This window comes from Mytilus edulis, chromosome 12 (genome assembly GCF_963676685.1).
Source record: "Mytilus edulis chromosome 12, xbMytEdul2.2, whole genome shotgun sequence".
In the NCBI taxonomy this organism is placed as follows: Eukaryota; Metazoa; Mollusca; class Bivalvia; order Mytilida; family Mytilidae; genus Mytilus; species Mytilus edulis.
The window spans coordinates 5,333,646-5,405,734 of NC_092355.1; the positions used below are offsets into that span (position 1 = coordinate 5,333,646).

The 72,089-nt window shown below is 32.2% G+C and overlaps 2 protein-coding genes across 3 annotated transcripts; one reads left to right on the forward strand and one right to left on the reverse strand.

Annotated features, from left to right (window-relative positions):
* Positions 1-533: 533 nt before the first annotated feature.
* On the reverse strand, positions 534-7,397 carry LOC139499409 (uncharacterized). Its single transcript, XM_071288087.1, has 4 exons — positions 7,371-7,397; positions 6,650-6,714; positions 5,153-5,347; positions 534-835 (listed from the first exon to the last, which is right to left on the reverse strand). Exons 2-4 carry the CDS (start codon positions 6,702-6,704, stop codon positions 561-563), a joined length of 525 nt encoding a protein of 174 aa, XP_071144188.1. The 5' UTR covers positions 6,705-6,714; positions 7,371-7,397; the 3' UTR covers positions 534-560.
* Positions 7,398-36,553: 29,156 nt separating this feature from the next.
* On the forward strand, positions 36,554-41,297 carry LOC139499537 (uncharacterized). Of its 2 annotated transcripts, none has more exons than XM_071288258.1 (2): positions 36,554-40,643; positions 41,174-41,297. In XM_071288258.1, the coding sequence occupies exons 1-2, from the start codon at positions 39,773-39,775 to the stop codon at positions 41,191-41,193; spliced, it is 891 nt and encodes a 296-aa protein (XP_071144359.1). In that variant the 5' UTR covers positions 36,554-39,772; the 3' UTR covers positions 41,194-41,297. Both variants share the same exon structure in this region; 1 of them encodes a protein (XP_071144359.1).
* The last annotated feature ends 30,792 nt before the right edge of the window (positions 41,298-72,089 follow it).

Genomic DNA, 72,089 nt, shown 5'->3' on the forward strand with positions numbered 1-72,089 from the left:
TTAAGGAACCCGAAGTGTTATGTATGAGACCTAAATGAAATAGGTGATGAGTACTGTATAACATTCTAGTTTGTAACTTCTTTTTTTTATCAATGTGCACATGTATGCTGCTGTTAATGGCCAATCTGATACATTACCTTTCAATTACTTAATAAAATAAAGGCGAAAGATACAAAAGGCATATTCAAACTTTTAAGTCGAAAGTAATCTGACAATGACATGGCTAAACATTGAAAATAATAAACAATAGTAAACAAAAGACAACACATAAAACTAAAGACTGAGCAACACGAACACTGGGGTGATCTCTGGTGTTCCAGAAGGGTTAGAGGCAGATCCTGCTCCACACGAGGCACCGTTGTGTTGCTAATGTTAGTTACAAACCCGGTAATCAGCTTAATTCGATAGGACATAAAAAAAAAAATGATCCTGATCGAATGGACATGCATAACATTTTTATTTGGTTCGATGAGCAATGCAATATGCTAGACGGTCTTTTTAAAAGAATAAGATAAGAACTATAAGCATAAAGATTACTTTTGATAACCTTTATTTCATATTTAACATTTCTTTATTTCGCAGATCGTTCCTAATTTACTTCTGTCCCTAGGTGAAACGTAACCCCAGTTGTACGTTTCATAACCATTCGCTGTGACGTCATAAAATATGGCAGCGAAATTTGTAATACGTGCTGTGTCAGATGGAGAGTCTGACATCATAAAGGCTTCTTGGACGTATTTAGGGAAATTAGTGTACCACATTGGAGATCCATCTGCCATTCGCCATTCTCCGTTTACATATTTGGCTCCAATGTACCATCCATCGCCATTTCCCTCTGAAAATAGATAATGAATGTACATCCAAGTTTTGCTATTAAAGATGTTCGCTAGCCTACTCTGTTTCAAAATAAGAAGGTTTTTAAAGAAATTTTATAAATTGATAGTAGAAAAAAGGTACTAAAAAAGCAGAAAAAACTGAAGATTTGTGTGCTTATTTTCGAGATATATAAATCACTGAAAATTTGGCGGGAAATAATTCTCTCTAGACTTTTCATACATTTAACACTGGCACACTTTTCTTTGAAAATAATATGAAAAAACAAGGATATTATAGCAATTTAAAATATAACTTTTTTAAGCAATGTTATAAAATTATAAAAAGAAGTTGTTAATTGGGATTTCTTTTAATGGCAATCCATCGATAAAACACTAAGATTTCGCAAATCTGGAAAAAAATCAAAACGGAGTGGCTATTTGTCCGGCTAGCCGGACGAATAGTGCCAGGGCTATTTGTCCGGCCATTGTAATGCGCATGTCATATAATGTGCGTTCGGAAGTGCGTGTAACATTATCTTCAATAGCACCAAGGGGGCGCGTGTAATCTGATCACTGATTTTCAATTTTAAGATCATGGCTGAAATATTTGTGATAAATTTTGCAGTTTTCGGAATTTGACAATGGAACACGATATTATGAGCTTCCAAGAATGATATAATCTTATGAAAGGGACTCTAAAAAATTGAAATCACAAGGAAAATGGGAAATAAAAGATAATTATATATAATTGATCGGAGAATTAGTTTTACAAAATTATTTGATTCGCTACAGCTGTGTATAGGTGGAAAAGATGCTCAAAGCAAGTGTAGTTGAAAAAGGCCTTTACAATTGCAGGTCTAACTGAATGAAATTTAGCTTAGTTATAATCCAAAAATTAGTCTTGCAAGACAAGAAAAGAAAAGGAGTACACTGTGACACCCGATCCCCTCACTCAAAATATGGATAACTTTATGTCAAGGGGTCTATAATTCTCTTTGACAGCTACAGACATACTAATTTTGTACCCTTTTCAGCTAGACAAAATCCTTTACGTTAACTTAAAATGCACGAGTCAAACACTACCCGAGTTTGTTTTACAAGTAAATTCTTCTCTCTTCTTATATAAAAAAATATGGGATATATATGATTTTATTCTAATTATTCGTTATCCACATTGGACTATATACTAGTATGAAGAAAACAATTTCAATTACCAGTAACAAGATTAGGCCCTAACACTAAAGATTTCAAACATGTGCTACCCCCTGGTGATGCTAAAGATAATATTACACGCACACACAAATATTATAGTGACATGCGCATTGTATTGGCCGGACAAATAGTCCTGGTACTATTCGTCCGGCTAGCCGGACAAATAGCAACTGCCAAATCAAAATTAAGAGGAGTGAACATTCTTCACTGTTCAATCGAATCGTGTTCACAATTTTCTTTCATGAATCATCTTCTGTATTATGTTGAAGACATATGACGTGTAATGTATTCAGATCACCAAATAAAGGTTATTAATGGTATTTTTTTTTGCAGAAGAAAATATGTACGGATCTTTACCAATAGACTGGACACGAAGCACAGGCACTTGTTTCTATCCATAGCAAGGTCGACTATCCATATTCACAAGTACCTGTGACACGAAGTAGTAAATAAAATGAAATAAGTCCCAAGTAGAGGTATTTATAACCATGTCATATTACTGTGATAGAAATCTTAAATTAAATGATTCGATTAAATAGCAGAACCTGGATGTCATTTCAACAGCTTCAAGCTCAAATCGTTTAAGATAGTACCAGAACAATGTATGAGGTTGTGGATGGGGTTCCGTCGTTTCTGTATTTCACTTAATTTGTTTAGCAATTTATTCTCTATATTCCAAGTCCATTGTTATAATAAACACGGGTGTCATTCGGTTTATCGAGAGAAATGATCGTGAAAGAATATCTAACGGCGGTCAAGTATTGAGAGACGATCGTGAAAGTTCGGGTAACGGATCGTGAAAGACATTTAATGTACATTCTAGTTCAGAATTTTTGAAAAAATCGCTTAATTTTCAAAACGCGGAACAAATCCGAACAAAAAAATATGTCTGTCAAAATGGTTTAACTTCCTCAACATAACTGTGAAAGAAGATGAAGAAAATATGAAGTACTTTTTGAAAAAACACAAAAGGCGCAATGCGTGTCTATGAAATTAATTACAAATAACACACTTTTTGTACCTATAATGGTCATATTTCAGAATATCATGATATATTTGAAATTTAATCTTTGGTGTATCTGATAGTACAGTAAAATTAAAGTATATTCTTCCATTAAAAGCGTTAATTTGTTTATGAAAACCTTGAATTTGTTGAATTTCCATCAAACTTGATCGTGAAAGATCAGGCAACGTATTATTTCGATCGTGAAAGAAAATGCGTGACCAGATTTAATATAGTAATCAGAAATCAGTATTTCTTTTACCATTTGATAAATCTGCAAGTGGTTGAAGCCTGTAACTATTTTGATAAGGATGAACATTAAAGCTATTATCTTTTTTTCTATTAAACACTTTACCTCGAAAGTTAACAAACAACAACTAATAACGTGTCTTAATAAGTGAGAAAGGTTAAGCTCTGTGAATCGGTCTAGTGCCCTTCAGGCAGGCCGACTCTAGTTAGCCAATCATATGGATATGCAACGTTTAAACCAAAATGTTATCCATCAAACAAAAAATCAAAGCAAAAACAGCACATTTCATGTAATTTGGGATTGAACGATAACCAACATTTTGTGCAACAGAACTTTTTAAGTTCTTTATAAACAACGCAGATAAGGATTGATTTAATTATATAAAAGAGGGACGAAAGATACCAAAGGGACAGTCAAACTCGTAAATCTAAAACAAACTGACAACGCCATGGCTAAAAATGAAAAAGACAAACAGAAAAACAATAGTACACATGACACAAAATAGAAAACTAAAGAATAAACAACACGAACCCCACCAAAAACTAGGTGTGATCTCAGGTGCTCCGGAAGGGTAAGCAGATCCTGCTCCACATGTGGCACCCGTATATACATGTAGTACATACTATAGAATACCAAAGCGCAAATGCTGTAATGACTTGTTTGCTTTACTTATGATAGTATATTTGTTGAACTTGCTTTATTTCGATCGTGAAAGAAAATGCGTGACCAGATTTAATACTAGTAATCAGAAATCAGTGTTTTATATCCAGTCATAAACCTTTGAAAAGGTCCATGAAATAGAATTTTACCAATGAACCGGAACTGCTTGGTTTCTTTAAACGGATACCGCATTAATATTGTTGTGGGTGTACTCCAAAATCTTAAAATGTAACAAAACAATTAAAAGCAAATATTTGAAAAGTCGAATTTCTTATTTGCTATTAGATTGAACAACATTAAAAGATACTGTAGGAATCCAAACCTTGCTATTTCTTTGATAACAATTGGTAATAACTTAACTATCTCATTAATTTCCACTTCATCTTCACAATATTCGTGTGTTGCTTCTGTAACATTATCTGCATCTTCAACCTCTTCCATTGGCTCAACTTCACTGGATTGTTTTTTTCGGCGTTTTGTCACCCATTGTCTTTTCTTATTGCAGTAGTTGTTATTTCTTTTTCTTTCATTTTCTGAAAATATTAATACTTTGAAATGCTTAAACCTATTGAGAATGTTGACCTATCTAGCCTTTCACAATACCAATATCAAATATCAATGGTCATATAATTGAAGAATAATTTGAACGTCTTCGTAGCATCAGATCTTTCACGATCTTCAAAAATGCGGTACGTGATCTTTCACGATCCAAAAAATCAAGTTTGTATAAATAGTTCTTTATTTACCAAGTTTCAGATTATATTTATACAAAATAACTATGAGAACCGTTTAATTAATTCAAATACAATGCCCTTATTCTGATAAAAGTAGTGTATCTAGTCGAATTTGTGAAAAAATCGTGTTTGTTTACATTTTTTATGTCATTGAAATGTCGAGAAGCAATCTGCCTTTTGTCGTTTTGTAATAACTATGTACTTTTCAAAACTGGATATTCTGACATACTGATCATAATATTGAACCATTTTGACAGACAGTTATATTTTGTCGTAAATGTGTCTGTGTAATTAATTAAATTGGAATATTTACTGACCTTTCATATGTCTTCTCGATTAAATGTCTTTCACGATCCGTTACCAGAACTTTCACGATCGTCTCTCAATACTTGACCGCCGTTAGATATTCTTTCACGATCATTTCTCTCGATAAACCGAATGACACCCGTGATAAATAGCAAGGTAAATAATACGTTACTGTTTATGACGTCTTCCAGCATTTTGTTGACACGGTAATCTTCATTAGGGCTACTAATCTGTACCAAATCTCCCCCTTTTCTTTGACAATGTTTCCTGGCTTTCTCCCATGTGTTACGTGACGGAGCATACTCGTCTACATCGTAGTAATGACAAAACCTTTGTCCGTGTTTTTTACCTGATCGACCAGCTTCAACTTAAATAATATATATATATCATGAATTACGAAGACAATATACAGCTTCAACTTAAATAATATATAAATCATGTATTACAAAGAGCACCTCTGTTCGTCATTTTTAGCTGACCGAACATACTCAACTTAAATAATATATACATTATGAATTACGAAGATCGAACAGCTTCAACTTAAATAATATATACATTATGAATTACGAAGATCGAACATCTTCAACTTAAATAATATATACATTATGAATTACGAAGATCAAACAGCTTCAACTTAAATAATATATAAATCATGATTACGAAGTGCACGATACCTCTGTTTGTCATCTTTAGCTGACTGACTAGCTCCAACTGAAATAATATAACGAAGAGCACCTGTCATATCGGGATTTTTCATATCTTACCATGAGGTATTGGTTTGTCGAAGGCCGCATGGTGACATATAAATATTAATTACTACAGTAAATAACTCCATTTGACTCTGCTGGAGAGTTTACGGTAATATACCATTTATTTATATTTTTAATTTTTTTTAATTTGCATTCATCAATGTACCTTTTGTGTATTGGTATTTACAACTTGCATTTCCAATAATTAAATTATTTTGACCAGCTCACAATTTTACAATAGTACGAAGATACTCCAGCTACTCCTTTCCATTTTATATCTCCATTTAGTTTAAACATATTTATTTATAGTGGATTGGGAAAGAAGTTTTGCAAATTATATTTATCCCTTTTTACTTTGCGGGTGCGAGTGCTGCCTTGTAGCGGCATTAGCCTAGTACTCTTTCCGAAATCTAGAAGTGAGTCTTTAACGTGCAAGAGATATGGCTCTCTTTTAACACGAGTCTGCCATTTATCGTCCCCTTCCGGCGGACTATCATCGTTTTCTCAAGACCATACTCGCATTTTATGAATTGATTGATTGATTGAGTGTTGTTTAATGCCACTATTAACACTTTTGGTTGTATCGTGGCAGCACATTTGTTTTGACAGAAGGAGCTGGAGTGTTAACACTTTTGGTTGTATCATGGCAGCACATTTTTATTGACAGAAGAAGCTGGAGTGCCAAGAAAGAACTACAGACTTTCGGCAGGAAAGGTACACTCCTGGTCAATTAAGATTACAGTCGATCGCTGCACCTGCATATGCAGTGTTCAAACTCTCAACCTTAAAAATCATTTGTCATATTCTTAACAAATCACGTACGTTTATGATACTTAATTTCGTTCAGCAACGAATCGTCAATATCAATTAGAACTGTATGGTACAAAAATTATTTGTAAAGTATATAAAATTTATCTTACCATGTGCTGCATATACCACGAACACTAACACACACACTGTTAACTTAAGACCCATGGTGGTTTGCCTATAACATAACGCAACGAACAAGAATAAACGTATTCAAATAACAAAAAAACATAAATAAATCAGAGAGTTTTCTCAATGCCACTCAAATCACATCTCCTTATATCTATAAACCAAACATAGAAAGTAAATAATGGCGAAACATATACCATATATAGTAGTTATTTTCATTTTACAAACACATGAACAAAAACACCTTACCAAAAACGCATAGTGTAAGTCGATCACTAATTAAAATGTCTTCGATACACGGTACTACATACGTTACTGAATGAACAAAACATTGTGTGAAGATATCATGATGGTTCTTGAAATCATGCTAAAGTTATTCTGAAACATACGTTTGACGAGTTTTAGATGAATAATCTGAAATGGTCAAAATTTTGAACAGCTTATCTTGATCAATCAGTAAATCGCCACAACCTTATTTCAGACATCAATTGAAAACTTTGTCAAAAATACATTAGATATACGTCTCTCCTATAAATTAGATAGCATCCAGCGAAAAGATTCGAAAATTGGTTTTCCATTTTACCGTTATTGACTGAGAAATAAATGTTTTGCAGTCAATATCTTCAAGACAGCAAAGATAGCATTTTAAATATTTTCTCTCCTTTTGTACGGAAATAAAGTATTTATAAATTAAATCTTACATACCTTGTATATGAAGAAGCAACCCTAAACAATTGATAGGAACAAGAACAATTTATGCATTATATATTTATTTTTAAAACCAGATGTTACAGATGACCAGTAGCAACTAAAACGAGGGTCTGGATGAGGTTTACAGAATACGTAGAAATGACGAAAACATGCAGCAAAAAATGTTAAAAATAAATAATAGACATAAAAAGACAAAAAAACTTTAAATGAAAGAAAACAATGTGTTGCTGACATATAAAGTAAAGAGCATAATGTACAAAATATATAAAGAAAAGAGTATAATGTACAAAATATATAAAGTAAAGAGCATAATGTACAAAATATATAAAGAAAAGAGCATAATGCACAAAATATATAAAGAAAAGAGCATAATGTACAAAATATATAAAGAAAAAATTTATAAAGAAAAGAGTATAATGTACAAAATATTTAAAGAAAAGAGCATAATGTACAAAATATATAAAGAAAAAATTTATAAAGAAAAGAGTATAATGCACAAAATATATAAAGAAAAGAGCATAATGTACAAAATATATAAAGAAAAAATTTATAAAGAAAAGAGTATAATGTACAAAATATTTAAAGAAAAGAGCATAATGTACAAAATATATAAAGAAAAGAGCATTATGTACAAAATATATAAAGAAAAGAGCATAATGTACAAAATAAATAAAGAAAAGAGCATAATGTACAAAATATATAAAGAAAAGAGCATAATGTACAAAATATATAAAAAAAAGAGCATAATGTACAAAATATATAAAGAAAAAATTTATAAAGAAAAGAGTATAATGTACAAAATATTTAAAGAAAAGAGCATAATGTACAAAATATATAAAGAAAAAATTTATAAAGAAGAGAGTATAATGCACAAAATATATAAAGAAAAGAGCATAATGTACAAAATATATAAAGAAAAAATTTATAAAGAAAAGAGTATAATGTACAAAATATTTAAAGAAAAGAGAATAATGTACAAAATATATAAAGAAAAAATTTATAAAGAAAAGAGTATAATGTACAAAATATTTAAAGAAAAGAGCATAATGTACAAAATATATAAAGAAAAGAGCATTATGTACAAAATATATAAAGAAAAGAGCATAATGTACAAAATAAATAAAGAAAAGAGCATAATGCACAAAATATATAAAGAAAAGAGCATAATTTACAAAATATATAAAGAAAAAATATATAAAGAAAAGTGCATAATGTACAAAATATATAAAGAAAAGAACATAATGTACAAAATATATAAAGTAAAGAGCATAATGTACAAAATATATAAAGTAAAGAGCATAATGTACAAAAGATATAAAGAAAATAGCATAATGTCCAAATATATAAAGAAAAGAGCATAATGTACAAAATATATATGAAGTAAAGAGCATAATGTACAAAATATATAAAGAAAAGAGCATAATGTACAAAATATATAAAGTAAAGAGCATAATGTACAAAATATATATATAAAGAAAAGAGCATAATGTACAAAATATATAAAGTAAAGAGCATAATGTACAAAATATATAAAGTAAAGAGCATAATGTACAAAATATATATATAAAGAAAAGAGCATAATGTACAATATATATATATATATATATATAGAAACGAGCATAATGTACAAAATATATATAAAGAAAAGAGCATAATTTACAAAATATATAAAGTAAAGAGCATAATGTACAAAATATATAAAGAAAGATCGAGAATGATTTACAAAATAATGAGAAAAAAGGTATAAAAATGAAAGAAAAAAATTAAGGACCCCGTACCAGACCATCTCCTATATTATTAATTGTTTGTTAAAGTTTATTATGTATATGTATGGCATATCACAGCTGCAGCCCATTGTAATTAATTGTATAAATTGATAATATTCTATATTTACGTGTTCACTGAAGGCATGATGCGACTGATTGATGATACTAACAATTTTTGTTTGAAATGAAAGAGACAGAAGCAAAATATACCAAAGGATAATCAATCTCTTATAGATCAAATACGAACTGAAAGTATAGCAAGAGACGAACTGACCAAACGACACACCACAATATAGAGGGGTAAATTCAGTAAAAAATCTCCTATTGACTTTAATGCAAATCCATGTCTTGAAATACCTTTTTTAGCTTTAGAAATAGGAAGCTTTCACATATCATTCATTAAAGTACAAACGAAACCCCATTTTTAGGATCAACAAAAACATAGGGTAATGCGGCATTTGGGAGAATCCACATTGCTTTGTTTACAAACTCTATAGATTAGCACTTTTAAATTCCTATACTGAACCTATTACGTTTCAACCATGTAGTTAGAAAAAGAGCTTTCAGCATTCATTTTTTATTTTTGTAAACTTTAGCTTTGATTTATCTATCAAACAATATTTATAACAAACATGACCTTCCAATCAGAGAAGCACAGGACTTCAGTGTTATAGAAAGTCTCCCCCCTAAAAAAATGGGCGTTCCCTGATGACGTGTATTTATCTTAATTAAATTATCCCTTAAATACGTCATAGAAAAACTGAACACTCAGCAACACGAACCGTACAAAAAAACTGGGATAAGGCCGTGTGTTTGAGAAGGGTAAGAAGGTCCTGCTCCCCACTTGGCACCCATCGTGTTGTTAATTTAATGTCGAGACCAACCTAATTTTAACATTCAAATCATATTTAAAGGAGACATATTATGAGAGTTCAAGCATAAGGGTCTCATTCTTTTATTATTATTCACCCGGTATAAACTTTCACTGACAATGACTCATTTCTTTTGCGTTATTTATTCACATAACATTGAATAAAAAAATAGCCCAATTGCTATTTTTAATCGTATTGTAATATTGTGTATTATAATATTGTATCCTGTCTTTTGCACATGCAGGTATTCATTTTTAAATTTCTCCTACACTACTCCAACTTTCGACAATTAAATGGTGGCCTCCTAACACAAAATGATTAATTTGAAATATGCCATACATTCTTGCCGTATGTCACTCGGATAAATAGTATCGGTAAACTGGTAGCAATAGCATATGCTATATCAAACATGGACAAAATCATGTATACATGAAATCATCTTGTCTATGAAATTTTCTCAGAAAAAAAAAATCACAAGGTAAGTGTGTGACTAAATGGTTGTAAAGCCAACATAACACGTCATAACACGACAAGCAAATATATACGAATGAAGGCAGAGAAAATTTATAACAGGTAGCTATATACAAATGATATACATGTATGAAACTTGAGGTACGTTTTTCATAGTTTGCATTCCACTAATGATGATTTCCCTGATAGAGGTTTGCTTCACACATATGACATCCGTTATTTGCTCACTAAAGTACAATCCCGGTATAAGTTTAATTCAAAGAAAAGACAATCGGATTGTTGTTGTGATAATTGAAATATATCTGTCGCCATCTGTGAAACAGATATCATAACGTGACATTTTCAAAGAGGTGACTTCAATTTCACAATGTCTAACTTTTGTTTTGAAAGCTTCATTGTAAGCAGCAAACCTATATCGGAAAAATCATATGAGTGAAAGTGCAAACTTTTAAATACAATTAAAATTAAATACTCCATATGCTGTTGGAATTTTGCTCCATACAAATGGAAAGATCAAAATTGAGAAGCTGAAATCATATCTTTTGTCGTAATGTTTCGTTCTCAAGCGACACTCATTGTCAATTTCCATGATGTGATAAAATTGAGAATGGAAATGTAAGCCACGATAATAATAGTCTTCGCTGTATCTTTGGTATCCTTTATTTCAAGATAAATCGGTAACTAATTGGGTGAATGGAAAATCTTAATGCAACATTGAATAAAAACTTTAGTTGGAACATCATTATTTTTTTTTATAAATGATATCTTGTTTTAACTATGAGCCAACTACTTGTGAATCAAAATTATAGCTGCATAAGCTGTAAAATTCATGTGTAACAATTTGACCCAGTTTCCCATATTTGATTTATTACATACTAAAAAGTGTATCTTAAGTATTAAAAAACTAAAATTAAGAAATAATTCCTTCATGTCATGCTCTATGCTCATTTTAACATGGGTAGGCATTATATTTGTCGATATTTTACACTGAGCGTTAGCGAGGTGTAAAATGTGGTCAAATATAATGCCTACCCATGTTAAAATGAGCATAGAGCATGACATGAAGGAATTATTTCGATTCTAATAGGACAAATACAGTATTTTTATGTCGAAGCGTACGAAATTACCGTAAAAATGTTTGGCTGTTCCCGTTTCCTCCTCGAGGACTCTGTGCATTGCATTTCATATTTGATAAGTTTAAAAACTACGAGCAGGATAAATATATGTTGTTTAATAAAAATATATTATAAAAGTTTATGTTAGCTGCCTAAATGTATATATTTTAAAGGATAACGATGGAAATAACGTTAATTTAAACAGTAAGTTTGTGCGCATGTGTCAAACATATGTTGTGCTCATTAGAACACGGCTTTGTTTACAAAGCGTAATAAGGACGTCATTATAGGATTAAACACATTTTTTCTAGAGGTTATTGATGTGTAAACCGGGGCGGTTAACTCACAAACTGAATAAAAGTCCGAAGGACGTTTATGTCAAGTTTGTGAGTTAGAGACCCGGTTTACACATCAATAACCTCTAGAAAAAATGTGTTTAATCCTTATAATTCTTCGGCCAAACATACGCAATTATTAATTTACATTATTACTTTGATGGCTACTACATGTACCATCAGAAGCACAATGGCGTGTCGTAACTAATGAGTACGCCGCCATCTTGACTTTCTATAAAAACTTAAATGTTTGATAAATGCAACAGAATCTAAAATGAACTAGCACCTACCTCAAAAACTTCATTTTAATTAGAAACTATCCGAATTTGAAGCGTACAAGTAACGAAATAATCTTCCGTCTGAAAGTTTTCAATCGTATGACGTCGTGTTTTGCCATGACGTGAGTTCGTCAAATCATTCGTGAAATTTCCCGGAATTTTATTTAAATTTTATTTTTATTCATTTTCGAAGCTTTAGTGCATTTATTTTATTTCTTTTCTTTTGGTTATATATGCATTAGAATATAAACAACTGTTATGCAATTGTTTTATAATCTCAACTTGCAGAGAATCCAAGTATCCCTGCAAGAATGTGTATCGCGCATGAATAGATTACAAAAGTAGTTTCGGAAACATGGTTTATCGAAGTGTAAACCAAGAGAAAAACTCTACTAGACCAATCCAATTCAAGTATTTATAGATATGCAAATGATATAAGAATTATATTAGAATAAACATTTTACAATGCATTGGCTTGATAACATGTATCAGCATTTCGTGTGTTTTTCAGTCTACACGCTATCTAATTAGATATCGAGGTGACCCCGGAAGACTGCCGTCGTTCATTCAACAAGATAAAAATATAAATAAAGATTAGGATAAAGAATGATTTTCATGATATAGATACTGCAATACAAATTATCTTTTATTGAAAACATAATTTATATAATATATGAATCAAACTTTATAAGTGCATTACATAGGGAATAAATAAAGCACTCTGATAAGATAAGTAATATGGAGCACCATGGGCACTGTATGTATAATAAAGGGAAATAGTATATTTTATATGCATTTCAAAAGTCACAAAACATTATATTTAAAAAGTCACTTATTACAATACTTCACGATGGGATGCTATGTCAGAATAGTGTAATATGTCCTTGTCGGTATCTGTTTTTCAGTAGTTGGAATCTAGTGTCTATTACTCTGTATCTTCTTTTTGGTGGGCGGGCTCCTCCTGCTATATACTCTGGATAACATTTCTTTCTATTAGTGTCTGGTACTTCTTCATTTAACCATTGATCTCGTAGGATGGGCATGTTGGAGTCTCATCATAATTTTGATGTTCCATAGAAAGCGATATACTTCAACCCATAATCAGTAAATAATGTTGTAGCAAGTATGTTGTCAGTTTTACCAATGTCTTCTAAACTTTTATGCAAAACGTCCTCAACTATTTGGGGTGGAACACGAGGTAATACTGCTGCTCGTCTTTTAAATCAAGTGATGTCTTAATTTTCTTTATAATACGACTGTAGTCAACATTTCTGTGCCTTTCGACAAATACACTAAATAAAGTTAGGAACACTATAATCTGTGCTGCGTTGTTGGTTACTGTCTCATAATTTTTTTCTGAATATAATTGTTACTGAAGTTGTTGAACGATGTGTCCTTACTTAGCTGCTGATTTTTTTATAAATAAGAAAATGCTACAATTAAGTTTAGATACAGATTTACTGTTCAAATTGTGCATTTGTTAAGCTGCAGTTGCATTTTTATTCTATTTGTTACGATTAATTGGATATTTTTTATATTAATTATAGAAAAGTGTATTTATTCAAATGAAAAAAATATATATATTAATCTTTAATCCATTATTTTTCAGAAGGCAACAATAATTAAGACTTTTTGTTGATAAGTTGTAAAAGGATTTCACATTTTTGTCTATTTATATTTGTCAATTTCAATACATTTTCCTACGAAAACTATATCGAATTAAAAATATCTTTGCACATTTTTCTTGAGTTAATAACCCCCAAGGGGGATTTGGGTATAGACATATAGTCACTTGGTCTTCTCCCGACCGGCAGTAAAACGCTTGCCGAAGTGGGGCGTCCGTTTGGCTGTGCGGGATGTATCAAGTTCGCAGTCACGTCCGGTCAGAAGGGGACGTTAAATCAGATGCCTCGTGTAAAGAGAGAGCCACGCTCTTTGCACGTTAAGAACCCTTGCAACAACTCTTTGAGGGGTCCTTAGGTGGCCTGTTGCAAGGCAAAATTTCTGTCCCTATCCAATATATCCTCATTTTCTAGTGGCAGTCCAAATTTCCCCGACCATCATCCCAGATGGCCTTTATTGTATCAACCTACCTATTGTATTTATTGTGAACTTGTTCTCGTCCTGAATATGCATGAAATATTTGCCACTGGACGTTAAGCAACCAACAATCAATCAATCAATCTTAAGTTAATAGCAGAATATAGTATCTTTAATTAAAAAAAATACAGGTAAAATAAGAGGTATTTTTTCAAATTCTACACATTTTCCGGTTCAAAATATTAAAATAAAAAATATTTTTATACATTTTCATTGATTTTATAGCAGAATATCGTATCATTTATAAAAAAATACAGGTAAAATAAAAGTTAAAAATTATGACTTTTATTCAGAAATAAACTATAATTGTTAAAACAACCATTACCCCTATGTTTAAATATGCATATAATCAAAAGTGGGCAAACCAGGATTACACCGGAGACAATTCAATATTGTTATTTAAAAATACACTAGAGACAAAACACATATAATATTTGATATATAATTACTTTGTGTAGTATTTAATATATTTGGTATGTAGGTATGTGACACAAATTAATTTTCGAATTATGTGCTGTTGCTTTTTTATGTTGCATATGCTGAGAGATGAACTTAAATCATTAAAAAAGAAACGTTCCGAAGAAAATGGTGGATTAAGGCTGGTTTTATAACTCGATTAACCTCTAATTTTTATGACAGTTGTTTAAAATTCCGTTTTACATGCAAAAGTGGTAAAGCAACTAAATGCAGACATAATAAGCTAGTGTGACAATAGCATAATCCAGCAATCAACACTGTGTAAACATATATCCCAAGTAACTAAAAAAAATCAGACATACAATGTCATATACTAGTAATATATATATACTAGTAAATTTTTTTAACAAAGACCCCGATAAAAATGTGTGAAGTTGATAGTACATACCCTAAATAAGTATGCATTTACTCAAGTAAGAATTATGTAAAATATAAATTCAATGGTAAACACAATGGTAACAATACTGACAAAAAGCATATGCCGTTCGAATCGCATGACAGAACCAACTGCACCTTGAACGCCCAAAGTCAAAAACCTGATATCGGATTGCATAAAAAATGAAAAATGTAATGTTATTAAAGAGTTAAACGATTTCAGCACTTAGAATCTTAAAACCATCTTGTATTTTTTTTGTGTAGTAGACAATGAATATTCATAGATAAAAGAAGGACGAAAGATACCAGAGGGACAGTCAAACTCATAAATCGGCAATAAACTGACAACGCCATGGCTAAATATGAAAAGGACACACAGACAAACAATAGTACACATACCACAACATAGAAAACTAAAGAATAAACAGCACGAAACCCCACCAAAAACAAGGGGTGATCTCAGGTGCCCCGGAAGGATAAGCAGATCTTGCTCCACATGTGGTACCCGTCGTTTGCTTATGTTATAACAAATCCGGTAAATAGTCCAATTCGGTAGGTCACATTAATGAAAGGGAAGGGTACTGCAGTTACGACGTAAGGAACATATCCGATATCATTTGTGAAACGGTTATTCCATAACGGTCAACCAACTTGTGATGGCGTCCGTAAAATTTACGAAGAGATTATTTCAACTTCACCATTTGGAACTCTTGATTTAATAGCTTCCTTGTGAGCAACAACCCTTTATCGAGAAAATCATGATAGGAAATGCAAGCACGAGAATATCGTATCAATTGGGAGATAGATACACCGTATGCAGGTGCTGCTGGAATGTTGCCACTTAGAAATGGAAAGTTCACAATTGGAAAGCTGAAATCATCTCTTTTGTCGTAAAGTTTTGTTTTTTTAATCGACCCTAATTGTCAATTTCTAGATGTAAGTCAAGATATGAGGCCAACTTAACTGTACCTATTGTATCCTTTATTTCTAGTTCATTGGGATAGATGCATTCGACATAGTCACCAAATTTTGAATTATTTACTGAAAGAACATCATCTATATAGCGGAAAGTAGAGTTAAAGGATATTGCTAACTCCTTATCTTTCTTCCTGTATGAAGTCAGCCTCATAATAATAAAGAACCAAATCGGCAAGAATAGGGGCACAATTCGTTCCCATTGGAATGACGATAGTCTTGTGAAAAACACGTCCTCCTCCGAACGTAACAAATATGTTGTCAATCAAGAAATCAAGCATCTTGATAACGTCAGTTTCAGAGAATTTTTTGTTTGCCTTACTCCATTCAGAAAGAGTGTCTACGTCTTCCCTCTCACGCTTAGCACATTGCCTGGAATAATCCCCGACTAAATCCATCAAAATTTTAAAATTGTATTTCCAATTGATGGATTTCGGCTCACGATATTTTGGACCTTTCGATTACACATTTCGTAGGGAAGTGTTATTAACTATGTTGAAGTCACCGGTAATAGCGTGGCCAGTAGGATTATATGTCAATTGGGAACTAGCAATCACAGTGCAATCAGGAGGCTAAGATTTGAAGTCGTCAAAACTGAGATCCTGCAAAACGTGTTTGCAATTGAAAATTGTAGTTGCCATAGGTTTGGTATAGGTATAAGAAATGATTGGTACAGACTGGTCTTTGAAATAAATTAATATATTATTAACTTTTATGTTTAGAGTGTGTACATGACACTGTTGAAAAGGTCATTTCTATGTTATATTTAACATTGCCATTAAAGTGGGAGGTTTGGCATGCCACAAAACCAGGTTCAAACCACCTATGTTATATTTAACATTGCCATTAAAGTGCGAGGTGTGGCATGCCACAAAACCAGGTTCAACCCACCATTTTTTCCTTTAAAAATGTCCTGTACCAAGTCAGGAATATGGCCATTGTTATATTATTGTTCGTTTTCTCTTATTTTTGAGTGTAAATTGACATTGCGATAAGACGTGTCACGGTACTTGTCTATCCCAAATTCATGTTTTTGGTTTTGATGTTATATTTGTTATTCTCGTTTGATTTTGTCTGATGCTTGGTCCGTTTCTGTGTGTGTTAGTTACATTGTAGTGTTGTGTCGTTGTTCTCCTCTTATATTTATGCGTTTCCGTCAGTTTTAGTTTGTTACCCCGATTTTGTTTTTTGTCCATGGATTTATGAGTTTGAACAGCCATATACTACTGTTGCCTTTATTGAGCTGTTTGTTCTAAAATAAAAATAAAAATATATGCGTATGAAGAATTTTTCCGCATTAACCTTCATCAGAAATGCTCAGAACCAAATATTTGAAAGCCAAGGATAAATAAGTATCGAAAAAGTTGGCGAGCGATATTACAAAAAAGGGACCTGAAAATAAAAGCCAAATCTAACTTACGTCACTGTGCCGTAGGGAGTTGAATATTTAGTTTCCTAATAAATTGTCGAAAGACAATTTTAGAATGGTTTATAATAAATCATTTCAATACCGAAATTCAGACTACTCAGCTGATAAGACCCACGGCAACACTTGCTAAATTTCTTTTCTCAAAAGCGCTTCCTTAGATTGAGTTCGTTAAAAACGCGTATAGGTAAACATTTGAAAGCCAATGACCGAAACAATCAAACAGCTTGCTATATAAACAAAAATTGCGAAAAAATAATAGGTAAGTCCATATAAGGTCAACACTGATAAGTTATGATAATAAGTCATTAGCCGTTTAGTGTTTTTTTTTCTTGAGATCGTTTTTATTGATTGAATTTGATGGCGAAATATACTGTTTTAGTTTAGAAGATGTGTGTCTCATCAATCGTTTGCTCACGTACAAATAACGAGAATACATGGTTTGATATTTGAATTTAAAAATTTATAGTTCAAATAGTATTCTTTCAAATTCCATAAATTAAATGGATTTTCAGTGAAGTAAAGCACGAGTTGGAATGCTTAGTCCGGAACTTGTATTTACTGACCATTATAAAAATGCATCTATAATCACACCCAATAATTGTTGCACGTGATTTGTTATCTATTTACTACATAACAGATTAGTTATTGAGTCTTGTTCTTTTGAAGACACTTTCAGAAAGACCCAACAAATGTTATAAGTATCAAAGTAGGATGATTAAACTGTTGAACATCGGTAAACTACATAAGGATGTTTGCTCCTCCATTTTTTTATTTTTTGCCAGATTTTCGGAATCCTCTGGTTTTATCCATGTATTGTCATTAAAAAAATTTGCCCACTAACCCCTACTTTTCTTTTCATAATTTTATTACATAAAGTTTAAGAAGCCATTTTTCAAAATTTTATAAAATTCTTGTTATTTTTTCAGAGTTTTTGAAACAAATAAGGTGCCAATGTTAAATATATGAAAAATCTAGAGAGAATTATTTCCCGCCAAATTTTCAATGGCTTATATCTCGAAAATGAGCACACGGACCCTCCATTTTTTTCTACTTTTTGAGTTTCTTTATTAATATACTATCAATTCATAATAGTCTTTTAAAAAGCTTGTTATTTTTTAACAGAGTAGCGAACATCCTTATATTATACAAAATAAAGCAAAATTATAAGATTGCTTACATAAAACGATGTTCCTATATTATATAAAGAATGAACTAGTTATTTTCAAAAAGAAGGGATGGTTTAACCTGCTTAAGATAGAACTACATGTCGAAATATTGATTGATTGGTAATTGCTTTACTCAGCATCAACATAAAAAGGCTAGATCACGGCGAGCAAATGTAATAATAAAACGTAAGACTATGCTTGGTTTCTTGACTCTTTACCGTCATTCCTGTATACATGATTATAAGCAAATGGGATAAATTATTATTATATAGATCAACTGTCAGAATTTTGTCAAAACTAGGTGATAGTTTCTTTTTCTTATCTTTTATGATTACAAATTCTAGTTTTCATAATATGATGTGGATACATATAAAGAGAGACAACTCTTATCCTTATCTTCCTAAATATCCATGTTCAACCCTTACATTATCAAACAAAAGCTATTATAAGTTACTTTCATTCTTATTTTCTCATTTAATTATTAAACACAACTGATATATTGAAACTACATTGTATCAAATAAGAATTAAGCCTCAGATATCAAATTGATTAATAGATTTGAAATTTATTCTTATAATTATTCGTACATAAATCACAGTGCATCATAAGCCTCTAAAGGTTGGTTGGTATAATTAGGTCTTTCCACTTTTCTGTGGAAAGACCTATTGTTTTTCTTCTGATTATTATTTTTTTTTTCTTCCGCCAAATTTTGTTCTTGCGATAAACATTTGTTTCGCAATATGTCGCTTAGATATTTGGTATATGATATCGAACAGTTTATGCGCTTTTGAAATTTACCCTGCGTAACCGAATACTTTTCTTTGTAGGACTTATCTCCCCAAACACTGTTTTCCTTGTGATCACAACTCCTTTAATTCGCAACCGTAAAAGATTACGACAAATTTATTTTATAAAATTGCTCGTTATATCCTTTGCATGATATGTCCAATTTCGACCGAAGCAATATGAACACTCCATATGAGAGTTATTTCCCTTTTTGTATTTGAAATTTTGAAATGTATTTTAAACTGGAACACCATAAGTGATAGAGACCTAGTATCTTTTGATTTGAGGTCCTTGGTCCAAAAAAATGAAAATTAGGTCAAGGTCAAAGGTCAAGGTCATATTCTAATTTTTGAATTTGTCTTATCTTCACTCATTTTCATTAACCTTATAAGATATCGACAAATTATTTTGTAAAAATTGTTAGTTGCGACATGTGGTAACTAAATAATTTTAGTTGAAAGGGTGCGTAAACAATGAATGGGAGTTTAGGCCCCTATCATATCTAGAATTATGAGTAAAGTGATATAACTTATTAACCATACATGTTAGAGACCTAGAGTCTTTTGATTTGAGCTCCTCAGGTTGTGACCTTGAAATTGAGGTCAAGGTCATAGGTCAATATGACGTTCTAGATTTTGACCTTTGTTTAAATTCATATCTATACATCATAAAGCCATATGAACTGACATTTTAGACTGATTTTTAATATTTCAATATCAAAATAGATATTAACTGGTGGAAAGACCTTCAATCGTTCTCTGAACAATTGGTTTTTAATTATACATGTTATACATTTTTATTGAATGTTTATGTTTAAAACTGCAATCTTTATATTTCATGTAACAAAAACTTTAAAAGCCTCCCAAATAAATCAAAATTAATATGGTTAATGTCATCTGAGGATAATGTTATAATTAAAAAAGTAAGTTTATTATTGTGTACTTTATTCAAAGAGAGAAAATTAATTCTAGATACAGTTTAGTCACCGGTAGTTTGTCCATCTATATTATATTGCAAAACTATATATATATATATCTTTTCTGCAGAATTTATTTGGTTGAAAAAGACTTGACTTTGTTTAATTGTTAAATAATCAATGTAATCAATATGTAATCACTTGTATGAAATTGAACTTAATTGTACTGCTCAAATTATTGGGCGTCATAATTGACAATAAAAAACTTTGTATTGTATTGTATTTGTATATGTACATTTTGTACCAAGTTGTACTTTAATAATAAAAGTATCTATCTATCTATAAGACGGGTAAAGAATTTCACCGATGTCTATTAACGCTTTATCTCGTGTGCGACTATAATTGCTTTGTAATTAAAAAAAAGGTGCCCTACGTACCCAATTATTTCCGTAACATAATTGATAATCATCACTTCGAATCTTGTTTCAAGCAGCTAAATATATTTATCCGATGACAAAATGACCTAATTATTTTCTTAAAGAATGCTACATTATAAACTTTTTGAGGATTTTTTATGTTAAGTGTTAAAAACTAATACTCCTATTAAAAGAAGTAAAACAAAAACAAAACATCTAGCACTGCTCCGACTTTGCATTAATAAAACAAGTTCTATGTGTTAAAACGTCAATCAGACAGCATTAAAAAACATAAAATGCATGAGGGGCTAATGTAAGTTCATAAGACAATAATTCGTGCACTTTTTAAAACTTTAAATTGACTATACTTCATCCACTTTTTGAAGATATTTGAATATTTGTTATGAAACAATCAGCGATTTTAACGTATACAAAAGTCTTTATATCGCATAAAATCCCAAGATTGAGGTAAATAGGCATCCTCTTATAAAAGTTTTGACTTGAAAATTGCTTCATAAACATGTGCTAGTGTTGAAGTAGATTTTGCAATTTATTCTATCCCTTTTACTCTTTTCATGATTAAATGATTACAAAAATAGAATAGAAAATTATTTCGGTAAACTAGTGCTGCAACAAGTTTGCTGCTTAGAAACTTTAATCATTTGATATGTATAAGAGATATTTCTATATTCGAAAAACGATACATTTGATAAAAAGGGAAATGTGATTCCATAACTGATGCTTTCCTTAAGATGATATATCTATTTAATTACACCAAACATTTTATGATGGAAACTCTGAACAATTGAAAGGATTTTTTTTCTTCGCTATCCATAAACATATTCAAGAGAAGATGTGGTATGATTGCCAATGAGACAACTCTGCAAAAGAGACCAAAATGACACAGAAATTAAAAAATGAAGGTCACCGTAACAATGAGCAAAGCCAAAATCGCATAGTCAACTATAACAGGCCCCGAAATGACAATGTAAAACAATTCACCGAAAACTAACGGCATGATTTATGTAAAAAAAATGAACGAAACACAATTTAGTTACACATAAACAAACCACTGAATAACATTCTCCTGAATTGGGACAAACACATATATAGAGAATATGGCTGGGTTAATCATATTTGCGGGATCCCAACCCTCAGAAGGTGGTATAACAGTACAACATAAGAACGAACTATAAAAAATAATTGAAAAAGGCTTAACTCAGCAGATGGATAAACATACAAATACTACAAATACAATGTTTATGCATAATTTGAGAATGAGTAGATACCATCAAAGTAACGCGAGAATTATGCATGTACACACACTCGTTTGTGCTGTCTTTACGTTAAGTCATAGCGAATAATTTTGGCGGGAAGAGGCTCGCAAGGGGAAAAAAGGATATTCAAAATTTCAAATACCACTGCATAGAAGGGAATATTAGGGGAATATTAGGCATATTTACCGGCATATGTTGAAATTAATGCCAAATTACATTAACTCTCTATCTAAGTGCAACTATTGATACTTAATTATTAAAGATTGTTATATTAACCCAAATGACGGTATCATATAACTCATAATTATCACTTTATCTCTTGTGTCAATTTATGATCACGATGAACGACGTCTATTATATGGTCATTTTTATAAATTTTCTGTTTACAAAAATGTGAATTTCGAAAAACTAAGGATTTTCTTACCCCAGGAGTAGATTACCTTAGCCGTATTTGGCACAACTTTTTGGAATTTTGGGTCTTCAATGCTCTTCAACTTTGTATTTGTTTGGCTTTTTAACTATTTTGATCTGAGCGTCACTGGTGAGTCTCATGTAGACGAAACGCGCGTCTGACGTATAACATTATAATCCTGGTACTTTTGATAACTATTAACTCAATTAACGATCTAAAAATCACCTATATGATCGAAATACGTCATAAATGCTTAGAAACCTTTATAGGTTACTATAAGTTGCACTTTGTAAATACAGCTGTTTCTCAAAACACGCCTCTTTTGGGGAGATCTTTATATTTATAGAACATAAATTTTGTTTACATACTGGTTACCAGTTATGCTCTCTGTGTTCCATGTCACAGAGACAGAACTTGGGACTGTTACCAGTAAATAAACATGTGCATATTGTTTACATTGAAATCTGTGGTAACCTTTCATTCGAGGTAGGGGTAGTTAAGAAAATTATTTTTAGTTTAAATCTGAGAAGTTCATGGCATATAAACGTTGAAAATATGCCGCACAGCCTATATTTTGACCTTTGAAAAAAATTGCTGTGCATATGAACTTTCAATTCTACATGTAGGATAAGATTTTTTTCAAAACTTCATAGTAAAAGTTGTACAGTTTTAGCCGTAAAAGGAGTTTCTATGGGAAATTGCATTGTCAATATTTACAGAAATGCAACCTATAGTGAAACAAATTATCTTGAAATAATGAATAAAAATGGCTTCTTATTTCTAAGCAAACTTACGGGCTTATAATACCACATAAGGTTTGGTTTTGACTTCAATTGAATAAAACGAAATTAAAAGACAATAAGGCAAAACAAAATTCACAATGTTTTTGTTCCTCATGTCAAAATGTATGTAAAAGTTTTAATTCAATATGGCAATCTCTTAATCTGATACATACACATTGTGAAAAGGATTTGCAACAATTATTCAGTGACGGATTTCTACTGGAGTAGGATCTGCATTCTATTCCGGATTCAATTATTCAGTGACTGATTCTAATGGAGTAGGATCTGCATTCTATTCCGGATTACCTGAGATCACCCCCAGTTTGTGGTGGGATTCGTGTTGCTTAGTCTTTTGTTTCTATGTTGTGTCGTGTGTACTATTACATGTCTGCTGTCTTTTTCGTTTTTTAGCATGTTTATTTTCAATCTATGAGTTTGACAGTCATTCTGGTACCCGTCGTCCCTCTATTTCATTTTTCCAGAAGATTTTCTATATACAGTTACACTAATCATTAAGGTCTTATTTATCGAATTAAAACCTTGTTAGATTACTAAAGTTTTGATCAGTTGTAACTTGTAACATGTATGGGTTTGAAAAAACTAAATCAATGGTCACTCCTGTTATCAGTTTAGTTTTGTCTGCTCCAGAATGATATCATTATGTATAAGTCTGACTGCAAGTAGTGTTGAATTAAAACGTTGATATCTCAATCTGGTATAAAACAAATACTTTGTCGACCTCGCTTTAATCATGTATACGTGTTTGACATTAGATAATGTAGAGTAATACGAATGATCAGATGATTTGCCCTTTTGGATTATTTTTAACTGATTGTTGTCACTTAGATCAACGTGTAATGCCCTACTTTTTTTAGTATATAAGAAAAAACGAGACTAAGATAAAATAAAAGATTGCGCGAGCTTTCATCGGCTGAATTGGTAGTGTTTTCTATTGTTTTTACCTTACACTTCGATCATGGATAGAGGTTTGATAAACGCCATTCATTCAGGAAAGTTTAAGCTGGCGAATATTTTAATACAAGGCGGCCAGAACGTAAATATCTGCAACTCTAAAGGCGCAACACCATTGATGTTGGCTAGCAAACTTAAGGTTGATATTGAAGATATACCAAAGAAAATCCAGCTAATGGAATCTCTACTGAATCATGATGCAACACTAGCGTCTGTTGATAGAAATGGACGAACTGCGCTTATGTATGCATTACACTCAGAATGTATCGAAGCCATACAGTTGCTAAAAAGTCGTGGACTATTCAACACAGTAAGTTCCCAAACGAAATTTGAGAGAACACGATCGATAGAACTATCGTTTTTCAGCAGTTTAGAAAGTGATGAATAAATCAAAAGATTGAGATTACTTGATTTTGAATACTTTGAAATATTTTGAATTATCAAATATATTGTTTTTCAAATTTGTGTATATTTTACTATTGCATAAAATGTATACCATGTATAAATAAATTAAATGAAATATTAAAAACAAATGTTAATCGTTCTACTGCAATAATCTGATGGAACCCCTTAGTCCGGCGGCTACAGGCATATTTCAGACGAATTGTGCACATCCTGCAACAAGCATGAAATTTAGCATATACCTTCCTCAACTATTACTCTTTTAATTCAGATAAGGAAGCATTTGAAAAAAATAACTCACTTCCGGTAAAATCCAAAATGGCGGGCATCATACTTAAATCAGCCCAATATCGAAGGCTGGTATGTGAAAAGGTGTTAATATCATGCTACTAACATAATATTTGGTACCAACCTTTGTTATATACAACTTTTGGATATATGATATAGATAAGATGTCTTCAAAACCCCTACTTCCGGTAAAATCCAACATGGTGGACATAGTACTAGAATAAACTTATTTTTAGGGAGGGTAGTTGAAATATGTTTTATTGTATTGCTACTATCATTACATTGTGCAGGAACCTTTCTTTTGCGCTTCTCATGGATACAATGTATAGACATATCTCTTTAAAAACCTTACTTCCAGTAATATCAAAAATGGCGGACGTAGAAATTTCAACTTTCCATTTAATATTCAACTTTTTTCAAAATGTAAAGAAAATGTTTTTTTTTTTTTTTTTTTTTTGCTTGTCATTAAACTTTTGGCTTCTAGTTATCCTCAAAACAAAATTTTATTCTGTAGTAAATTTTTAAATAACACTTCCGGTAAAAAAACACCAATATGGCGTAAATTTTAAGAAATGAGTCCTCAATCCATATCTTTGATTAAAAGTTTTATATAGATTGATTAAAACAAAACAAAAATTACTAAAGTACTTAAACATTACTACTTTTTGGCTTAAAATACACGTTTAATCACAGTCACCACCACGTGCATACAAAGCAGTGCACGAGAGACCCGATTTTCCACATTTAAACCGACCGTGACATCTGTATCTGTATCTGTATGAATACTTTGACGAAACCAATTCTGGCTTTAATATGACGGTTTGAGAGAGCGCCACCGATTTATTGACGAGGCGTAAGAGCAGATTTGACCCTCTCTATTCTTCGAACTTCTTGGCAGTTATGTTTTTCTTAGGACGTTTTTTTTTTTAGAAATTCGTCTGGTTCAATAGCGGGAATCAGCCCCTAAACCACTTTGTACATAAATATCAACTTCTAACTTGTTCGTCTTGCAATTATCTTGAGGTCTTGCAGTTCCAGTTTGGAAAGCATATTGGAGACACAACCGTCCTCTTTTGACTTGTAATCTATGGTGATAAATCTTGCCCCTTGACGTTGTATCCTTTGTAGCTTATTCATGTTTGTTACCGTGTAGGGGTCCCGTACTATGGCTCCATATTCCATCGTTGATCGGACGGGCTAGATGTAAGCTGTTTTTTGCAATCTTGTGGGCAGTATTTCAAGTTTCTTCTTTGAAAGCCTAGTGTTGAATTTACTTTCTTTGCCATGTTTAATATGTGGATGGTCCATTTGAGGTCTTCCGAAATTTGTAGGCCTAGTTTCGGGTTATGCTTGACTTGTTGTAGTATGTGTCCATTAAAACTGTAGATTTTATGGCTTTTGTTTCTGATGCTTAGGATGTAGCATTTTTTGGCATTGAACCGCATTCCCCAGTACATCCATAATGTACAAGCTTCTAACAAAATGATGAGGCCTTAGAAAGAGTTATTTAAAAGTGATCGTCTTTGTATTGTAGTCCTGTAATATTATGTTGTCATTTCAATGTTATATTTAACTTTGCCATTAAAGTGCGAGGTTTGGCATGCCATAAAACCAGGTTCAACCCACCACTTTTATTCCCCTTTAAAAGTGTCCTGTACCAAGTCAGGAAGATGGCCATTGTTATAATATTGTTCGTTTCTGTGTGTGTTGCATTTTAACGTTGAGTCGTTTGTGTTTTCTCTTATTTTTGAGATAAGACGTGGCACGGTACTTATCTATCCCAAATTCTTGTATTTGGTTTTGATGTTATATTTGTTATTCTCGTGGTGTTTTGTCTGTTGCTTGGTCCGTTTCGGTGTTGTGTCGTTGTTCTCCTCTTATATTTAATGCGTTTCCCTCGGTTTTAGTTTGTTACCCCGATTTTGTTTTTTGTCCATGGATTTATGAGTTTTGAACAGCGGTATACTACTGTTGCCTTTATTTGTCCCTTTGCCATCCATTAGCGCCTGAACCGGGTAGCATAAGAGGCAATTCCAAGCTCGTCCCCTAAACACTTGCCTTAGTATATTGCACGTTTTACATGCTGGAAAAGACGAGACCAATGTGACGGAATACCCTCAATTAGTCTTTCCTTTTGAGCAAATAGTTATTTTCTTGATTCGTTAACCATGTTAACCCCATCTGATAAGATTGTGTAATCTTACAGTTAAACCTCGTTAATTTGGGCTGATCAATCATCATTCTTTATGTTAAAGTCACATCTTCAATTGCCATCAATGTTTCCCATGCAGTCTTTTTTTTCCTTTTCAAGCAATCAGAGAACCATATCACAACCGGTAAAGACATGGATCACAATAAGTGTGTGTAATCACTCATTGCCAGGTGTATTGAAAGGTCTTTGATATACATTTATCCAAAGCTTTTTGCCTTCCCAAACACAATCCATAGTTCGTCTACCCCTGTCACGGAATAGCGAAACAGTTATGACAGCATCACCAGGAACGACTATTCGAATCATGACTCGTGCAAGTTCGTGTTTCATTGCATCAGACACATGCACCATGATTCTATTGTCAGCCTCTTAATGTGAACATGGTGAAATACATCACGAGGTTGATAAGATAGAATATCCTGAACATTTGTTATAAGAAGCAAGAGCTACATTTAGGAAAAAGGGAATACAGAGACGAATCCAGAGTCAAAACAAAAGTTTTCTGAGAAATGACGACCATAAGAAAGAACTTTTAAGTTTTCATTCGCAACAGCTTGCTCAATATATTTTGAGGAAGAGGTAGTTGTAGTAACAGTTGTTCAGGATGTTCTGTGTTATCAACCACATGATGATATTTCAAGCTTAGCACAATGTTCACATAAAGAGGCTGACACTTGAATCAAGATGCATGTGTCTGATGCAGTGAAACACAGACTTAACTGAGTCATGACTCAAACAGTCGATACTGATGTTACTGTCATTGCTGTTTCGCTATTCAGTGACATAGGGGCAGAAATCTTTGGTTTGAATTTGGAATTGGAAAAAGCTTCAGATATATATCTATCCATGATCTTTCAAATACACAACAGCTTGCTCAATATATTTTGAAGAAAAGGTAGTTGTAGTAACAGTTGCTCAGGATGTTCTGTGTTATCCACCACATGATGATGTGTTAAGCTTAGCACCCTGTTCACATGAAGAGGCTGACACTTGAATCAAGATGCATGTGTCTGATGCACAGACTTAACTGAGTCATGACTCAAACAGTCGATACTGATGTTGCTGTCATCGCTATTCAGTGACATAGGGGCAGACAATCTTTGGCTTGAATTTGGAAGTGGAAAAAGCTTCAGATATATATCTATCCATAACCTTTCAAATACACTAGGCATTGAGAGATTACACGTTTGCTGGGAAAGGAACTGCGTTGGTGACATGGATGGTGTTTGAAGATGTGACTCTATCATTCAGAATGATGATTGATCAGCCAACATCACCAGATATGGATTTGACAATGTCATTGATAAAACGATACGTGGTTTTGTTGTAAGATTGAACAAACTTATCAGATGGGGTTAACGAAGCCATAAAACATGTGTTTTTTAGAAGAGGAAATACTTATTGAGTCTATTCCCACGACTCGATCTAGTCTTTTTCAGCAAGTAAAACGTGCAATATACCATGGCGGAGGCGAATGAGTAACAAGCTTGGTATTGGTTCCTATGCTAACTAGTCCAGACGCTTATGAATGGCGAAGGGAAAAATGTGATCCATGGGAACCCTTTTGGACATCTCTTTGTTAGGCCTCTTCATCTTATCAGGAGCTTGTACATTATAGATGTAAGAAACACTAGTTACCACGATCTTTGTAAATTTGGAAAAAAAGCTCTCCGATTGTGAATAAACCTGTATTTGGGGCCATAAATTAGTCATTTTTAAGATGTTTAAGAACTTTAGTGATTTTATTTTGTTTTAATCAATCTATCCAAAAACTCCACATCGAAGATATGGATTGAGGACTCATCTTTGTAATTTACGCCAGATTGTTTTTTTTTTACCGGAAGTGTTAACTTTGTATTTAAACATACAAAGCTGAATAAAATTAGTAGTTTTGAAAATTATCAATATTTCTATGTCCGCCATATTGAATATCACCGGAAGTAAGGGTTTTAAAGACATATGTTTTATACATTGTATCCACGAAAAGCACCAAAGAAAGGTTCCTGCACAATATAATGATAGTAGCAATACTTTAAATCACATTTCAATTACCCTTCCTAAAAATAAGCTTGTTTTAGTACAATGTCCGCCATTTTGGATTTTACCGGAAGTAGGGTTTTTGAAGACATCTAATCTATATCAATTATCCCAAAATAGTACAAAACAAAGGTTTGTACCAAATATTATGATAGAAGCATGTTAATAACACCCTTTCACATACTAGCCTTCGATATTGGGCTAATTTAAGTATGATGTCCGCCATTTTGGATTTTACCGGTAGTGAGATATTTTTTTCAAATGCGTTCCTATCTGAAATAAAAGAGAAATAGTTGAGGAAGGTCTATGCCAAATTTCATGCTTGTAGCAGGATGTGCACAATTTTGACAAAGCCTCCGTACTACCTAGTAAAGGGAACTGTTTCGGACATGTTTTCCGGTCTCGCTTGTAATAATTCTGGAATGTAAAGTTCTTTTACCGTCACATAACTTTTGCAGTGGTGTTATTTACCTCGTCCAATATCTGTCATGCAAACAATTTTACAAATAGATTCAAAGAATTCATCGTTTATTCCGAACTTTCCAATGTAACTGCTACTAGTACCTTTGTAAGATATTGTTGTAAAGTAGGGGCGAAAGAGCAACATGAACCCAAGCAAAAACTTAGGGTGATATCAGGTGCTACTTAAGGGTAAGCAGAGCCTACTCCACGCGTGGCAACCGTCGTGTTGCTCATCATACCATCACGAGTTGGTTGATCGTTATGGAATAACTGTTTCACAAATGATATCGGATATGTTTCTTACGTCGTAACTACTATCATCTTTCCTTTCATGAATGTGACCTACCGAATGAGACTATTTACCGGATTTGTTATAACATAAGCAACACGACGGGTGCCACATGTGGAGCAGGATCTGCTCACCCTTCAGGAGCACCTGAGATAATCCCCTAATTTTTGGTTGTTGTTTATTCTTTAGTGTTCAATGTTGTGTCATGTATACTATTGTTTGTCTGATTGTCTTTTTCATTTTTTGCCGTATATTTTCGATTTATGAGTTCGACTGTCGCTCTGGACCCTTCCGTCCCTCTTTTATCACTAAGCCGGCAAATAATCTAATTTGGTAAGTCACATTCGTGAAAAGGAAACGGGTTTGTAGTTACCGTATAAGGAATATATCCGATATCATTTGTGAAACGAATATTCTATAACGATCAACCAACTCGTGATGGCGTCCGTAAAATTTACGAGGTGATGATTTCAACTATATATATAATTGCTACACAGAAATGGAAAGTTTTCAATTGGGAATCTGAAATCCTCTCTGTTGTCGTAAGGTTTTGTTTGTAATTGAACCTCAATGTCAATTTCTAGATGTAAGTCAAGATTTGTGCTAGTTCAAGTTAGCGTGAAAAAACTTTTACTAGATGTTAAACAAAGAATGATAACTTCCGAAACAAATAATGCAAATTGAGTTTTCCCCTTGAAATGACAGCTTATGCCTCGAAATTGTGATAATTTGCTTTCTTTGGTGTCAAATTCATAGATCGAAAATAAATTGACAACGCCATCACTAAAAAAGATGACAAACAGACAAATAATAGCACACACGACCCAACATAGAAAACAAAAGATTGAGCAAAAAAAAGTAGTTTCTTAAATCTCAAAACAAACAAGGAAAAAACTTTAAAACTTACAATTAGATTTGTGAAGTTTACCTCATAGCAGACTAAAAACATGACATTTAAATTTTAAGATATAACCGTCCGTGAATTCTGTGTTTACACATTAACTGTTTGTTTAAACAATTATTTGTTTTTATTATAATTAAGATCACATTATAGTGTTGACTGCTGTAGCGCAATTTTGATGTTGTTACCTATGATGTCTTTGTTTTGCTCACACGTTAGTGACATGATAATGCAATTCAATTCAACTGTCACAGAGGTGAGATATTTCGCTAGCTATAAAACAAAGTTTAATTCCTTAATTTTCTGTAAGGAAATAACTGTACAAAATAAGGACTAGGACAGCTGTTTCCATTTGTAAGATGTGTTTAAAATTTAATGCCATTTAATAAAGAATTGTTTGATTTAAATTTCCGTTAGAGTTCGGTATTATGTTTTTTCTACATTTTGTTCAATTAAAGAGTAGATACAGGCAACATAAGTTTACTGCAGTTCAAAGGTCATAGAATCGATTGAAAGAAAACATATCCAATATTTAGAAACTAATACATAGGTAAACACATCAACTATAAGAGGATGTATTTATGATTGTATTTGTTAAGGTACTAACAGTTTTTTTACTCCTTAATTTAATAAGACGTTTAATGTATTAGTAAAATATATTTACAGCTACTAAATACTAAGCTAAATGTAGACACAGTTTATGTCAAATAATGTTTCAACATGATGAATCTCTTTAGCAAATATCACATTGTGATGACATTTAAAAGAGGGACGAAAGATACCAAAGGGACAGTCACACTCATATATCTAAAACAAACTGACAACGCCATGTCTAAAAATGAAAAAGACAAACAAACAACAGCAAACATGACACAACATAGAAAACTAAAGAATAAGCAACACGAACCCCACCAAAAAACTAGGGGTGGTCTCAGGTGCTCCGGAAGGGTAAGCAGATCCTGCTCCACATGTGGCACCCGTCGTGTTGCTTATGTGATAACAAATCCGGTAAATAGTCTCATTCGGTAGGTCACATTTATGAAAGGGAAGGGGATTGCAGTTACGACGTAAGGAACATATCCGATATCATTTGTGAAACGGTTATTTCATAACGGTAAACCAACTCGTGATGGCGTCCGTAAAATTTGCGAAGGGATGATATCAACTTCACCATTTGGAACTCTTGGTTTGATAGCTTCCTTGTGAGCAGCAACCCTCTATCTATTAAATTTCACACAAAAATGAAAAATACCCCCCCCCCTTTTTCCTGAAATAAATAAAGAGAATTGCTTAAATCACCATGAAAGATTGTTTCAACCTCGCCTGAACTTAGAGGAAAATCAATTCGGAAAGTCCATAATCACATGGCAAAATCAAATTACAAAATTACCCCAGGGGACAACATTTAAAAGACCTTTAAAATGCAAAATTTTCTTACATGCTTCAGATATGACAAAATCAAATCAGTAAGGGAGAAGTTTTATATATAATCTATCAGATGTGTGAAAATCGGAAGGCTGTTTTCTTAACTTAGATATTCTTTGAACATGATTTTTGGGGAGTTGACCATTTAAATTATAATATTTTATTAGAAGAAATATTAAAAAGAATGTTAAATTGGGTGCAATTAGTGCATTATATACTGTATTTAATACTAAAACTTAAAATTTTCCAAAAAGATGCCTGAATAAAAAAACAATTGCTGGTGAAAAGTGGTACATAGAAATTAGACTTTTTCAGATATTGTCTCATATATAGATACTTAAAGGAAGATATGAGGAATTATATATCAATACATAGTGGAAAATCTGATACTTTTGTACTATTGCTTTGAATGTTCTTGAATGAATCAATTTCCAACCCTAGCATCTTCAATGATGCAGCCTTAATTGACAGCTGATGTTTAATATAAGCAACAATAATACAGTACTTGCAACCTTAGGCGTTAATATTCCAGAGATCAGTCAGCGGTCATCGATCAGTCACCGATCAGTCAAGTTCGCGTCAAACTCACGTCAGCAATCCGTCAGACTTATCATGCTTATAGTAAAAGTAATTGACTGATCGGACTGATCGGACGGATAGTACCGATCGACCTTGATGACGGATTGAACTTGAATACGTCACATGATAAACTGATACAAATTACGGAATCTTAGTTTCGTTTAATCTCATTAAAATGGCGACTCTTGAAAATCGATTGATACATTTTGTTTATAATTATTTAGCAAAGTTTTATGAATTGAAATGAAAAGAAATGTACAGATAAAACCAAAATTAAAATATCATCATTAAAGAATGGTCTTTTTCGTTTTATTTAGGTTATATATTTTCAAAACCGGCGAGTTCTAAAACGGTGTCTACATCGCGATTTTTATTTTATTATTTTCCAAACATTCTCGGGAAAAACAAAATGAAAGAATCAGTTATTGAAAAATGTAGTCTATTTTTTTCAATATTTAAAATTTTTGTATCCTTATCATCATAAAATTCTTAAAAAAGACTCATCATAATCACGGACTTTCTATATTCTCGTCACAATCGAAGCATTTAAAATAACAAATTACAAAAATAACTGCTGTATTTTTTAACAAGGTATAGAAATCATTTTAAACAATGCAAACTACATTACATTATATTTTTCTGATAGTCTTTTTTTAATAAAAAAGATAACTACTCCTAAACATTGCAATAAAAAGTACAAAAATCCAATGGTGATAAACATAAATATATTTCTTAAAAAGAAAGAAATAAGCAAATTTATTCTTGAATCATTCACATTTTCTACAAAAAACATATGAAAATCATTTAAAACGGTATCGGGACCGTTCGCCCTAATAACATGTTCGCCCTAGGTCCGTTCGCTCTGAGTTCGTTCGCACAGAGTCCGTTCGCCCTACTATAAAAATATTAATATTCAGGGCATTGAAGTTGAATAAACTTATTCAGATATTTCTATAGTATACATATCATGTATATTCTTGAAATTTATGGAAACATTGAAATATTTAAAAGTTTATGGCTTGTTTTTGAGCATTAATTGTTCAATTACAAAATAATTCGGATAACTGATTATTGTGAAACTTGTCTTTTGATGGATTAATAATAAAAACAAACGTTTTATTTTGATAAAATATTCAGCTTGAAATTAATAAAACTAATGATGTACAAACTGTAAATTATGAAACGGATTTACAAGTTCATTTATTTATACTGCATACTTTCGTAATTGACTGATTACAATTAATTTGTTAACAAATATCAATAAAGATAAATACATTGTTTTCCAGTATTTTACTCTGCAAATCAAAGGGAAAATGATAAATTGATTGCGGCAATATAAATATTCTGTCAATTTTTCAACAAACTTTAACATAATTTGTAACAACTGATTGCAATTGAAATTACAATATTTTCCAATATGAGAAGAACTATTTGCATTTTTGCCAACACGTACAAAAAATAATATCTCTTTCCTTAAAGTAAACATAATTTATGAAGAACAACCAATCCTGATGGACAAAAAGTAATGCAATCATTTATTTTAAGTATTTTAAGTCTCATTATATCTCAATTCTTATTAGAAGACTTGTCTCAAGATGGTAAAAATAACTGATTTCAAATAAAATAGTATCATTTTTGATAAAAAGAAGAATAATTTTGATTATTTTAAACAATGCGAATAAAATTTTAGTATGATTTTTCTGGTATTATTTTAATTTTATGAAAAAAAACTATTCTTACATATAAAAAGTACAAAATCCAATGGCAGTCAATAATTTTCAGTAAAATGAAGAAATATTTGCATTTTAGGCAACGCATACAAACATTTTATATCTTTTTCCTGAAAGTTAGATTATTCTATGAAGAACAGCCAATCATGATGTACAAAAAGTACTGAAATCATATGACGGTTAATAATTTGTATCAAAATAAATCAATAACTGCATTCTTATTCCACAAAAACAAAAGTTTAAGTATTTTAGTTCTCATTATATCTCGATTCTGATTAGAAGACTTGTCTCAAAATGGTAAAGATAACTGATTTCAAATAAAATAGTTTCATTTTTGATAAAAAGGAGAATAATTTTGATTATTTTAAACAATGCGAACAAAATTTTAGTATGATGTTTCTGATATTCTTTCAATCTTATGAAAAAAAAAACTATTCTAAACTTTAAAAAGTACAAAATTCCAATGGCGGTCAATAATTTTCAGTAAAAATGAAGAAATATTTGCATTTTAGGCAACGCGTACAAAAATTTAATATCTTTTTCCTTAAAGTAAGATTATTTTATGAAGAACAGCCAATCATTATGTACCAAAAGTACTGAAATCATATGACAGTTAATAATATGCATAAAAATAAATCAATAACTTCATTCTTATTCCACAAAAATAAAAGTTTAAGTATTTTAATTCTCATTATATCTGAATTCTGATTAGAAGACATGTCTCAAGATGGTAAAGATAACTGATTTTAAATAACATAGTATCATTTTTGATAAAAGAAGAATAATTTTGATTATTTTAAACAATGAGAACAAAATTTTAGTATGATTTTTCTGATATTCTTATAACTTATGAAAAAAAACTATTCTTAAATATAAAAAGTACAAAAATCCAATGGCAGTCAATAATTTTCAGTAAAATGAAGAAATATTTGCATTTTAGGCAACGCGTACAAAAATTTAATATCTTTTTCCTTAAAGTAAGATTATTCTATGAAGAACAGCCAATCATGATGTACAAAAAATACTGAAATCATATGACGGTTAATAATTTGTATCAAAATAAATCAATAACTGCATTCTTATTGCACAAAAATAAAAGTTTAAATATTTTAATTCTCATTATATCTCAATTCTGATTAGAAGACTTGTCTCTAGATGGTAAAAATAACTGATTTCAAATAAAATAGTATCATTTTTAATAAAAAGAAGAATAATTTTGGTTATTTTTAACAATGCGAATAAAATTTCAATATGATTTCTCTGCCATTTTTTTTAATTTTATGAAAAAAAAACCTATTCTAAACTATAAAAAGTACAAAAATCCAATGGCCGTCAATAATTTTCAGTAAAATGAAGAAATATTTGCATTTTAGGCAACGCGTACAAAAATTTAATATTTTTTTCCTTAAAGAAGAACAGCCAATCATTATGTACAAAAAGTACTGAAATCATATGACAGTTAATAATATGCATCAAAATAAATCAATAACTACATTCTTATTCTACAAAAATAAAAGTTTAAGTATTTTAATTCTCATTATATTTGAATTCTGATTAGAAGACTTGTCTGAAGATGGTAAAAATAACTGATTTCAAATAAAATAGTGCAATGTATCATTTTGATAAAAAGAAGAAGAATTTTGATTATTTTAAACAATGCAAACAAAATTTTAGTATGATTTCTCTGACATTCCTTTAAATTAATGAACAAAAAAACTATTCTAAACTATAAAAAGAACAAAATCCAATGGCGGTCAATAATTTTCAGTAAAATGAAGAAATATTTGCATTTTAGGTAATGCGTACAAAAATTTAATATGTTTTTCCTTAAAGTAGGGACTCTGTGGGATTGCGACGTCAAAGACGTTATATCTGCCACTGGACAAAAAATGAAAAAATGAACTTTCTTTAAACTGCCGAATTATTGTTTTGGAGGCAGAACATGTGAATAAAAGTAGATATTTAGGAAGAAAAGATTCTATTTTGTTTCAAACTGTAATCATGTGCATGAAATAAAATATTTTTTCACCTTTATTTACGTTTACAAAAGAGTTTTTTTCGCGACGTTCGGGAAAGACGGCCGTTTTTTAGCAGCACTAGACATATTTCGTCTGTTCTCGCTTCAAGCCAAGCAATCAGAAATACACCAGAGATAACTAAAAGTAAAGTTTTTTAGCTCATGAAGATTTTTAGGTAGGTATAAAGCTTCTAATCAACCACTAACTACCTTAAATTTTATATTTTTACAGGATTACGAACAAAATGTTATATTCCCTTATCTTTCCGTAGCTTATACCTAGTTCATTCGATTGTGTGAACGTTTTTCTTTTAGAAACCGGTCTTTTACAGTAATAAAATTTTAAAAGATAAAAGCGATTTTTGTTTGAAGTACCGCATGTCACTCTAAAAAGGTGAACGTTTTCGCTATAAACGTCGTCCAGATGCAAACGTAAAAGTTGGGGGGAAATAACATTATCGGACATTTCGCTTGCACACATAGGTCTAAAAGTTGTTCAATTACAAGCACGGAAAAATAATAATGCAAACAATAAAACTTCCCGATTTAAAATTGAGATAAATCCGACAATAAAGTAAAGCATTAATAAGGTACGGCATTTATTTATATATTTTTTAAACAATCTCCATCCTTTGTATGCAAAGTACTGCAAAGGCAAAGTGTCGCGCAAATCGATTTGTTTACGATAGCTTAGCAACCAATAGATAAAATAAATCTTGCTTCCCCGATCAAGACTATTTATATAGACACGAAAATAATAAATTGTATTCATACATTTATATCATGAAATAAATAAAATAAAGGAAATTAAAGCATGTTAAATTGTTTTACGAACATGTAACAACTGTTTCAAAACTGTACTGGTCAGTTGTAATTAAAATCTGTTTTTTCAAGAACACGAAGAAAAAGAAAAATGTTAAATAAAAAAAGGCAAACCAGAAACTTTTTTTAATTGAAATACTTATTGAAAAAATAAGAAATTATAAAAAAAATTATATCGATCTGTACATGTAGTCTATAAAAAGGTATGTTTATAGAATATGTAAATATTTATTTCAGAGAGCCGAAAATAAAATGAAAGAAAAATATGGGATGCTTAAGAACATTGGATTTAATACTGAAAAACATGAAGCATTAACACTGAATGAAATAAATTTTAGCCAAATTGAAATCAACTTATTTACAAATGGGGTTTTGTTTGAACTAGATCAGTTACGCAGACAGCATGGAGCGTCACTTCGCTATCTTCTTAAATGGTCATTTCAGCTTCTGTCAATTAAAGACGACCTATGTGATAACAATATTCGAAAGCTTAACTTTGGTTTGCGTTAACTTTACAAAGTAAAATTAAACCTGTCCAAAACAAGAAACGGGACTTACCACAACAGAAAAAATGAGTTCCTCAATAAAGTTTACTGTAACTATCCAAATGAAATAATTGTTGACAGCAACGAATCAACAGAAAATAGTACTGTAAATAAGGAAACTCTTACGAAATTAGAAAATGCTTTCAATAAAGTAACAATACAGAGCAAAGTTACAAAAACAGAGAATACAAAATTAAAGATAGAAAATATCAACCGAGAAAAAATAATACAAAACCTAGAGAAAAAATTGAAAATGTCTACCAATGCAAAAAAAAATAACCATGGATCTACTATGAAAAGAGACGCAAAAAAGAATATACACGTCCTAAAACAAATATAAAATCCTTAGAAAAAAGGTTGCTGCTTGAAAAAATGCATATTAAAACAGTTAAAACCATATGCAGAATGGAAAAGAAAAGGCTGAATGGAAAAATAAAGTATTGGGAAGGTATTGCCAATAAAACCCGTCACGAAAAATTAACAGCAATCAGCACTCAAGAAATACAGATACAAGAACTCAGAAAAAAAATAAAGGTCAATGAAGACGAAATTAAAAAATATTCAAAAATAGTAAATGAGCAAGCAGAGCAGATTGATTATCTTACAGATTTAAATGACCGTACAATTGATCTTACTACTGAATCCAAAAATGGTCAATATACTTTTAACAGTCAAACAGATCAGTGTGTAATGGACCTTCTTGACTGTGGACTTTCATTTGAGAAAGTTGGACCAGCAATTAAAAATGTTTTATGTATGTGCGGATTAAGATCAAAAGACGACCGATATCCTAAAAAGGATTATGTTTCTAATTGTAATATGCGGCGTTTAGCAATATCTCAAGTACAGACTGCAGAAATTTGTACAGCAGCTGCTAATCAGACATTGTACACCGACGAAACTCGAAAGTTTGGAGAAACATTTTCTTCTTTCATTACAACGGATGAGAATAAGACTCCTTTTCTACTCGGCCTAAAGCAGATGTCAAACAAAGCTGCCCAGACACAATTAGATACTTTAAAAAGTATTCTTAATGACATTGAAACCAGGATTAAGTGTCTAGTCGATCAGAACTTACAAACATCTACATCATTTAATATACTAAGAAACATTAAATATACAATGTCTGATAGAGCTGCTACAGAGATAGTTTTTAACCAGCTTTTAAAGGACTACCGAGAGAAACTTTTGAAGGAACATGTAGAAAAGTACGATGATTTGCCTGATGTTGAAAAAGATATTCTATCGCGTATGTACAACTTTTTTTGTGGTCTACATCTAACAGTTAATATTGCAGATGTTATAAACAAAGTGTTCATGCAAACCAAAAATATCGAAGATTTTGATAGCGATTTCAGTCATGAAAAAGCAGGTGAGGCCGATATTCTTAGAGCTTTAAGATGCGTTTGCAAGGCTTTCGCAGTTGGTGGTGATGAAAAATGCGGCACATCTCTTGAATTCAAAACTTATCTGAATCGTAATGATATAAAAACTGTGGATATCAAACCATTTCACGGAAATCGTTTTAATATTGTTTTTCATAATGGTGGTACAGCTTTTCATTTACGAGATTACATTCATAAATTTTTGACAGAAGTCAAGTCTGAAGGACATGTATCCAAGTTAAACGGTTTGTTGAGAGCTGTTCTGAAATCCATCAAAGTCCCAGAAATAATTACAGGATTTCGTGCACTTGGTATATTCAACAAATTTATAACTACTCCTCTATTTTGAGTTCTAGAGAACAAATCTACCCATATCTTTGATATGAACCAACGATATCAAACTTTGGTCACTTATCTTGAGAACGTATCTGTTGACCTTGAACGTACACAGGAACTATTGACAGGAGAGTATGTACCTTTCCCAGATATCGCCATTAAAAAAGATGATGTTTGGGCTTCTTTGGTGCATAGCGAAAATGATGCGCCCTGCGCAGCTCTTCTTGTTGAAATGTGCTCATCTGTTTGTAAGGCTTTGAAAGATAAGGTTGCTGACCATTTAGAAGATGGGCAATTTTCCGGAAACCACGAAACTGACCGTGAGCAATTTTCATCAGTTTTGCCCCACAATAAATTGCCAGAGAGGGTGTTTGGTCAGTTAGACTGGTTACTGAGACACCGACCTAACGCAAGTAAGATAGCAAATGAGGCACATATTATGTACAACATGAATCGGACAGCCAACTGGTTGCAACAAAAAGATGACGAAAAAGTCGAGGAACTAATTTCATGGTCCAAAAAAAATTTGAAAAGTATGAAAGAAACTGAAAAACTAAGAATACAAGAACTCGATTCAAAATTGCGACAAATCAGCATCGATAAGGAAAACAGAACCAAAGCTTTGGCAGCAAAATCAAAGGAAAGAAAAGAGTCTTTGACACAGGAAATTGTGAAACTTGGCTTTTGGGATAAAAAGGGTGTTGTAAATGCTAAGTTAAAGAAATTAAAGACACAAACAGCTAAACGTAATGCGTTAAAAACTCAAATCAATTTCAGGAACTATGTTTTGGAACAAAAAGCAGACATAAAATATTTCCGAGTCACCAAATACCAAAGACAAACTGTAACAATTAATCAGTTGAAAACAAACTTATTGACTCTGATTTCCATGACAACGAACAACTGTGAAAGTAGAGGTAAATATATATTTTGTTTTTCGTTTAAAATGTTTAAAACATTTTTTTGGATATTCAAATTTCAAAAATAAAATTAAATCTAAACAAATACTTGTAAAAAAACATTACGACTTTAACATTGGTTTTTGCTGCTTCGCTGCCAGGTTAACGAATATTAAGAGACGGACCAATTACAGGATTAGGTGTAATTCATCTAGCACTATATAAATCAAACTTAGTGTGTCGTGTTTATCGAGTACATCGCAGGTTTCATATCCATGTTTATGTTTTTTTTTTATATATATTTGTAATAGTTGCCACTGTTCGTTACACACCGCATCATTTTCAGACCTGCATATATATTGGTAATCGCACTTTTAACTAGATTGTACCTGATGAATATTATGTCATAATCTCAAAGGTGTCACGAAATACAGCGATCAATGAAAAAAAATATATATATTAGATAGATATTCTACGGCTTGACAAATAATTGAAAATGACGACAGAAATATATTAATCTTAATCGAGTATTACAATTTTATTTGTAGAAAACAGAAGTGAGGAATAAAAGTGAACGAGCGAGAAGAGGAATCTGCTAGTGATTTTAGACAAGGTGTAAACTCAAACAATATGAGTAAATGTGATCTTAATTTTCCAGAGTCAATAAACTCATTCATTATATTCGTATACCCGGTACACTTATATTGAGAATTGTTCTCCATATGTTACTTAATAAAGTGAGTTTAATAGTATCTTCTCTAAGTAGATAAAGTTGTATTCTGTCTCCATAATACAAACGTAATGAAGATATTGCATCTTTTATAACGCTGCCAAATTGTTATATAAAAATATGGAGCTATCCACCAAAGTCCAAATAAAGTGGATGTAAAAATAATAGACAACCGTAAGTCCTTCAACAATGAAGAAAAACCCGTAACTTATAGTCGGCTATAAAAAGCCCAACATCACAATAATAGGAAACAGATAGATTGAAAAAACAATTTCAGATGTATAATTTACTTCATAATTTTATGTAATCAATTTCACGATTTCATGGACCATTCATGGAATTAAAATGAAAAGAGTTACTTCCCATTCAAGAAATGATTTTGGTGAAAGTTATGCACAGTTGAAGTTGTCTATATATAATAATTCATATTATACACGTCTCAAAACATGAACTAATAAATATTCAAGCAATGCTGTTTATTATTATAAACATGTCTAATTATTTGCAAATGCCAGTTTTTCACATCCTTTTAGCGTTTTTGGAAAGTCAGTATTTCTTTGAAGTATATCATTTTTTTTCATCGTTTCAACAAGACCATGTGTACAAGAAGTATTCTCAATAAGACTCCGGTTGGTATTCCATATTCCATCGTATTTAATGCATGATCGGTAATGATGTAGTCATATAAAAATAAAGTAAAGCATATTTTTCAGAAAATAGAAATATGGCAGAAAAAAAATGCACTTGCATGAAAATCATACATATGCTTAAGGTCAAAGGTCAAACAAGAATATAAAAATGTATGCCTCATTAAATTTGTACTATGGGGTACAATCAAATAATATATACTTTATGTGTATTTATTGCTTATGAAAAATATCCCACAGAGTCCCTACTTAAAGTAAGCATGTTTTATGAAGAACAGCCAATTCTGATGTACAAAAAATAGTGAAATCATATGACGGTTAATAATTTGCATCAAAATAAATCAATAACTGCATTCTTATTCCACAAAAATAAAAGTTTAAGTATTTTATTTCTCATTATATCTCAATTCTAATTAGAAGACTTGTCTCAAGATGGTAAAGATAACTGATTGCATATAAAATAGTACAATATTTAATAAAAAGAATATCAATTTTGGTAATTCTAAACAATGGGAACAAACTTTTAATATCATTTCTTTGACATTCTTTTAATTTCATGAAAAATCAGCCTATTCGAAACTATTAAAAGTTCAAAAATCCAATGGCGGTCAACAATAACCTTCTTCTTCTTCTCTGGATCTTTAAACCCTTTATAGGGTAACCATACTTTGTATGTCGAACAGTTCCACCACCAAAAAAATAATTGAAGAATAAATTAACAATCGTAACACAACAACATTATATACACTATATACATTTTTTAAGTCTTTATAAAGGAGGTTTACAGGTTTTATTTTGACTTTTACATAGGAAGTTTACAGTTTAAGTCTTTTAACATACAATTAAAGGAAAAATTATGATTTTTACTTTTAGCAGTTATTTTTCATATATTTTTTTATTTTTGGTTTACTGATCAATATTTAATATAATATTTACAGATTAGGTCACATATTCAATTTTTAGATAATTCGCTTTTTAGATAATTTACAAAATGGAAAAAGACAAGATTTTGGTCTTTGATCTTTAGGAATTCGCCTTTATATCTTTAAAGATAATTTGACATTAATTTATTCACTGTGTATTATCAGAACAATTAGAAAGATGATGTTTTTACAACTATTTACAGTTAATTCACAGAATATTTATGAACTGAAACTCTTTAGATTTAAAGAGAATGATTATACTGTTAAAAATAGTATTAAGTAGACTAAATTTTCAAAATGTTTTGTTTAAATTTTACATTGCTGTCCTCCCATCCTTGCCCCCACTCTTAGGCAGCCTTTTTCTTTGCTTGGTCTTTCATCACCAGTTGATATCGTGCGTTGTGTATGAGAAACACTAGTCTTCTTGATTGGGATTCTATTTGAGATATCAGGTCAGATGTGATTCTGTATATCTTTTGTATTTTTGTAATGTCCATTAATACTTGAATTGTCATTTCACATGTGAGATCTTCTACTCGCACATTCCCGTTTGTGGTTAGTAGGTTCTTAATTGTTTGTAATATTGGATCTCGCAGGTAATTCCACGCTTCACATTATATAAGCAAATGTTCAAATGTCTCTTCTTTACACTCACAGGCTATACAATGATCTTCAGTTCCTTCTTTGTATATCTTATCTCTTAGAGGTTGTAGAATATAAGTTCCAGTTAATAGTTTGATCTTGGTAGGTACTCTCTTGCTGTCTCTTGGAGATTGGTGCTTGATTCGCAATATTGGATGTATTTTTCCTGGCGTGAATATATCACTGTTAAGGTATCGAAGGCCGGTATAGAGCTTAGCTAGAGATGTTGTTCGTTCAATCCAGTAGACATTGATACCTTTTTTAGCTTTATTTAACAGTTCATCCTTTTTCATCTGAATATCTAGCCACTCACTTGCATTTCCTAGGTCGTATTTTAGCATGATTGTTTTTACTTGAATAAACCAGCTGTTACTATTCATTGACTTGATGCACAATTGCCTCCTTGCTAGTTGTTTTTCTAAACTTTCCTTGGGTTGGGTACATACATTTATGAATAGGGTCATGATCTTTAAGTGTATTTGCGCTTCTACTGGTAGTATTCCCGTCAGTATGTTAATTGCCGGATCTGGTGTATTAGTTGGTAGTGACATCAGTTGCTTGAGCATTTTCTTTTGAAATTTTTCAAATTTCTCTAGATCCAGAGATTGTGGTGTTAGTAGATTCATTCCATATAATAACACCGGCAAGATGTAGATTTTAAACAGGTGTATTATAGTTTCCATATCCAGTCCATTTTTACCATGGAAGCCACTGCCAAGTAGAGCATAAGCACTTCTTTTTGATTTTTTTATATTCTCCTCAATATTTGCTATGATATTTTGCTTCATAGAGTTCGTTCGGATTATTCCTAAATGCATAGCTGAGTCAACTCTTGGCATAATAGCTTCATTCAGTGTATATTCTTCCAGTAGCGTTTCTTTCTTTGTTGGCATAGGTTTGATGTTAATAGCGACGCTTTTTTTGGCTGTAGTTTATATCCTTCCATGCCAGCAAAGGTGTTTGCCATATTGATTTGTACTTGCATATCGGTTGTCTTTTTGCTCATGAGTGCGACATCATCTGCACATGCGCTAGTATTGCAGAGTATATTTCCAATTCTACATCATAAATTTGATGTTTCCAGCATGTTAAGTAGAGGATTGATGTAAAGCTTGCATAGATCCGTACTTAGGATCCCTCCCTGGCGTACTCCTTGTAGTACATAAAATAGCTCTGAAGTTTTGCCATTCCATTTAACTGCACTTGTTGCATTTGTGTGCATACTCTGAATGATTGTCCAGTGTTTATCATCAATTCCAGCATGATAGAGCCGCTTCATTAGATGGGAATGTATAACTACATCAAAGGCTGATTTTGCGTCCAGCAGTACAAGTTCATATTCTTGATTGTTGTCTTTGGCTTCACGGTATATTTCTTCGACCGGTTATGCTGCATTTGCCGGTCCTGAGCCTGCTGTAAATCGTCGTTGAGTTACATTTTGTGTTATAAGTACTGCTGGGTTGATCCTTAATTTCACAGTTGTTTCTATCACTTTGTTTAGTACCGGTAATACAGTGATTCCTCTGTAATTTGTTGCCATGTTTTTCTCGCCTTTGTTCTTAAACACGGGGGTGAGTAATCCCTCCTTTAGCATGTCTGGCACCTTGCCTTCTTTGAATATTATGTTTATGAGTTTCAGCAGCAACATTTCCAAATTTTTTCCTGCATGCAATATATGTTCGACAGTGATCCCATAGATATCAGCTGATTTTCCTTTATTAATTGATTTGATGGCCTTTTATAGTTCTTCTAGTGTGGCCGGTGGTACATTTTTTGTATATTCTTATCTTTCACCATCTCTGTAATTAATTTTATTTCATATTCTACTTGCTGGTGATATTGTCTATTCTCTAAGACTGTAGATTCCTCTGGAGTTGCTAGGTTTCTAAAGTGCTGTTTGAAGCCTTCCATAACATTTTGCTCACCAGACATACATATGTCTCCTACGTGCAGATCCATGATAGCATTACCCCTGTTCTTTCTATTGATCTTTACAATTGCAAGTTGATGGAATAGTTTTGTATCCTTTGTTCTTGTTTCCATTATGCGTTGTTTCTCAGTATCTTTGACTTTAGCATTTTCAATTCGCACCTGTCGCCTAAATTCCTTTTTAGTTCTTAATCTTTGTTGGTATATATTATTTTCAGGGTCCTTTATTTTTCCTTGCTTGACCCACTGCGCATAATATTTACGCTTCTCGTCTAGGGCTAACTTTATATCTGGAGACCATACATTCAATTTAGGTTTTGCGTTGTACCTAGGCTTGTTTGCGGCACGTGTAGCGGCAGCATCATTTAGAAATCCATGTACCTGCTCTAAGACATATGTAGCTTGTTCTAATGTTTCTAGCGGCATGTTCAGTATAGAATCTGACTGTTCATTTGTAATGGCTACATATAGGTCAATATCAACTTTATCCTATTTGACAGCTCGGTTTGTACAGTCTTTAGTTAGATTTTTGCAATCAGCATCATTCGAGATTCCATATAATATTTTCATTTTTATAGGATGATGGTCCGACGTGTTGTTCATAACGCTGTTCAGCACTTGCTTGTGTGTTGGCTTGATTTTTCCAAGTTTATGTAGGAAGTAGTCCAATTCTGAGCATTCTTCTCCATTAACCTTTACGAATGTCTTTCCTTCATTGTCGTATTTTAGTCCAGTCTCTTTTACCAATTTTTCCTGATAGTCCTTTCTCTTATTTATTCTATCGATCTTTCCTAAGTCTTCGTTTAGATCTCCTCCCATTATTATGTAATGTGTATCTTGATATTTTAGCACTATTTCATTAAGTTGGTCTATAGTGTCTTTAAATTCCTCATAATGATCTCGACTTCCAGTTGATGGCAAATAAATAGATATTAATATCAGATTGTTATTATCTTTTCCTAAGACTTCCACGCATTGTATACGCTCTCTTCCGTCATCTAATGTTTTAATTATACTTTCCAAATTCATTTTCCATATTATAGCTACTTCTCCATAACCTCTTGGCAAATATATTGGTGGGAGTGGATCATACTTATCCACACCTTTAGCGGCATAGTTCACATTTGCATCGATTTCGCCTATCAGATTTAATTGTCCTTCAAATAGCCAATGTTCTTGAATAAGTACAAAGTCATTTTGTCTAATCAGATCCCTAACCGTTGCACTGCATGATTTAATACTTTTACAGTTGAATGATACTATTTGCAGTGTAGTATTTGAGGCTTCTGTTGGTTGTGCTACCTGATCTTCTATTGGAGGCTTTGTTCGCCTAAAATATGCTGTTGGTGATTTGGAATTAACGGGTTGGCAACTAAGACTTGTTGATTGAGATTAGTTGACTCTATGTCAGAAACATCGGTTCTAGCACTATTGTTTCTGCTTTGCTCGTTACGTCTCCGGTCTTGTACCGTAACATGTTTTCTATTATTCGGTTGTATGTACTGAGGCCTGTTGATTGATGTTAATTTTTGCGGCAATGATGGTATAGTGGGTCTTTCCTGTGGGGCAGTATTATGTACGAATGGCATCTGGGTTAAGATGATAGGTGTCATTTCCCCAGTATGCTGGTGAGCATTATACATAGGCGGCGGAAAGTTGTACCGAACAGTATCGTTGTTGTTGATAGCATCAGGGCCTAAGACTTGTCCTCTATGGCCTTCATTTACATTATATCCTGATGTCATTATATTGCTCCCTGGTTTTAAGCTTGTAGACTCTATTCTTGGCGGGTAGTTCATATTTACTTGTGCTACGCCGGTGCAAACTTTGAGAGGGTTCTGGATGACCTCAGGGTTTGTAGGTACGCTCGGGCTTACTGTTGAGGCTATATTCATTGCAGCTCTACCATTTTCTTGATTACTTTCATAGCTTGGGTTATTGACCCTATTTTCACGATGTATGTCTAGTCTTTCATCAGTGATGTTAAGGCTCTCTGCTACTTTCTGTAGCTGATTTTCTACCTGATCCATAACGAGATTTGTTAATTTTTCATGGAAGGCTAGTATTCTGTTGTTAATTTGTCCTTGCATTTGTTCATTTAATGGTGTTGGATTCCCCATACCTTGCGGATTACTGATATTAGTACTAGTGTTCATGTCAAGTCTACGTTTCATTGTATTGACTAATGATTCCAATTCACAATTCTTGGATTCTAGGTATTGGCAACGAGTTTCCAGGAGCACTATTTTAGACTGTTCTTCTTTGAATATTTTTTTTTTCATTTTCAGATGTTCTTCTGCCTTTCGCAATTTAAGTTCTCTCTCACGGATCTCTCTTAGTTTTACAATTGCAACCTCATATTGCTCAATACGCTCTGATGTTGGTTGTTCATGAGTTGGGAATGGATCAAGGTTTGTCCTTTGTGTTGTTTTTTTCCCATTTCTCTGGTTTGTCTTTTTCTCTTGTGCATATTGTTGGTTGTTATTTGCTATTTCATGATTGTTATGCAGTTCCTGCCTTTTAGGCCTATTTGTTCTTATAGTAGCCGTCTCCTGGGATTGCTCTGGGTTGTTTTCTTCATTTTCGGGCAATTCGCAAGACTTTATAAATGTTTGGCTAGTATCAATCTGTTCATTTTCATCTTGAGTTGGTTCCAGTCTTTCGATTGTGTTGCAGCAGGAGTGGCATGTGAGACTGTTACCACTGATTTTCATGCACTCAGGATGAGCTATATCATTACAAATATCACAGATTTCATATTTATCTTCCATTATGATTGTGTCACATATATTGCATGTTTCAGGACTTTTCTCAGTTGAGTCATCATTACGGCTACTGCTTATTTCTTGGGTGATTGCTTTATTTGTAAATCTATATACCCGCTTAGTAAATCAGCCATATTTTTCATGTCAGGATTCAATGTATAATACAATGGACAGCCATGACAGCAATATTGCAATATAATAACAACAAATTTTTTCTCGCATATATTTAGGGTGCCAGCATGTCCTCTTTTTACTCAAAATACTGATACGTAACAAAATTTCAGTAGTTTTGATATCTCATGCTGATTTGAACAACAAAATTATATGACCGCATCCACCAAAACTGACCATATGTGCACTTTTATTTGTAAATATATATACCCACATAGTAAATTAGCCATATTTTTATGTCAGGATTCAATGTATGATACAATGGACAGCAATATTGCAATATAATAACAACACATTTTTGGTCGCATAAATTTAGGGTGCCAGCATGTCCTCATTTTACTCAAACGTGTCCATTTGATTTGGTCAGTACATTAACGGACCCGAACAGATAACTTTTGTCAACGGACAAATTTTATTTTCAACTGTTAGACGTCCGTCTGTGCTATCCCGTAAGGTATGAATGAGGCTTTAGAATGTTAATATCGATTTCAATCTATGCATAATCCATGATATAGTTGTTAATGGAAGGTGATGCTAGAATCCTACGAAAATTATTTTATAAGATACTAACGTTTGATGCAACATATTTCTATTTCAAGTTAATGAGAAATTAAAATAACGTTTTTTTTTTGTTAGACCACATATTGTATGAACATTTTGACATTTGTTAGTTTTATTTCTTTGAAGATTAATATCAATTGAACATTTGCATGATGGATGTTGCACCGTTGGAATGTAGTGGCTTCACTGATGAGTCTTATGTAGACGAAACGCGCTTCTGGCGTATTAATTCTGGTAGCTTTGATAATTATCTACACCACTAGGTCGATGTCATTGGTAGCAGACGTTTCGTACCCGAGTGTATCACCAGACAAGAAGTCAACACCTCGGTGTTGACATGAATATCAATTATATGGCTATTTTCACTTCAACTATGTACATGTTTGGCTTAATAACTGTTCTGATCTGAGTGCCACTATATCAACGAAACGCGCGTCTGGTGTATTGAATTATAATCCTGGTACCTTTGACAACTATAACGACCGAAGTGCGTTGTTTTATCAATTCTATTGTATCAAAAAATGAGACAAAGAATATAAGCAATATATATAACCATACATATCTTGTAAAAGTCGGTAGGACGTTCAACTGCTGTTAAGCGTCAAGAACTATGATTAAATACACTATACCGTTCATCAAGTTAAAACATGTTTAACAAATATATCCTGATTGTAATCTTTAAATATAAAGATGGTCTCATGCAATTATGATCTCAGACATTTTTAGCTTTTCCTTTAGTTCTCATTATAATCACAACATAATACAAATAATAACAAAACAAAGACATTCATATGTTAAAACGAGACATTTCTTTATAGACAATCGTCTTCGAATAGGCTAATTCCTGTTTTTAACCCTGTAATTAATGCCATTTTTTTTTATTGTCTCCCTTATGAGGGACATTAATTTTTATTTACAACGAAGAGCTAACAGAAAGAGCAAATTTACCTATGCGTAATGTGAGTAAACTTTTTAAGGTTTACAAATCTGTTAATTTTATTAATTTGTTGCTAAGCCTGATACTTTTGACATCTGAAATTATTTTGCACGAAAGATTAGTTAAACCGCCGAAACATCCCTTTCAATTCATTGGGGAAGGATCTTTTTGTTCGGTATGGAACCAGTGTACGATTGACAAAGGGAAGTAATTTGTTTAAAAAGTATGTAATAACAGAATCAAATCGGTAATTGGCAAATGGACTATTGATAAAGATGACTAATGTCAATCAATTATTACGTTATAGGTCTTAATTCATATATGCATGGTTTTGCTCATATGATTAAAAGTTGGTTACAACTGAAATAAAAACGTATAATTTGATTGGGTAGCTCTTTGTATAATCCAAACCTTTACATTTTTAAATTATTATATGCATAGCTTATCTATGAGTTTGACTGTCACTGATCTGGTATATTATAAAGTTATTTTACAACAAAGCTACTTTACATTTTTAAATTATTATATGCATAGCTTATCTATGAGTTTGTATCTCACTCTGGTATAGTTTGCTCCTCTTTCATAAAGTCACTTTATTATATGCATAGCTTATCTATGAGTTTGACTGTCACTCTGGTATATTTCGCTCCTCTTTTATAAAGTTATTTCACAAGTTATATCACAAGTTGACAGTGATTTAAAAAAAAAAGGCGTGGACATAATTGAGTTGCTCATGCAATTGTTATATTAGTTTGCCCTTGCGTTGTCAAGCACTCTAAAATTGTATCGCCTTTTTGTGTCTTGAACATAATGTCAGTGTTTTCCGCGGTTTTATGAAATCAATGTAAAAATATCGGAAATTGATGAGACTGTCATTAAAGTGAGAGGGTTAGCGCTATAGAACCAGGTTTAATCCACCATTTTCTACATTTGAAAATGCCTGTACCAAGTCAGGAATATGACAGTTCTTGTCCATTCGTTTTTGATGCGATTTTGCCATGTGATTATGGACTTTCCCAATTGATCTTCCTCTAAGTTCAGTATTTTTGTGATTTTACTTTTTTCTATGAAAAAATGTGTATTTAGAATTTATACCGTTTACGATATTTGAGAGTTACACATTGCAAAACTCACAAATCAAAGCAGAATAGTCATGGCGGCATTGTTGTTCAATGACAAATGTGTATGAAAAAGAACGGGAAATATATTAATTAAACTATTGACCGGAAAAACATCTGTGGAGTAAAATAGCGGAAATCTTGAAATCTTTTTTTCAACAGAAAAAAAATTATTGAGGTATAATAAAATAAACCTCTATTAAGATATAACACAAACATATTAGTTTTCCTGTACATGTGTCATGCCAATTAGTGTAAAACTAAACCATCAATGTGTTTGACATGGATTCAAAATCACTGACCTACAATTTGGTCCGACATCCTTAAAACGACTGGGGTAAGTTTTCCGAAGTTATCAATTCTCTTTCCGTGTTTCTGTTATAATCACACTAAAATAAAAACTATTTTTTATCATAATATAATAAAATGAAAAATGTACAATATGAGCTTAACACAATATAAGGCTCCTTTTGGCTCGATGATTATATTTAACGAGCCAAAATTCTACAAACATGATCATCTGTACTTTTATACTACACACATGGACAAAAGTATTGCGACACCAAATTGAAATTCAAATTAAAAAAAAAACACTCTATTTATTTGTGTTATAATGTGTTGAAATAGAACAAGCTAAACATTATTTAAATATCTCCCGAGCTTAATCAATAGATATTGACTCGATAAGTTCTTATCTGCACATGCAGCTACTGTACTAGTAAACAATAAAACAGATGTTTTTATCCTCATTGTTTTCAACACTTTAAATAACCATGTTTATTAAGTTATGTAGTTGGTCATCCACAACTCATAACTGCAGCAAGATGACAGATAATCAGCATGAGAGAAGCAGTTATGTCGCTGGGACAATTGCACGTATTGTTGATCCTCACCATTCCACTATAAGTCGTTTTGAGAATAAAAATCACGCAAGAAACGATTTTAAAGACCTTCCGAGAGATCAAGAGGAACCCTATAACATCTGCTAGAGAAAATCAAGCATGATGAAGGTTGGCCAGAAGGAAACCCTTTGCAAACAATACAATCCTAAATAGAGAGTGATGCCCATACAGGAGCCTTTAAACAAGAACTGTTCGAGTTCTGGTTATCGTGCAGTAAGACCATATCGGGGACCTTTGCTTTCATACAGACACACAGTTGCCCATATCCAATATAGTGCCGACCATTCCAAAGTTGGAAATTATCATCGAGGAGGAAGATCCATTGTTCCAATGGAATTCAGTTTATCTTCCTTGGTTCGATCGTAGCCAACATTTGATCCATATCAAGCATATATGCGACACTATTGGGCGTAAAGTGCACGAAAGGACACCCCAGTTCAAACACGTCATGTAATAAACAACACCCTTCGTCAGGAATGGTTGCTGCTACCGTAGCAACTACTTAATCGACTTATGGCAGGAATCAGAAGACATTAAGATGCAGTTATCCGTTTGAGTAGATGCTGCGCACAAATTACTAATTATTTGGCGTATAACGATCAACCATGATGTGAACAGTCATCTTAAGATTAATTTTGACATATCTGACAACAGTAATAATTCGACTACAGTAAAAGTTGTAAAACGCATTTTTTTGTACATAAAACACTTTTTGTTATAAACATTTTGGTTAGAGAAAACATTTTTTTTTATACATTTTTTGTTCGTTTTTATGCCAATGTTATCATTAACTACGTTTCAATTTTATTTTACAAATATTTTATCATATTCCACCTAAAATAAGAGGCAGATTTTAAGGTTTTTTTCATGTGTATTGATCATTTGGAAGGTCGAGCGATCCCCTCAGTTTTTTAATGCTATCTTCATCTGTCTCTCCTTAATGGTTGTTTTTATATTTTGTTTTCTATTGCTTTGAATGTCACGCATATGTCACGCTAATTAGCGTAAAACTAACTAAGGCATCGCGACGTCAAAGTGTCTGACATGGATTAAAAATCTCTGATCTAAAATTTGTGCGACATTCTGATTAAACAGACTGGGGAAAGTTTTCCGAATTTATCCATTCGACTTCTGTTATGCTGGTAAAACAATTTCTTTTTTTCTAATAAGTTTTATTATAATCACACTTAACTAAAATCGTAGCAATAAGTTGTTGGATTTTATCATAAAAATAACTTGACGAATGTACAATATGAGCTTAACACAATATAAGGACACCCTTTGGCTCGATGATTACATTTAACGAGCCAAAATTCTGGAAACATGATCATCTGTATTTTCATATTAAATCAGTTTTTAAAATGCTGCCTGCATCTGTCTCTTCTTAATCAATATACAGTGAAACCTGTTTAAACCGAACGCATCGGGACTTAAGATTTTGTTCGGTTTTGGCTAATGTTCGGTTTTATCAGGTTCACAAAGCACATAATTTGATATGACCGTGCTTAAGAACATGTTTGGTTTAAACAGGTTTTCTGTTTATACAGGATTCGGTTTAGTCAGGTTTCACTACATCAGATTTTAACATTTGTAAAACAGATTTGATTGTTTTTACAATTGCCTGATATGATAATATGTTGATATTAGTTTTAACATATGAATAATATGATGCAGCCTTCAATTTTGATTTTATGTTTGAAAACGTCGATTTTTTTTTATAAAATGACCAACGTGGGATACATTATGTTTCAAGTATTCTGTTGACAAATCTGATCAACACACTTCACAAACTATATACAGATATTATCATTATTTTTACCTTTAGTTTTTTGTTTAAAGTTCACATACTTGTATTTTAGTTATTTTCTTACCTTCATGAGTGTATATTGAATGTTTAAAGCTATACATTGAATGACATTTTCAATGGGTTTCATTTTCGCGATTTTATAGCTGCTGCAAACAAAGCGATAATTGCAAATACGCGAAATAAAAGCCCGATATACGGTGTTCTTCTACCGATTCTACGTCAGAGTCAATGTTTATCTAACCATGTGTCTGTCATGGTAAGGATTCGGTCTCAGAGATCATAGTATTTCGATTCTTATGGGTGGATTTTGCAATCGTCTTATAACTATAATGAAGATGATAACACAATGTTGACTTCTGCACCTATTTTTGACATTTTTACCTATTCTGTCTGTTTGTTTTGTTCACGCATCGTTGTGCTAGCTAAACTAAGTTAAAAACCCTCTTTTCTACATACGAAAATGTCAAAGTCAGGATCATGACAGTTATTATCCATTCGTTTGATGTGTTAGGGCTTTTACGTTTGCCATTTGATAAGGGACGTTCCTTTTCGATTTGTCATAGTCCAGAATTGTAAGATTTATATTTTGACATTTGTTTGCATATCAATATAAATTTACAACTTTTGCATACTATTTGATGCAGTCTGAATTGCCTGCAGGATGTTAGAATCCTTTGAAGATTATTTTCTTAAAATGAATAACGTGTGATGCATTATATGTCTACTTCATGCATATTAGAAAACAAGATGAACCTGAAATGAAATCAGACTAAAGACTGTACGATCTTTTTGACTTTTTTAACAAGTGCTTAATATTGTCATATGATAATAATATAGTTATTAGTTTTATTTACCAATGTTCACATTTTTGTATTTTCATGGTTTACTTATCTTCATGAACGTATATGAAATGTTCAAAGAGAGACAAAAACATCAATAGAACAAATTTTATACCCAATCGAATTTGATGGTCTCTTATGAATTGATGTTGCAAACTTCATTACAGATTTATGAGAGAATGAAATGATATAGGAAAAATCTGAGACACAGTTTTGGAGTTCATACTGTGTTGTGCAAGAATCTATAAAATATTTTGGGATGCTATGAATAACAAAGAAGCTAAATTCATTCAAGTATGGACATCACAATATGGCAACTTATTACATAATAATTAATTATGTAATAATTATGTCACCATGAAATTATCACAATTTGAAAGATTAATCTTTCTTCTTTCTTTTGGTACCCCATTTATAAAATTTAAAGACAGATGAGTGGAATTACATCAGTTCAAAGGTGTCTGATTGGGGATGAAAAATCTTTGTATTGTGCTACCTTAAATCGTCAAACATTAAATAAACGACGTATTCTGATATTCCTCTATATCGAAACTAAACACATCGCCATATTAGTTTAAACATATTTATTTATAGTGAATTGGGAAACAAGTTTTGCAACTTATATTAATCCCTTTCCACTTTGTGGGTGCGAGTACTGCCTTGTAAAAACATAAGCCTGCTCTTTTTCTTAAATCTACAAGGGTGTCTTTCACGTGCAAGGTATGTCGCCGTATGGTATCGTCATAGAAGGAAAAGTATGACCACCAGAACCAATGATCGATGAAACTATTTTATAAATTTAGAAAATATAGTATTCAGTAAGAGTGATATAAGCGCACTAATTAGGAACTATAGAAAATTGGTTTATATAGAGACCCTATACAACCCATTAAAGACCTGTATAATCAGCAACGTCTCACAAAGTCGATATTTGTAACTTCACTGCCAAATAAAGGGTCACTCGAGGTGGTCAAGGCTAAATTGAGTTTCTTGTTGTCTTTAACTATGTTTTATAGAAAAATTCATACACATGTACAGGCAAATGATATTAATAATGAAAGAAGGATTAACTTAATTAGTAATGCATTGGCCTTTAATCTACTAGTATTTTGGTGGAAGATCTTTTGTAACCAAACTGTCAGGTTTCAGCTCGCCCCGTAACGAAAGTTCAGTGAAAATGGGCATAGTCATTTTTGGGCCCTTTATAGCTTGCTGTTCGGTTTGAGGCAAGGAAGGCTTTATTTTGGTTACCGAACTTTGACCTATGATGGTTTATTTTTATAAATTGTAACTTGGATGGAGAGTGGCTCTGTTTCATTCATACAAATTTGATCTATGATGCAATGTTAATCATATTAATATTTCGTAAAGAAGAATATATGACATTACCTAGACAAATGGAAACTTAATGTGCTATAATAAAATCTGTGGCATAGTTTGTGTACTATATTTTTGACGTGTATTTATTCTAAGTGTTAATAATGTACTTTTACAATATCTTTGTGATTTCTTAAATTGATCGAGTTTCCCCATTACTGTTACGTGCTAAAATACGTAATTTTGTTTTACATCTAACCAAAAACCGAACTCTTTATCATTTCCATGCCAATGTACTGTTTTTCAAGAAATCAAATGGTGTCAATAAAAAGAACTTAGAAGTGCCTGGGTGTATTATAAAAACGTATACCAAAACTATTCTAATTGGAATACAAAAAAAACAAAAAAAAAACAATCAGATTGTTGTCTTTGTTATACCACTTTTGGTGGCCTCCGGTTGTTTTGGCTTTGACACATTCCCCATTTCCATTCTCAATTTTATTTGATTTACCAGTATGTTTGACTGCATTACCTAAGTAAATAAACATGGCCGTTTGGTGGTGCTGTATTTTTTTTGACTACAACCGGTCCGTGATTTGGATGATTTGTCTAAATAGTTATCTTACATTTAAGCTTACTTTTGTTGTAAACACTTTACAGTTAACAGATTGCACGTCGATAGAACCGAATATATATTAAAAAAATCTGCAATGCAACATGCATAAAGTAAAAACTAACATTTATTCTGAATACGATGTAGAATATATGCAGTACAAATTAACCAATATGGTTGTAGATACTAAAATACAGATGAGTGCAGTCAAAAGTCAACTATCTAATATCAGTTAAAGCAGTCATCCAACTAGTTATTAGTTTTATACATTCATCAGGTCTGCTTTATAAGTTAATTGTTTGTTCATGATATAACAGCACCCAGTTAATACCTAAAACTGTACACGTTGTATAAACAATTGAGGGTTCTGGATGACCTCAGGGTTTGTAGGTACGCTCGGGCTTACTGTTGAGGCTATATTCATTGCAGCTCTACCATTTTCTTGATTACTTTCATAGCTTGGGTTATTGACCCTATTTTCACGATGTATGTCTAGTCTTTCATCAGTGATGTTAAGGCTCTCTGCTACTTTCTGTAGCTGATTTTCTACCTGATCCATAACGAGATTTGTTATCTCCTGGGATTGCTCTGGGTTGTTTTCTTCATTTTCAGGCAATTCGCAAGACTTTATAAATGTTTGGCTAGTATCAATCTGTTCATTTTCATCTTGAGTTGGTTCCAGTCTTTCGATTGTGTTGCAGCAGGAGTGGCATGTGAGACTGTTACCACTGATTGTCATGCACTCAGGATGAGCTATATCATTACAAATATCACAGATTTCATATTTATCTTCCATTATGATTGTGTCACATATATTGCATGTTTCAGGACTTTTCTCAGTTGAGTCATCATTACGGCTACTGATTATTTCTTGGGTGATTGCTTTATTTGTAAATCGATATACCCGCTTAGTAAATCAGCCATATTTTTCATGTCAGGATTCAATGTATAATACAATGGACAGCCATGACAGCAATATTGCAATATAATAACAACAAATTTTTTCTCGCATATATTTAGGGTGCCAGCATGTCCTCTTTTTACTCAAAATACTGATACGTAACAAAATTTCAGTAGTTTTGATATCTCATGCTGATTTGAACAACAAAATTATATGACCGCATCCACCAAAACTGACCATATGTGCACTTTTATTTGTAAATTTATATACCCGCATAGTAAATTAGCCATATTTTTATGTCAGGATTCAATGTATGATACAATGGACAGCAATATTGCAATATAATAACAACACATTTTTGGTCGCATAAATTTAGGGTGCCAGCATGTCCTCATTTTACTCAAACGTGTCAATTTGATTTGGTCAGTACATCAACGGACCCGAACAGATAACTTTTGTCAACGGACAAATTTTATTTTCAACTGTTAGACGTCCGTCTGTGCTATCCCGTAAGGTATGAATGAGGCTTTAGAATGTTAATATCGATTTCAATCTATGCATAATCCATGATATAGTTGTTAATGGAAGGTGATGCTAGAATCCTACGAAAATTATTTTATAAGATACTAACGTTTGATGCAACATATTTCTATTTCAAGTTAATGAGAAATTAAAATAACGTTTTTTTTTGTTAGACCACATATTGTATGAACATTTTGACATTTGTTAGTTTTATTTCTTTGAAGATTAATATCAATTGAACATTTGCATGATGGATGTTGCACCGTTGGAATGTAGTGGCGTCACTGATGAGTCTTATGTAAACGAAACGCGCTTCTGGCGTATTAAATAATAATTCTGGTAGCTTTGATAATTATCTACACCACTAGGTCGATGTCATTGGTGGCAGACGTTTCGTACCCGAGTGTATCACCAGACAAGAAGTCAACACCTCGGTGTTGACATGAATATCAATTATATGGCTATTTTCACTTCAACTATGTACATGTTTGGCTTAATAACTGTTCTGATCTGAGTGCCACTATATCAACGAAACGCGCGTCTGGTGTATTGAATTATAATCCAGGTACCTTTGACAACTATAACGACCGAAGTGAATTGTTTTATCAATTATATTGTATCAAAAAATGAGACAAAGAATATAAGCAATATATATAACCATACATATCTTGTAAAAGTCGGTAGGACGTTCAACTGCTGTTAAGCGTCAAGAACTATGATTAAATACACTATACCGTTCATCAAGTTAAAACATGTTTAACAAATATATTCTGATTGTAATCTTTAAATATAAAGATGGTCTCATGCAATTATGATCTCAGACATTTTTAGCTTTTCCTTTAGTTCTCATTATAATCACAACATAATACAAATAATAACAAAACAAAGACATTCATATGTTAAAACGAGACATTTCTTTATAGACAATCGTCTTCGAATAGGCCAATTCCTGTTTTTGACCCTGTAATTAATGCCATTTTTTTGATTGTCTCCCTTATGAGGAACATTAATCTTTATTTACAACGAAGAGCTAACAGAAAAAGCAAATTTACCTATGCGTAATGTGAGTAAACTTTAAGGTTTACAAATCTGTTAATTTTATTAATTTGTTGCTAAGCCTGATACTTTTGACATCTGAAATTATTTTGCACGAAAGATTAGTTAAACCGCCGAAACATCCCTTTCAATTCATTGGGGAAGGATCTTTTTGTTCGGTATGGAACCAGTGTACGATTGACAAAGGGAAGTAATTTGTTTAAAAAGTATGTAATAACAGAATCAAATCGGTAATTGGCAAATGGACTATTGATAAAGATGACTAATGTCAATCAATTATTACGTTATAGGTCTTAATTCATATATGCATGGTTTTGCTCATATGATTAAAAGTTGGTTACAACTGAAATAAAAACATATAATTTGATTGGGTAGCTCTTTGTATAATCCAAACCTTTACATTTTTAAATTATTATATGCATAGCTTATCTATGAGTTTGACTGTCACTAATCTGGTATATTATAAAGTTATTTTACAACAAAGCTACTTTACATTTTTAAATTATTATATGCATAGCTTATCTATGAGTTTGACTCTCACTCTGGTATAGTTTGCTCCTCTTTCATAAAGTCACTTTATTATATGCATAGCTTATCTATGAGTTTGACTGTCACTCTGGTATATTTCGCTTCTCTTTTATAAAGTTATTTCACAAGTTATATCACAAGTTGACAGTGATTTAAAAAAAAAGGCGTGGACATAATTGAGTTGCTCATGCAATTGTTATATTAGTTTGCCCTTGCGTTGTCAAGCACTCTAAAATTGTATCGCCTTTTTGTGTCTTGAACATAATGTCAGTGTTTTCCGCGATTTTATGAAATCAATGTAAAAATATCGGAAATTGATGAGACTGTCATTAAAGTGAGAGGGTTAGCGCTATAGAACCAGGTTTAATCCACCATTTTCTACATTTGAAAATGCCTGTACCAAGTCAGGAATATGACAGTTCTTGTCCATTCGTTTTTGATGCGATTTTGCCATGTGATTATGGACTTTCCCAATTGATCTTCCTCTAAGTTCAGTATTTTTGTGATTTTACTTTTTTCTATGAAAAAATGTGTATTTAGAATTTATACCGTTTACGATATTTGAGAGTTACACATTGCAAAACTCACAAATCAAAGCAGAATAGTCATGGCGGCATTGTTGTTCAATGACAAATGTGTATGAAAAAGAACGGGAAATATATTAATTAAACTATTGACCGGAAAAACATCTGTGGAGTAAAATAGCGGAAATCTTGAAATCTTTTTTTCAACAGAAAAAAAATTATTGAGGTATAATAAAATAAACCTCTATTAAGATATAACACAAACATATTAGTTTTCCTGTACATGTGTCATGCCAATTAGTGTAAAACTAAACCATCAATGTGTTTGACATGGATTCAAAATCACTGACCTACAATTTGGTCCGACATCCTTAAAACGACTGGGGTAAGTTTTCCGAAGTTATCAATTCTCTTTCCGTGTTTCTGTTATAATCACACTAAAATAAAAACTATTTTTTATCATAATATAATAAAATGAAAAATGTACAATATGAGCTTAACACAATATAAGGCTCCTTTTGGCTCGATGATTATATTTAACGAGCCAAAATTCTACAAACATGATCATCTGTACTTTTATACTACACACATGGACAAAAATATTGCGACACCAAATTGAAATTCAAATTAAAAAAAAAACACTCTATTTATTTGTGTTATAATGTGTTGAAATAGAACAAGCTAAACATTATTTAAATATCTCCCGAGCTTAATCAATAGATATTGACTCGATAAGTTCTTATCTGCACATGCAGATACTGTACTAGTAAACAATAAAACAGATGTTTTTATCCTCATTGTTTCCAACACTTTAAATAACCATGTTTATAAAGTTATGTAGTTGGTCATCCACAACTCATAACTGCAGCAAGATGACAGATAATCAGCATGAGAGAAGCAGTTATGTCGCTGGGACAATTGCACGTATTGTTGATCCTCACCATTCCACTATAAGTCGTTTTGAGAATAAAAATCACGCAAGAAACGATTTTAAAGACCTTCCGAGAGATCAAGAGGAACCCTATAACATCTGCTAGAGAAAATCAAGCATGATGAAGGTTGGCCAGAAGGAAACCCGTTGCAAACAATACAATCCTAAATAGAGAGTGATGCCCATACAGGAGCCTTTAAACAAGAACTGTTCGAGTTCTGGTTATCGTGCAGTAAGACCATTTCGGGGACCTTTGCTATCATACAGACACACAGTTGCCCATATCTAATATAGTGCCGACCATTCCAAAGTTGGAAATTATCATCGAGGAGGAAGATCCATTGTTCCAATGGAATTCAGTTTATCTTCCTTGGTTCGATCGTAGCCAACATTTGATCCATATCAAGCATATATGCGACACTATTGGGCGTAAAGTGCACGAAAGGACACCCCAGTTCAAACACGTCATGTAATAAACAACACCCTTCGTCAGGAATGGTTGCTGCTACCGTAGCAACTACTTAATCGACTTATGGCAGGAATCAGAAGACATTAAGATGCAGTTATCCGTTTGAGTAGATGCTGCGCACAAATTACTAATTATTTGGCGTATAACGATCAACCATGATGTGAACAGTCATCTTAAGATTAATTTTGACATATCTGACAACAGTAATAATTCGACTACAGTAAAAGTTGTAAAACGCATTTTTTTGTACATAAAACACTTTTTGTTATAAACATTTTGGTTAGTGAAAACATTTTTTTTTATACATTTTTTGTTCGTTTTAATGCCAATGTTATCATTAACTAAGTTTCAATTTTATTTTACAAATATTTTATCATATTCCACCTAAATTAAGAGGCAGATTTTTAAAGTTTTTTCCATGTGTATAGATCATTTGGAAGGTCGTGCGATCCCCTCAGTTTTTAATGCTATCTGCATCTGTCTCTCCTTAATGGTTGTTTTTATATTTTGTTTTCTATTGCTTTGAATGTCACGCATATGTCACGCTAATTAGCGTAAAACTAACTAAGGCATCCCGACGTCAATATGTCTGACATTATTTCAAAATCTCTGATCTAAAATTTGTGCGACATTCTGATTAAACAGACTGGGGAAAGTTTTCCGAAATTATCAATTCGACTTCTGTTATGCTGGTAAAACAATTTCCTTTTTTCTAATAAGTTCTATTATAATCACACTTAAATAAAATCGTAGCAATAAGTTGTTGGATTTTATCATAAAAATAACTTGACGAATGTACAATATGAGCTTAAAACAATATAAGGACACCCTTTGGCTCGATGATTATATTTAACGAGCCAAAATTCTAGAAACATGATCATCTGTACTTTCATATTAAATCAGTTTTTAAAATGCTGCCTGCATCTGTCTCTTCTTAATCAATATACAGTGAAACCTGTTTAAACCGAACCTCTTCGGGACTTAAGATTTTGTTCGGTTTTGGCTAATGTTCGGTTTTATCAGGTTCACAAAGCACATACTTTGATATGACCGTGCTTAAGAACATGTTTGGTTTATACTGGTTTTCTGTTTATACAGGATTCGGTTTAGTCAGGTTTCACTGTATCAGATTTTAACATTTGTAAAACAGATTTGATTGTTTTTACAATTGCCTGATATGATAATATGTTGATATTAGTTTTAACATATGAATAATATTATGCAGCCTTCAATTTTGATTTTATGTTTGAAAACGTCGATTTTTTTTTATAAAATGACCAACGTGGGATACATTATGTTTCAAGTATTCTGTTGACAAATCTGATCAACACACTTCACAAACTATATACAGATGTTATCATTATTTTTACCTTTAGTTTTTTGTTTAAAGTTCACAAACTTGTATTTTAGTTATTTGCTTACCTTCATGAGTGTATATTGAATGTTTAAAGCTATACATTGAATGACATTTTCAATGGGTTTCATTTTCGCGATTTTATAGCTGCTGCAAACAAAGCGAAGATTGCAAATACGCGAAATAAAAGCCCGATATACGGTGTTCTTCTACCGATTCTACGTCAGAGTCAATGTTTATCTAACCATGTGTCTGTCATGGTAAGGATTCGGTCTCAGAGATCATAGTATTTCAATTCTTATGGGTGGATTTTGCAATCGTCTTATAACTATAATGAAGATGATAACACAATGTTGACTTCTGCACCTATTTTTGACATTTTTACCTATTCTGTCTGTTTGTTTTGTTCACGCATCGTTGAGCTAGCTAAACTAAGTTAAATCCCCTCTTTTCTACATACGAAAATGTCAGTACAAAGTCAGGAACATGACAGTTATTATCCATTCGTTTGATGTGTTAGGGCTTTTACTTTTGCCATTTGATAAGGGACGTTCCTTTTCGATTTGTCATAGTCCAGAATTGTAAGATTTATATTTTGACATTTGTTTGCATATCAATATAAATTTACAACTTTTGCATACTATTTGATGCAGTCTGAATTGCCAGGATGTTAGAATCCTTTGAAGATTATTTTCTTAAAATGAATAACGTGTGATGCATTATATGTCTACTTCATGCATATTAGAAAACAAGATGAACCTAAAATGAAATCAGACTAAAGACTGTACGATCTTTTTGACTTTTTCAACAAGTGCTTAATATTGTCATATGATAATAATATAGTTATTAGTTTTATTTACCAATGTTTTGTATTTTCATGGTTTACTTATCTTCATGAACGTATATGAAATGTTCAAAGAGAGACAAAAACATCAATAGAACAAATTTTATACCCAATCGAATTTGATAGTCTCTTATGAATTGATGTTGCAAACTTCATTGAAGATTTATGAAACAACAAAAGTAAGCTTAAATGTAAGATAACTATTTAGACAAATCATCCAAATCACGGACCGGTTGAAGTCAGAAAACATACAGCACCACCAAACGGCCATGTTTATTTACTTAGGCAATGCAGTCAAACATACTGGTGAATCAAATAGAATTGAGAATGGAAATGGGGAATGTGTCAAAGCCAAAACAACCGGAGGCCACCAAAAGTGGTATAACAAAGACAACAATCTGAATGTTTTCTTTTTTTTTTTGTATTCCAATTAGAAGTTTTGGTATACGTTTTTATAATACACTCAGGCACTTCTAAGTTCTTTTTATTGACACCATTTGATTTCTTGAAAAACAGTACATTGGCATGGAAATGATAAAGAGTTCGGTTTTTGGTTAGATGTAAAACAAAATTACGTATTTTAGCACGTAACAGTAATGGGAAAACTAGATCAATTTAAGAAATCACAAAGATATTGTAAATGTACATTATTAACACTTAGAATAAATACACGTCAAAAATATAGTACACAAACTATGCAATAGATGTTATTATAGCACATTAAGTTTCCATTTGTCTAGGTAATGTCATATATTCTTCTTTACGAAATATTAATATGATTAACATTGCATCATACATCAAATTTGTATGAGTGAAACAGAGCCACTCTCCATCCAAGTTACAATTTATAAAAATAAACCATCATAGGTCAAAGTTCGGTAACCAAAACAAAGCCTTGCCTTAAACCGAACAGCAAGCTATAAAGTGCCCAAAAATGACTATGCCCATTTTCACTGAACTTTCGTTACGGGGCGAGCTGAAACCTGACAGTTTGGTTACAAAAGATCTTCCACCAAAATACTGGTAGATTAAAGGCCAATGCATTACTAATTAAGTTAATCATTCTTTCATTATTAATATCATTTGCCTGTACATGTGTATGAATTTTTCTATAAAACATAGTTAAAGACAACAAGAAACTCAATTTAGCCTAGGCCACCTCGAGTGACCCTTTATTAGGCACTGAAGTTACAAATATCGACTTTGTGAGACGTTGCTGGTTATACAGGTCTTTAATGGGTTGTATAGGGTCTCCGTATAAACCAATTTTCTATAGTTCCTAATTAGTGCGCTTATATCACTCTTACTGAATACTATATTTTCTAAATTTATAAAATAGTTTCATCGATCATTGGTTCTGGTGGTCATACTTTTCCTTCTATGAAGATACAATACGGCGACATATCTTGCACGTGAAAGACACCCTTGTAGATTTAGGAAAAGAGCAGGCTAATGTTTTTACAAGGCAGTACTCGCACCCGCAAGTGGAAAGGGATTAATATAAGTTGCAAAACTTGTTTCCCAATTCACTATAAATAAATATGTTTAAACTAATATGGCGATGTGTTTAGTTTCGATATAGAGGAATATCAGAATACGTCGTTTATTTAATGTTTGACGATTTAAGGTAGCACAATACAAAGATTTTTCATTCCCAATCAGACACCTTTAAACTGATGTAATTCCACTCATCTTTCGTTAAATTTTATATATGGGGTACCAAAAGAAAGAAGAAAGATTAATCTTTCAAATTGTGATAATTTCATGGTGACATAATTATTACATAATTAATTATTATGTAATAAGTTGCCATATTGTGATGTCCATACTTGAATGAATTCAGCTTCTTTGCTTCTTTGTTATTCATAGCATCCCAAAATATTTTATAGATTCTTTGCACAACACAGTTTGAGCTCCAAAACTGTGTCTCAGATTTTTCCTAGATCATTTCATTCTTTCATAAATCTTCAATGAAGTTTGCAACATCAATTCATAAGAGACTATCAAATTCGATTGGGTATAAAATTTGTTCTATTGATGTTTTTGTCTCTCTTTCAACATTTCATATACGTTCATGAAGATAAGAAAAACCATGAAAATACAAAACATTGGTAAATAAAACTAATAACTATATTATTATCATATGACAATATTAAGCACTTGTTAAAAAAGTCAAAAAGATCGTACAGTCTTTAGTCTGATTTCATTTCAGGTTCATCTTGTTTTCTAATATGCATGAAGTAGACATATAATGCATCACACGTTATTCATTTTAAGAAAATAATCTTCAAAGGATTCTAACATCCTGGCAATTCAGACTGCATCAAATAGTATGCAAAAGTTGTAAATTTATATTGATATGCAAACAAATGTCAAAATATAAATCTTACAATTCTGGACTATGACAAATCGAAAAGGAACGTCCCTTATCAAATGGCAAAAGTAAAAGCCCTAACACATCAAACGAATGGATAATAACTGTCATGTTCCTGACTTTGTACTGACATTTTCGTATGTAGAAAAGAGGGGATTTAACTTAGTTTAGCTAGCTCAACGATGCGTGAACAAAACAAACAGACAGAATAGGTAAAAATGTCAAAAATAGGTGCAGAAGTCAACATTGTGTTATCATCTTCATTATAGTTATAAGACGATTGCAAAATCCACCCATAAGAATCGAAATACTATGATCTCTGAGACCGAATCCTTACCATGACAGACACATGGTTAGATAAACATTGACTCTGACGTAGAATCGGTAGAAGAACACCGTATATCGGGCTTTTATTTCGCGTATTTGCAATTATCGCTTTGTTTGCAGCAGCTATAAAATCGCGAAAATGAAACCCATTGAAAATGTCATTCAATGTATAGCTTTAAACATTCAATATACACTCATGAAGGTAAGCAAATAACTAAAATACAAGTATGTGAACTTTAAACAAAAAACTAAAGGTAAAAATAATGATAATATCTGTATATAGTTTGTGAAGTGTGTTGATCAGATTTGTCAACAGAATACTTGAAACATAATGTATCCCACGTTGGTCATTTTATAAAAAAAAATCGACGTTTTCAAACATAAAATCAAAATTGAAGGCTGCATAATATTATTCATATGTTAACACTAATATCAACATATTATCATATCAGGCAATTGTAAAAACAATCAAATCTGTTTTACAAATGTTAAAATCTGATACAGTGAAACCTGACTAAACCGAATCCTGTATAAACAGAAAACCAGTATAAACCAAACATGTTCTTAAGCACGGTCATATCAAAGTATGTGCTTTGTGAACCTGATAAAACCGAACATTAGCCAAAACCGAACAAAATCTTAAGTCCCGAAGAGATTCGGTTTAAACAGGTTTCACTGTATATTGATTAAGAAGAGACAGATGCAGGCAGCATTTTAAAAACTGATTTAATATGAAAGTACAGATGATCATGTTTCCAGAATTTTGGCTCGTTAAATATAATCATCGAGCCAAAGGGTGTCCTTATATTGTTTTAAGCTCATATTGTACATTCGTCAAGTTATTTTTATGATAAAATCCAACAACTTATTGCTACGATTTTATTTAAGTGTGATTATAATAGAACTTATTAGAAAAAAGGAAATTGTTTTACCAGCATAACAGAAGTCGAATTGATAATTTCGGAAAACTTTCCCAAGTCTGTTTAATTAGGATGTCGCACAAATTTTAGATCAGAGATTTTGAAATAATGTCAGACATATTGACGTCGCGATGCCTTAGTTAGTTTTACGCTAATTAGCGTGACATATGCGTGACATTCAAAGCAATAGAAAACAAAATATAAAAACAACCATTAAGGAGAGACAGATGCAGATAGCATTAAAAACTGAGGGGATCGCACGACCTTCCAAATGATCTATACACCTGGAAAAAACTTTAAAAATCTGCCCGTTATTTTAGGTGGAATATGATAAAATATTTGTAAAATAAAATTGAAACGTAGTTAATGATAACATTGGCATTAAAACGAACAAAAAATGTATAAAAAAAAATGTTTTCTCTAACCAAAATGTTTTAACAAAAACTGTTTTATGTACAAAAAAATGCGTTTTACAACTTTTACTGTAGTCGAATTATTACTGTTGTCAGATATTTCAAAATTAATCTTAAGATGACTGTTCACATCATGGTTGATCGTTATATACAAAATAATTAGTACTTTGTGCGCAGCATCTACTCAAACGGATAACTGCATCTTAACGTCTTCTGATTCCTGCCATAAGTCGATTAAGTAGTTGCTACGGTAGCAGCAACCATTCCTGACGAAGGGTGTTGTTTATTACATGACGTGTTTGAACTGGGGTGTCCTTTCGTGCACTTAACGCCCAATAGTGTCGCATATAAGCTTGATATGGATCAAATTTTGGCTACGATCGAACCAAGGAAGATAAACTGAATTCCATTGGAACAATGGATCTTCCTCCTCGATGATAATTTCCAACTTTGGAATGGTCGGCACTATATTGGATATGGGCAACTGTGTGTCTGAATGAAAGCAAAGGTCCCCGAAATGGTCTTACTGCACGATAACCAGTACTCGAACAGTTCTTGTTTAAAAGCTCCTGTATGGGCATCACTCTCTTTTTAGGATTGTATTGTTTGCAATGGGTTTCCTTCTGGCCAACCTTCATTATGCTTGATTTTCTCTAGCAGATGTTATAGGGTTCCTCTTGATCTCTCGGAAGGTCTTTAAAATCGTTTCTTGCGTGATTTTTATTCTCAAAACGACTTATAGTGGAATGGTGAGGATCAACAATACGTGCAATTGTCCCAGCGACATAACTGCTTCTCTCATGCTGATTATCTGTTATCTTGCTGCAGTTATGAGTTGTGAATGACCAACTACATAACTTTATAAACATGGTTATTTAAAGTGTTGAAAACAATGAGGATAAAAACATCTGTTTTATTGTTTACTAGTACAGTAGCTGCATGTGCAGATAAGAACTTATCGAGTCAATATTTATTGATTAAGCTCGGGAGATATTTAAAAAATGTTTAGCTTGTTCTATTTCAACACATTATAACACAAATAAATAGAGTGTTTTTTTTTTTAATTTGAATTTCAATTTGGTGTCGCAGTACTTTTGTCCATGGGTGTAGTATAAAAGTACAGATGATCATGTGTGTAGAATTTTGGCTCGTTAAATATAATCATCGAGCCAAAAGGGGGGCTTATATTGTGTTAAGAACATATTGTACATTTTTCATTTTATTATATTATGATAAAAAATAGTTTTTATTTTAGTGTGATTATAACAGAAACACGGAAAGAGAATTGATAACTTCGGAAAACTTACCCCAGTCGTTTTAAGGATGTCGGACCAAATTGTAGGTCATTGATTTTAAATCCATGTCAAACACATTGATGGCTTAGTTTTACACTAATTGGCAAGACACATGTACAGGAAAACTAATATGTTTGTGTTATATCTTAATAAAGGTTTATTTTATTATACCTCAATAATTTTTTTTCTGTTGAAAAAAAGATTTCAAGATTTCCGCTATTTTACTCCACAGATGTTTTTCCGGTCAATAGTTTAATTAATATATTTCCCGTTCTTTTTCATACACATTTGTCATTGAACAACAATGCCGCCATGACTATTCTGCTTTGATTTGTGAGTTTTGCAATGTGTAACTCTAAAATATCGTATCCGGTATAAATTCTAAATACACATTTTTTCATAGAACCGCGGAAAACAATTATATTATGTTCAAGACACAAAAAGGCGATACAATTTTAGAGTGCTTGACAACGCAAGGGCAAACTAATATAACAATTGCATGAGCAACTCAATTATGTCCACGCCTTTTTTTTTTTAAATCACTGTCAACTTGTGATATAACTTGTGAAATAACTTTATAAAAGAGGAGCGAAATATACCAGAGTGACAGTCAAACTCATAGATAAGCTATGCATATAATAAAGTGACTTTATAAAAGAGGAGCAAACTATACCAGAGTGACAGTCAAACTCATAGATAAGCTATGCATATAATAATTTAAAAATGTAAAGTAGCTTTGTTGTAAAATAACTTTATAACAGAGGACGAAATATACCAGATCAGTGACAGTCAAACTCAGAGATAAGCTATGCATATAATAATTTAAAAATGTAAAGGTTTAGATTATACAACGAGCTACCCAATCAAATTATATGTTTTTATTTTAGTTGTAACCAACTTTTAATCATATGAGCAAAACCATACATATATGAATTAAGACCTATAACGTAATAATTGATTGACATTAGTCATCTTTATCAATAGTCCATTTGCCAATTACCGATTTGATTCTGTTATTACACACTTTTTAAACAAATTACTTCCCTCTGTCAATCGTACACTGGTTCCATACCGAACAAAACGATCCTTCCCCAATGAATTGAAAGGGATGTTTCGGCGGTTTAACTAATCTTTCGTGCAAAATAATTTCAGATGTCAAAAGTATTAGGCTTAGCAACAAATTAATAAAATTAACAGATTTGTAAACCTTAAAGTTTACTCACATTACGCATAGGTAAATTTGCTCTTTCTGCTAGCTCTTCGTTGTGAATAAAAATTAATGTCCCTCATAAGGGAGAAAACCAAAAAAAAAAATGGCATTAATTATAGGGTCAAAAACAGGAATTGGCAAAAAAAATTGAGAATGGAAATGGGGAATATGCCAAAGAGACAACAACCCGACCATAGAAAAAAACAACAACAGCAGAAGGTCACCAACAGGTCTTCAATGTAGCGAGAAATTCCCGCACCCGGAAGCGTCCTTCAGCTGGCCCCTAAACACATATATGCTAGTTGAGTGATAATGAACGCCATACTAATTTCCAAATTGTACACAAGAAACTAAAATTGAAAATAATACAAGACTAACAAAGGCCAGAGGCTCCTGACTTGGGACAGGCGCAAAAATGCGGCGGGGTTAAACATGTTTGTGAGATCTCAACCCTCCCCCTATACCTCTAGCCAATGTAGAAAAGTAAACACATAACAATACGCACATTAAAATTCAGTTCAAGAGAAGTCCGAGTCTGATGTCAGAAGATGTAACCAAAGAAAATAAACAAAATGACAATAATATATAAATAACAGCAGACTACTAGCAGTTAACTGACATGCCAGCTCCAGACTTCAATTAAACTGACTGAAAGATTATGATTTCATCATATGAACATTAGGCACAATCCTTCCCGTTAGGGGTTTAGTATCATACGATCATAACATATATGAGAAGATCATAACCAATAGCCTATTAACAGATAACAAAATTCTGACTTGTTGAAATTCTCACATTTTATTATCCAGGTACAGATATATGTTTGGGCCAAGCATTACCGGTAGAGATTGGCCTATTCGAAGACGATTGTCTATAAAGAAATGTCTCGTTTTAACATATGAATGTCTTTGTTTTGTTATTATTTGTATTATGTTGTGATTATAATGAGAACTAAAGGAAAAGCTAAAAATGTCTGAGGTCATCATTGCATGAGACCATCTTTATATTTAAAGATTACAATCAGGAAATATTTGTTAAACATGTTTTAACTTGATGAACGGTATAGTGTATTTAGTCATAGTTCTTGACGCTTATAATAACAGCAGTTGAACGTCATACCGACTTTTACAAGATATGTATGGTTATATATATTGCTTATATTCTTTCTCTCATTTTTTGATACAATAGAATTGATAAAACAACGCACTTCGGTCGTTATAGTTGTCAAAGGTACCAGGATTATAATTCAATACACCAGACGCGCGTTTCGTTGATATAGTGGCACTCAGATCAGAACAGTTATCAAGCCAAACATGTACATAGTTGAAGTGAAAATAGCCATATAATTGATATTCATGTCAACACCGAGGTGTTGACTACTTGGCTGGTGATACACTCCGGTTACGAAACGTCTGCCACCAATGACATCGACCTAGTGGTGCAGATAATTATCAAAGCTACCAGAATTATTATTTAATACGCCAGAAGCGCGTTTCGTCTACATAAGACTCATCAGTGACGCCACTACATTCCAATGGTGCAACATCCATCATGCAAATGTTCAATTGATATTAATCTTCAAAGAAATAAAACTAACAAATGTCAAAATGTTCATACAATATGTGGTCTAACAAAAAAAAAAACGTTATTTTAATTTCTCATTAACTTGAAATAGAAATATGTTGCATCACACGTTAGTATCTTATAAAATAATTTTCGTAGGATTCTAGCATCACCTGCCATTAAAACTATATCATGGATTATGCATAGATTGAAATCGATATTAACATTCTAAAGCCTCATTCATAACTTACGGGATAGCACAGACGGACGTCTAACAGTTGAAAATAAAATTTGTCCGTTGACAAAAGTTATCTGTTCGGAGTCCGTTGATG

Coding starts and splice junctions, on each gene's coding strand:
- LOC139499409 (XM_071288087.1), bottom strand. CDS start 6,704: ATGGGTCTTAAGTTAACAGTGTGTGTGTTAGTGTTCGTGGTATATGCA. Junction 5,348..6,649: donor CGTGGTATATGCAGCACATG/GTAAGATAAATT, acceptor ATATTATTTAAG/TTGAAGCTGGTCGATCAGGT. Junction 836..5,152: donor GCTGGAAGACGTCATAAACA/GTAACGTATTAT, acceptor ATCTATTTTCAG/AGGGAAATGGCGATGGATGG.
- LOC139499537 (XM_071288258.1), top strand. CDS start 39,773: ATGAACCAACGATATCAAACTTTGGTCACTTATCTTGAGAACGTATCT. Junction 40,644..41,173: donor GAACAACTGTGAAAGTAGAG/GTAAATATATAT, acceptor TTTTATTTGTAG/AAAACAGAAGTGAGGAATAA.